We start from the raw sequence: 72,089 nt of genomic DNA, 5'->3' as shown, positions 1-72,089 counted from the left end.
CAGGAGGCAGAGGCAGGCAGATCTCTGTGAGTTCAAGGCCAGTCTGGTCTACATAGTGAGTTCCAGACCAGCCAGAGCTACCTCAAAAAAAAAAAAATCCAAAATGAGGACTCCAATCTGTGCTCAAAGCAGGGGTTGGAAGGTCTGGCAATGCATTTCATGGGTCAAAGGAGGAAGAAGGCAGAGTCACTCACTCTGAGGGTATTAAGACAATGCAGCCAGGCGGTGGTGGTGCATGCCTTTAATCCCAGCACTCGGGAAGCAGAGACAGGCGGATCTCTGTGAGTTCGAGGCCAGCCTAGTCTACAAAGTGAGTTCCAGGACAGGCACCAAAACTACACAGAGAAACCCTGTCTCGAAAAACCAAAAGACAATGCAGAGAAGGCATGAGCCAGGGGAAGACAAGCTTACCTCTGCTGCCTGTCCTCACTACCAATAAGAGCTAACAGAGCCGGATGGGCTAGATCCCACCAGCAAGCTCCAGGTCTGCACTTGATGGACACAGCCTTGGGGAAACTGACTAGTGTAGTAGTCTACCCAGTATCAGAAGTAGGTGTGGTGGTCTCATCATAATCATAGCACTTGGGAAACAGAGGCAAGAGGATCACCACAAGTTCAAGACCAGCCTAGTCTGCATGCCAAGTTAAAATGATGTTAGAAAGAAAGGCATATAGTTCACGGGTTGGGGATTTAGCTCAGTGGTAGAGCGCTTGCCTAACAAGCACAAGGCCCTGGGTTCGGTCCTCAGCTCCAAAAAACAAAAGGCATATAATTCAAATTTGCAGTTGTTTTCATGGATTGTCAAAGACCCTGTTATAGTATCAAGAAAAAGGGAACTGATGATTGCCTGGCCCTGAAGCCACTCACATATTTGGACATGTGATTACCTCTCCAAGTTGGGCATTGCATCCCTCGGGGCTTATGAAACTATATTATCATTTTCATCTACTTGAATTCATTTGCCAAATACTAATGTAAAACAAATTTATGTACTCTTCCCCTCCCCTGACGTTTTACCAAGTAAGCCTTTAAATTCTAAATGAATTGAAGTGCATCCACTTAGGAGTTAGATGTAGGTATAGTGTGATACAAATGTTGTACAAAGTCTGTCTGTCTCAAGCCTTTCTGAAAAGTATGAAGAGTCATCACAAGGCTCAGCAGACAGAGGTGCCTTCCAAGAAAGCCTGAGTTCAATCCCCAAAACTCCCTAAAGATGGAAAGGGAAAACTGACCACAGTTGTCTCTGAACCTCCACGCACATCCTGGCAGCCATGCTAAAGACAGTCACATGAATAATAAACAGTATGAAGAAAAGTGTTCACATTACTTACAAAACTGTCTTGTATAATACATGTATGTAACCAGAAAAAAAACTAAATAACTCACCTATTAATTGCATTAAACGCTGTATTGATACCCTTGCTGGTGTGCTGGTTTATTTGTTTGTTTTGATTTGGTTTCAGTTTTTGAGACAGGGTTTCTCCGTGTACCCCTGGCTGTCCTGGAACTCACTCTGTAGACCAGGCTGGCCTCAAACTCAGAGATCTGCCTGCCTCTACCTCCTAAGCACTAGGATCAAAGATGTATGCCACCATACCAGATGGTGTATTGTATTTTAAAAACTAAACACCTTTAATTTTGAAAAGAGCAATTATAAATAAAGACCTGTATAAGCAAATACCATGCAGGATCCTAACTAATTTTTTAAGATAGTTTTTCACATAGCCAAAGCTGGCCTCGAACTTGCTATGTAGGCTATGGTGACCTTGATTTTATGATTCTCCTGCCTCCACCTTCTTGGTGATGAGATTAGGTCACCACACTGGATTTAGGTAATGTTGAGGATTGAACCCAAGACTTTTTGCATGCTAGGCAAACACTCTACCAACTGAGCTACATGTCTCTCTCCAGACCTCAGTATGTTTTAAATGTGTTCGGGGTTTTTATGAGACAGGGCTTCATATAGCCCCAGGCTGGCCTCAAACTCACTAAGTAGCCTTGTTTGTGGCCACACAGAATACAGTCCTTCCAGTAACAGGGCCTCCACTGGCCTGCAGATTAGGGTACAGTGCAAAGCCCAAAACAGGTCACTCAAATGCCCCCTGGTAACCTTGAGCCAGGTGGGCTGTTCAGAGAGATCAAGAATGCAAGGTGTGGTGATTTGTGCTCTAACAAATAAAGCTTGCCTGAAAATCAGAAGGAGGAGCTAGCCACCAGTTAACCATAGAATTCTGGAGGCCTGTACAGACACACAGGAAGTGATAGAACTGGGTGGAGAGAGGAAGTGATAAGGCAGGGTGGAGAAAGGAGCTCACTCTCTTTCACCAGAGGATTTTCTAGGGGTGAGAGCTAGTGGCTTGATGCTCTGCCTCTGATCTTTCAGCTTTTACCCCAATATCTGACTCTGGGTTTTTTTTTTTTTATATATTAATAAGACCTTTTAAGATTCATATTACAGCAAGGTCATCCTTGGTTACATAATAAGCTCCAGGCCAGCCTGGGCTATGAGAGACCCTGCCTCAAAATAAATAAATAAATAAATAAATAAATAAATAAATAAATAAATAAAAACATTCTAAACTGGGAGAGATGGATCAGTGGGTAAAATGCTTGCTGCTCAGCCATTTACAATCTGAGTGGATCCCTGTTAATTTGAACATGGTTGCATGAGCCTGTAAATAATAATCCAGTGATTTAAGGCAGAAAGAGACAGGTGGTCCCCTGGGGCTCACTGGCCACCTAGTCTAGACAACTGGTGAGCTCCAGAGCCAGTAAGAGACCCTGTCTCAAAAAATAAAGCAGAGGAGGCTGGAGGGAAGCTAAATGGCTGGGGCCCACACCGCACTGGGCCTCCCATGAATTGATTTTGCTATATCATGGTTGTGCTGAGACTTTTCCCCATTTTCCTTCTCTAAAAAAAAGTGCAGGGAGCTGCCAGCTTAAGTCGTGCTGGGATCAAGAATAATGGGCCTTGGCAGTTCGTGTTCCTGGAGCTGTGTCCACGCCAATGGATACCCACACGCTCCAGAAGAGAATTTGACTTCGCTGCTGCTGTTGGTGGTGTTATAGCAGTGGTGGCCACTGCTACCACTGTTTCTGGGATTGCCATTTCATAACTGGTTACTACAGCTAGCACAGTGGAGACCCTGGCAGCAAAAGTAGCTACCACAGTTAACTAATTTTTCATTCTATTGGGCATGATAAATTTAATTCAATAGTTATATACATTTTAATTGGCTTTGAAAGTTATAAATTTACAAACTCAAGTTCCATTTGCTCTCGGGATACCATCTTACAAGGACTCCAATTTGCAGTAAGGGTCGTTAAGGAAGGGAATGGCTCAGCTGCCTTTAGCCTACTGGATATGGGTGGGTTAGGACTTCCCTTGGTCTTTTCTGTGTGGAACACACAGATTGCAAGCCCAGTGCCACTTAGAGATCTTTGGCAGCAGTTAACTCTGCAGCTCCCACACGATTGAGCCTGTATGATAATGAGTATTCAGAGACGGGTAATGCCTGGGAGCACCTGTGTGGCCTGAGCTAGGGTATCCATAACAGGTAAGGTGACCTGCTGACGTCCCACACAACCTAAGTCAGAAGCTCATTTTTTAGTAAAAGGGGGGGGGGGACTGTAGGGCCCTGGCCCCCGTTTTGGGTAACTGTTGCCTTGCCTTGATATCCTCCCTATGCTAATTCCTTGCCGGGTTCCACCCTCCTGAATGCTCAAGGGCAGTTCCTTGTCTGTGTATCCTGCATATTGGGCATTAACAGCTTAGATGCAAGATTGTAAAACATCAGAATCGAACTTCTGCCCTCTGGGTTCTCCCATTGTGCTGTAAGTCTGTATTCAAGAACTCCTCCCTCCTTCAATAAACGGCATTCGTCATTCAAATAAATAAATAAATAAACAAATTTTTGAAAAGTGTAGGGTGGAGAGATGACTCAATGGTTTAAAGCATTTGCTGCTTTTGCGAAGACCCAACTTCAGTTCTCAGCCCGCACATCAGGCAGCTCAGAACTGCATGTTACTCCAGCTCCAGAGGATTCAGTTCCCTCTTCTGACCTCCATAAGCTCTGCACTGACGTGAACATACCCACACACAAACACGTTGTCCTACTTAGGGTTTCTATTGCTATAATAAAACAGCATGACCAAAGCAACATGGGGAGGAAAGGGCTTATTTGGCTTACACTTCCACATCTTGCTCCATCACTAAAGGAAGTCAGGACAGGAATTCAAACAGGGCAGGAACCTGGAGCAGGAACTAATGCAGAGGCCATGGAGGGGTGCTGCTCTCTGGCTTGCTCCACATGGCTTGCTCAGCCTGCTTTTTTATAGAACTCAGGACCACCACCTCAGGGATGGCACCACCCATAATGGGCCAAGCCCTCCCCCACCAATCATTAATTAAGAAATGCTCTATGAGCCTGCCTACAGTCTGACCTTATAGAAGCATTTTCTCAACTGGGGTTCCTTCCACTCCAATGATTCTAGCCTGGGTCAAGTTGACATAAAATTAGCCAGCACACACATATACACACAGTTAAATTAATTAAAAAAAAATTTTAAAGATTTTTATTTATTATGTAGTGTTCTGTCTGCATGTATGCCTGCAGGCCAGAAGAGGGCACCAGATCTCATTACAGATGGTTGGGAGCCACTATGTGGTTGCTGGGAATTGAACTCAGGTCCTCTGGAAGAATAGCTAGTGCTCTTAACCGCTGAGCCATCTCTTCAGCCCCTAAAAATTTTTTATAGCCATATAAAAAGGCATATAGTGGTACATGCCTTTAATCCCAGCAGAGGCAGGCGGAGCTCTGAGTTCTGGGCTAGCCTGGTCTACAGAGTGAGTTCCAGAACAGCCAGGACTACACAAAGAAACACTGTCTCAAAAAATAAACAATGAGTTTTTTAAATTTTTATATGTATGTGTTTGAACTATGTGTATATGTAGCACATATGTGCCAGCAGAGTCCAGACGAAGGTGACAGATCTTTTGGAACTGGAGTAACAGACAACTGTGGGTCCTTTGCAAGAGCACTATGTACCTTTAACTGCTGGATCATATCTCCAGCCACCCTGCCCCTCCACCGTACTTTTTAACTAGAACTTGAATGTTTAGTGAACCAACAAAGGAAGGAGGGATAGGGAGAGGCTCGAACCTGGCCTTCCTTACGTCTGAGCCTGATTTCGTGTTCATGGGCAGCAAGGCATGGACACAGCACTTCCCACTTGAGGACCTCAGTTTCCTCAGCCACACAATGGAGCGCTCCCTCTTAACTTGCAGGGATGTGATAAGGATCCTGAGGGTCACGGAAAATTCAGGTACCTGGCACAGAGCAGACATGGATGAGGTCAGTATCCTTCCCACCAGTCACCCATCATTGTCTCAAAGAACGCCCATCAACATCCTAAAAGAGGCCTCCAGCCTAGGAGGAAACAGTGGGGCTCTCTCCTTGCTGTTGCTCCCTCGACTTTCCCACAATCACACCCTCCTTCATTTCTCTGAACTTCAGCCACTTTGTAGTTGGGGGTGGGAAATGGGAAGACACGAGGTAGAAAGGCTTGTCCCCAGGGACTCAGCTCAGCCCAAAGTGGCCATGCTCAGATACTATTTGGTCATGAGCCAGAGTCGCTATTTAGAAAAACACATCCGTTCTGGGCTACCTCAGGGAAACTCAGCAGAGCTTCAAAAGTGACAGAAAATGATTCATGACTGGACTTCTGAGGAAAATTCCAGGAGCCAGACTAGTTAGGTTACGGAAGAAAAGGCCAGAGGGAACAATGGGGCTTCCAAGAATTCACACCCAGCTCTAGGGCTGGACACATACCTGGGTCCCAGCACTCACAAGGCTGGCGCAGGAGAATCGCTACTAGTTCAAGGCGAGGTTGGCATATATAACAAAACCCTGTTTCAGAAAAAGGAAAAGAAAAACAAAACAAAAAAACTTCTCAGAAAAGAGAGATGGCTCAGCAGTTAAGAGCACTGGCTGCTCTTCCAGAGATCTTGAGTTCAATTCCTAGCAACTACATGGTGGCTCACAACCATCTGTAATGAGATCTGAATGCCCTCTTCTGGCATGCAGGGATACATACAGGCTTAACACTGCATACATAATAAATAAATAAATCCTTAAAAAAAAAAAAAAAAACCCTCATAGAGTTGATGGTATGGCTCAGTGGTAGAGCACCACCTGCCTACTATGCACCAAGCCCCAGTTCTGCCCTCAGCACAGCACGCTTGTACTCATGTATACACACACACACACACACACACACACACACACACACACACACACACACACTGAGGTGCTGTAGAAACCATGCTAGACCTATGCTGCTGCAGATTTGGAGAAATGAATGGCAGGAAATTAAAAAGATCTTGGCACATCCTTGAGGCAGGGGCCTGAAATAGGAGGCCCTTACCTGCATGTGTAGATGAGTACCACCTGCATGCTGTACTCATGGAGGCTAGAAAGGAGTCAATCCCTGGGACTGGAGTTACAGATCAGAGAAGCTAAAAGGAATCTCAACAGCCAAGACAGAGAAAAGGGCAAGATCCAGATAAGAATTTAACTCACAGAAACTTCTCGTTTCCCTGGGACAGTTTTTAGTGTATAAGAGAATCATGTGAGGTATTGTTAAAATAGGCTTCTGGGGCCCAGTCCCATAATTCCCCAGTCAGTACAAAGGGATAGGACCAAGTGTAGCATATTTCTAGCAGGTTCCCAGATGGTGGTGGGGTGGTGTTGCTGGTCTAAGATCTATATTATTAAAAGGTCTGCCCTAGAGGACAACCATCAAACAACTTGGTTCCTCACACCTCTCACCTGCAAGTGTATCCGCTCATCGCTCTAAAGTTCAGAGAAATTCTAGCTGACCCAGGACTGTTTAACTCCTGAGACTGGAGAGATGAAATTCTGTGATTGGCAGCCTTGTGGATATCAAATGGGTTGGGGAAGGGAAGTTCTCCAAAAGAAGGAGTGCTGGGCACACAAAACTAGATGTCTCGAATCAGGAGCTGAACATCTGGAACAAGATCTTCTCCAGCACTTTCTCTCAGGGTCAAAAGTTCTAAAAGAGAGTATGTGTGTGTGTGTGGGGGGAGATATAAACTCTTACAGACCCGTATCACTATTCAAATTGCATTTACTTTCCTGATCAAGAGAGGGAGGGGACTCCACCGTGGCTGCTTTGGTCAATACAGAAGCATAAAGGATGGCAGATTGTGCTGGGTCCCCTTCTGACCAGCGAGGCCCCTAAACAGGACAGTGTGTCCTGAATCTCAACCTAAGATAGGCTGACGGCACAGGGATGCTATTTCCCGTCTGCATCACCCTGACAGTACAGAATTGTTATTACCTTTTGCCTCACTCTGACATCATACCAGACAGGAACCACCTGAAGAAGGAAAGGCCTGCTGTGGCTCATGGTTCAGGAGGGTTAGGTCCATGGTTGCTTGTCTTCCTGTGCTTGGTGGCAGGAGCATATGACATAAGAGGTTCTTCACCTCACAGCAGACAGGAAACAGTAAAAAGCCTGAAGAACCTTCAAAGCCAGGTCCCCTGGGGCCTCCTTCCTCTAGCCAGACATCACCGGCTTCAGTTTCCTCCAAACTCCCCAAATGCCAGCACCATCTGAGGACCAGGCCTGAAGCAGGTGAGACATTTCACATCGATAGCACAGGACTGGTTGTTCCTTAACAGCTCAAGCATCTCATTCTTGCACCAGATTGTGCACGCTCCTGTAGGAGAGGAGAACCTTCCGTCTCCCTTCCTAGATCCTATGGCTAGCCCAAGAATTAAAATATTAAAGGACAGGAATTAAATGAATTTAAATTGAAGAAAGAGGAGAGCTGGGCATGGAGGCACATACCTGTAATTCCAATATTTTGGAGATGGAGACAGAGGATCATGAGTTCAAGGCTAGGCTGAGCTACATGAGACCTTGTCTCAAGCAAAAAGGAAAGAAAAAGCATTCAAATTTATTTACACATACACGGGAGAGTCATAAGGCCCCAAAGCTAATATATTTGATTGATTGATTGATTAAATTCATTGTTGATTAATTGTTTTTAATGAGACAGGATCTCATTTATCCCAGACTAGCCTCAAATTCACTATATGTAGCTAGGAATGACTTTGAACTTCGGATCCATTTCCTGAATGCTAAGATTATAGTGTGCACCATCATACCAACTTCTATTTGGTGCTGGGGATTGAATCCAGGGCTTTCTGTGTGCTAGACAAGCACTCTTTGTTAACTAAGCTACATTTGCAGCTCTCATTCATTCACTCAATTTTTTTTTTTTTTTTTTTTTGAGACAAGGTCTCTCTAAGTAGGCCGTGCTGGCCTCAGAGTCGCAACCTTCCTGCCTCAGGCTCCCAAGTACTGAGATCATAGGTAAGTTCCTCCCAGTCCTGGACATTTTAGTACAACTAATAATAAACTCCAGGACTGTGACAAGACAAAGGAACTGCACTAGGAACATCACATTGTGGGGTAATAATTAGCACACAGTTATCTCTGTGGGCAGAGACTAAAGGAACGCAAGGTAGATCTGCTTAGGTCTCTTGACGACAGCTATCCAGTCTAGACATAAGACTGTCCTCTTCCTGGTACAAGGACCACTCCTCAGAGAGACTTTTGGGCAGAAAGGCGGAACCCGGCTTTTCCTGAGTTTACTGTGTCTCGTGTGTCTTCAGTTTCAAATAATTAATTTGCTAAAATGACATGTTTTGGGGCTTGAGAGACAGCTTAGCAGTTCATCACTTCTGCTGTCCTTGACAAGGACCTGGGTTCCGTTCCCAGCATCCACACCAGGTGGTTCACAACCACCTGTAACTCCAGCTCCAAGGGATCCAATGCCCTCTTCCAGCTTCCAAAGGCATACACACACATGTGGCATACATTCACACAGACACACATATGTACAAATAACTTTAAAAATAAAATAAGTTTTGAAGTAGCCGGGCGGTGGTGGCACATGTCCTTAATCCCAGCACTCAGGAGGCAGAGGCCTCAAACTCACAGAGATCCACCTGTCTCTACCTCTGGAGTGCCAGAATGAAAAGGGTGCACCACCATTGCCTAGTTTTATTCTATTTTATTTTTCTCTGCTCCTCTCTGGCTTTATTTCTTGACTTTGTAACAAATACCATAGTAGGCTTCCCAGTCTCATCCCTAGACCAATCTGTGGGGCCTATGAATGCTGATCTAGGTTGACCTGTCTCAGACCCTCTGTCCACTGATGGAATTTGGGGTCAAAAGCACAGAGATTGAATGTGGTGAAGGCTTTCCCATAAGAACACACACGTAAGAACTGCTGCTGACTGCAGAGCAAGGGTCCGTGGTCCCAGCCTGATGTCATCCTTGGAAAGGACAGGAGGAAAGTGTGAAGGAGGTTTGCATTCCTGGAGAGGCTGCCCTGGGCCTCCCAAAGGTTGCAGAGGGGGAGGGTGGCAGAGCCTAGACAAATCTGTCTATTTTTCTGGTTCCAAAGTCCGTGTGGTCAGCACTGAGAGGGCTGATCTAGGTCAGACCGTGATAGAGCGACTGTGTACAATTCTGACAATGAAAGGTGTCTGGAGAACCATAGAGGGGCACCTAGCTCAGTCTGGGAGGATAAATCAGGAAGGCCTTCTGGAGGAGGAAGTGTTTTGGCTGAGGCCAAAAACCCTGTAGAGACTGTCAAGGCAATGAAGGAGAGACTTGTTACATAAGCAGGGAAAACCAGGGTTTCAGCTTTGATCTGTCATTGTTTCCACGCTGGGGACTTTCTCACCCTCCCCACCTCCTTCCCCTTCCCAGCTCTGCCAGGCCATAGTCATCAGTTTTATTCACAGTGGGAGTTTCCAGAAACATTGTCACACTGGTTGGTACAGTGGGCTACAGCAAAACTCTCTGGAACTTCCCCTCTTGGGAAGAAGAGTTATCTTTTTTTTTCCCCATGTTCTGTACGTGGGTGCAGGTATGTGTTATACATGCAGAGGCCTGGGGCTGATGTCCTGATATCTGCATCCTTCCATCTTATTCACTGAGGCAGGGTCTCTCAATCAATCCCAGAGTTCCCTGATGTGGTTAGTCTTGCTGACTAGCTTGCTCTGAGGAGCCTGTCTCTGCCTTCTGAGGCTGGAAGGACTGCCTCACCTCCTGGCATTTATGCTGGTTTCTGGGGGTCTGGACACCACTCCCAGCGATTACACCACAAACACTTAACAGCGGAGGCATCTCCCAGCCCTGAGTTATTTATAAAAACGAAGTGAGCAAACTGATGACAGTGATGGTTGTGCATCTCTGACTATTCTGGGATACATTGAATTGTATGCTTTAAATGTGTCAATTATGTAGTATGCAAACTATATCAATAAAACTTCCCTTTAAAAAGATAGTGGATGGACTGGGGGTGGAACACTTACTCAACATGTAGGAGGCCTGGACTAGACCCCTAGGATTAGGAAAAAAAAATTATGGTGGGCTAAGTGATAAAAGAAGTGTGGTCTAATGGCCACAGGGCTGTTGCAATCAGGCTTTGCACTTTCGTACCTACAGGACACATTTCTTTATCTTTCTAAATGTAGTTTGCCTCATTGTAAGAGGATAATTCATTTTTTCATTGCATTTATTCCTTTAGTATGGTTCTGTGTGTTCCCACATATGCTAGCATGTGTGAAGTCAGAGAGCAGCTTCCTGGAGTTGTCTCTCTCTCTCCCCTGTGGATCCCAGGGTCGAACACAGTTTGACAGGCTTGGCAGTGACTTTACTGTAGAATCATCTTCCCAGCCTGTAAGAGAGGACTAAAGAAGCAGGCAGCGGTGGCATGCCTTTAACCCCAGCACTTGGGAGGTACAGGCAGGTGGATCTCTGTGAGTTCGAGGACAGCCTGGGCTATAGAGCAAGTTCGAGGAAACCAGGGCTTCACAGAAACACCCTTTCTCAGAAAAAACAAAAACTAAAAGAAAATTTTAAAAGAGAGGACCAATGAACTAGTTTCAGTCCAAGGCCAGAGGCTTTTGTTGTTGTTATTTTTCTGTTATTGTTGTTTTGTATTGCTGAGACAGAGTCTCGTGCAGCCTAGATAAACCTGAACTCCATATGGAGCCTGTGGGGGCCCATCAGGGCTCCCTAGTAAGATCTTACTCAAGGTCAGAGAATCTGAGCTCGATTTACCCAGCAGGGCTGCATAATGAAATAATTTGGCCATGGGATGTGGTTACCAGGTGTTTGGAAGGGTCTACACTTGGCTGTACTTGTGCCTTGATCTTGAAATGGGGAGGTCTTTTGCCTTGCCCTATTGGTGAAATTATTAAGGCCACTCCACATAGTTAAAAGGGAGGTTTGTGGGGTAACTTATAAGTGAAGGGATAGGTAACAGGGTCTGGGAAAGGTGTGGCGCAGTCCGGAGGTGTTCTCTGGAGAACTCTGTTCAGTCTACCTCCAGCGTCCAGGGTCCAGGAACCAAGAGGAGCTGGCGCATCCAGATCTCAGATCTTCAGGGTCCTCTCTCGGCCCCACCTTGAAGGTGTGACAGTTACCGAAGCCTCAATGGGGTTTGGAACTTCCAGATCAAAGCTGGAATGGCTACCCACTACATTGCCCCTTGGCAGTGTATAAAAAGCCCTTTGGAATAAACCTCAGGTGACTGGGTATTGACCCAGGACCCTCCTAAAGCTATCCTGTGTCTGTCTTTCTTGTTGTCTCTGTCTATACTTCTATCTAATACTTCCTCATTCCTCTCTCCTCCCACCAAGATCTCTTCGACAGATTCCCACAGTAGCCACTGATGATGAACTTCAGATTCTCCTGCCTCTGTCTTCTGAGTGCTGGACCCATACATGGTCTATGAGGTTCTAGGGATCAAACCCAGGACTTCATGTGCGCTAGGCAAGCACTCTACCAACTAAGCTCCAATCCCCAGCCTGAGGCTGGAATTCCTGTTAGCATCCTGCCTCTGGCGCTGTCACACCACTTTCTCATCTCATGAGATAGGGCAAAAGAGAAGCACATCATTGGATGGCTGGGACTTTGAGACTGAGTTGAGAGCCGCGTGGTGGTGGCGCATGCCTGTAATCCCAGCACTCGGGCAGCAGAGTCAGGCGGATATCTGTGAGTTCGAGGCCAGCCTGGTCTACAGAGGGAGATCCAGGACAATTCCAAAACTACACGGAGAAGCCCTGTCTCAGAAAACTAAAAAATAATAATAATAAAAAAAACTGAATTGATACTTAGAAATTTTTAAGAAGCTAATTTTTATTTGTTTTATACCCTGGATACTGTTTGAGCTCTCCTGCTCAAGATGTAACTGTCCACTGAAACCTAGTACTGAACCCCACTGCCCAGGACCAAGCCCTGCCCTCAAGGTGGTACTGTCAGTTGAAGGGAGCCTGACAACCCATGCTCTCTTTCCAACAGAGGTACACTCTAGAAGTCTCCATTCATAGCTAAATGTACCAGAGTAGATCCTCAACCAAGTTGGGCCAGTCATTTCTCCTTCCCAGGAACCTAGAATTTGTTTTCTGGGGTTGTCAACAGGTGCAGGGGAGCTGGGAGGTGACACACTTCGGGCTGGAGCAGCCTTTTGTACCACGTGACTCTGAAGTCTCCAGAAGGCAGAGAGAGGCTCGTCAGCCACAGAGAAGGGAGCCCCAGAGGAAGACCGGCAGAGATTTCGTCTCGGATCTTGGTCTTGTCCACCATCTGCTGTTATCACAAAATCTGAGCGCAGGCTGGAGAGACGGCTCAGGGGTTAAGAGCACAGCTGCAGTTGCTGAGGACCTGAGTTCAGTTCCCTGTACCCAAGTGACTAACAACAGCCTGTAACTCCAGATTTACAGGATCCAGTGCGCGCGTGCACACACACACACACACACACACACACACACACACACACACGTGAAAATAAAATCAATCTTTTAGAAGGAATTCCTGAGGATGAGTATTTATAAAGACAGATTATTTCGCTCCCCACCTGGGAAGACCAGCAGTCTAAGATCAGATGTCCCCATCAACCTACAGTGAGGGTCCCCTTGAATGAGTCACAATCACATGAAGAGACTAGGTCGTTTACACAATCCCCTTCCCTCCATACTTTTTCATTGTAGGGACTGCATCATATGTAGCTCAGGCTGGCCTCATTTTATAACTTTGGATTTGGAACCTCCTGTCCTTACCACCATAGTTCTGGGAGGCATTCACCTCTAATCTGGTATATAGGGTACCTGGGATCAAACCCAGGGCTCCATGCATGCTGCCAACTGAGCCACATCCCCAGCCCTGGTTCATAAATATCAAAGATGATCATTATTCAATAATGTACACAACTAACTTTACTAATCCTTTTACTTATTATTATTATTTTGAGACAAGATTTCTCTGTGTAGCCCTGGCTTCCTGGAACTCACTCTGTAGAACAGACTGGCCTTGAACTCACAGAGATCTGCCTACCTCTGCTTCCCAAGTCTGGGCCCAAAGGTATGCATCACCACCGCCCAGCTAGGGACTGGGCTTGCTCTTTGGTAACAATTCATTCTCTTAAGAACCAACAAGAGGGGCTGAAGAGATGCTCAGAGGTTAAGAGCACTTGTTGCTCTTGCAGAGGACCCAGGTCCAATTCCCAGCCCCCACATGGTGGCTCCCAACCGTCTCTAACTCCAGTTCCAGGGAATCCAATGCCCTCTTCTGACCTCCATGGGCACCAAACATTCACATGGTACCCATACATACATGCAGACAAAACATTACACATAAAATGAAATGAATAAATCTAATTTAAAAAATTAATCTTTTAAAAAGAACCAAGACTCCCATAAAAACTACATTAATCCCCTCCCAGGGCCATGTCCCCAGGGAACCGAATAGCTCTCACTAGACCTTGCCTCTTAAATGCTCCCTGGCTCTTATTCTCACCACACTGGAGACCAGGCCTCCAGCCCATAAGCTTTTAGGAGACAAAACACAACAGATCCTGGAGTACTTCCCGTTCATTCAATAAATGTATTGAGTATGCGCTCATGTGCATGATCAAGATACAGCGGTACACAAAAGACGCGACTTCCTGTTCTCTTGAGACCTACAATATAGCGAGGAAAAGGGTACTAAAGAGGAAAATAGAAGTCACAATCGTAGGGCAGGCATGGTGGTGCATGTCTGCAATACCAGGACTTGGGGGGCTAAGGCAGGAGGACTATCATGAGTTAAAGGCCAGTCTGGGCTATGCAGCATGACCCTGTCTTATAAAACTGACACCACTACTGCAACTACAAATTATTATTATTATTATTATTATTGTTATTTCAAGAAATAAGATCTGCACAAATATTTTAAAAACAGAGTGAGGAAACAGAGATGGTTGAAAGAGCAATGCTTTCTTTGTTAGAAGGAGGGAGCTTATTTATCTTATTCACTACACGGTGATGAGGTGAGCTGGCATGGCATTAGGAAGAATGCCCAGTCTGCCTTTTGTTTTCTGGAAGGGGAGGGATTAAGGTGTGGGTTTCCTGAGGAGTTAAGAGCATCCCTGGGGCAAAGATTATGGTCCAGTCCCTGAGGTGGAAGGAGGTTCTATATTCACAAACCAGCAAGAAAGGAGCTTTGGGTGGGAAAGGGAAGGAGAGGAGGGGGTGGGAGAAGGTTAGGTAATAAGCAAGTTTCCATGAGGTTTGGTGAGGAATCTGGAAAGATTTGGGGTCCACTGAGAGGTTTTGTGCAGGAACATAGCACAGTCTTAAAACATTTTTAAATCACTCTGAGCAAGGTGTGCTGGCTCAAACCTGTAATGCTGGAACCCGGGAGGCTGAGTCAGGAAGACAGGTGTGGGTCTGAGGCCAGCCTGGGCTATGTGGTGAGTTCCAGGCCAGACCAGGCAACAAAGATAAAAGACTGCCTCAAACACCAAAAAGTGATCCATTTGAATAAAAGATCAGTCTGACCACTGTGTGATGTGGGTGCTGGGCTGGGTAAGGGGAGAAGCCAGGAGGATGTCACACAGGTCCAGGGCCAGACTGCTGTTAGAAGGAACGGTGAGGAAGAGTGGGAGTTTGGATCTATTTTGGCAGTTTCAGTTCCTGGTTCTGGTTCCTCTTAAAGTCACTCTTCTTTGTCTTGCCCCCAAGTTCATCCAAATTCCTCCATATCTACTTCCTACCCTCACCCCCATCCCATTTCATTTCTGCTTAAGTAAGCTAATGTGTTGTTATTTGTTTTTGTTCTTTTGGGGGACCTGCCATCCAGCTCCCCAATAAATCACACATGGAAGCTTATTCTTATTTATAAATGCTCAGCCTTAGCTTGGCTTGTTTCTTGCCAGCTTTCCTTAACTTATCCAGTCTAACTTTTGCCTCTGGGATTTTCTCATTCTCTTACTTCTGTAAATCTTACACTTATTCCATGGTTTGCTGTGTAGCTGGGTAGCTGGCCCATGGAGTCCTCCTCCTTCTCTGGCTACTTCTTCTCTCCCCAGATTTCTTCTTTTATTTATCCTCTCTGCCTGCCAGCCCTGCCTCACTACTGGCCCTTCAGTTCTTTATTAGACTATCAGGTGTTTTAGAGAGGCAAAGTAACACAGCTTCACAGAGTTAAACAAAAATAACACACTTTAAAATATTATTCTACAACACTAATGTGTAAGAAGGGGTCTGCTATTTGCACCTATACCACCCTGACAATGAGACATGCCGGCTCACTAGGCTGCTCTAATTCACCACTCCCCAGTTTCATCTGCCTGGGAAGTTTTATCTTGTGAGTAATACACACAGAAATGGCAATCTCCTGAGGGAAACCTTCTTCCAGGGAACTCCTGAAGGAAGCAGTCCAAGATGGTTTACTTTATGGTGTGGGAAGAATGTTAATGATGTGCCCAGAGATGTCTACCACACCGGGTGAGACACGCAGGTAACACAGGCATTGACATGTGCCAGGTTTGGTCCTAAAGGGTTTGCATAGATTAGCTCATTTAAGCCTCAGGGAAATCCTAAGATGTAGGCTGTCACTGTTCCTACTTTTACATACAAGAATCACAAGATCAGGGCTGGGGCTTAGCTCTGCAACAGAATGCTCGTCTAGAATGTATGAGGCCCTGGGTTTGACACACACACCCCAACAGCACACATAAGAATAAAACTCACAGAATGAGTGTGAGATGGGCAGGGGAGCCCAGCCATTCTGGCTTCACACTCTCAGCCAGTCTGCTTCCGGAGACCCTCTTGAGAGCAGGCTATGCTGGACTCTGAGTCACTCCATGTTGTTTAAAGTAGTGGTTATGCCTTGCCCCCGGAGTCTCCATTTTACAAGTAGTTTTTGACTCTGCTTCAAGGGAAAAAGATGCTATAGCTGGGTGGACTCGGAACCATCTGTCAGGTACCACCCTCCAGCACAGACTGGTAAGCTGCTTATTCCTAAGAATAGACAGGGTGAACTGGCACCATGGGGACACACGGTTGGATTAAAATCATATTGGGGGAGCTGGAATGATGGCCTGGTGGTTAAGTATTTGCATTTTTCTTGGAATTCAGTTCCCAACACCCACATCAGGAAGCTCACAGTCATCTGTTACCCCAGCTCTAGGGGGACTCAGTGCCTCTGTCCTCTGCAGACACCTGTGCTCATGTGCACACATCCCCATTAGACACACACACACACACACACACACACACACACACACACACACACACAATTAAAAATAAAATAGCATACCTTTAATCCTAGCACTTGGGAGGCAGAGGCAGGCAGATCTCTGTGAGTTCAAGGCCAGCCTGGTCTACAGAGCAAGTTCTAGGACAGCCAGGGCTACACAGAGAAACTCTGCCTTTAAAATAAATAAATAAACAAACAAACAAACAAACAAAAACAAAATGACTCTTAAAACACATAAGGAAACCAAGCCAAGAACTTAATGGATACATCAATCCAAGGAAAGGGTGGACCTCCCTCGCTCGGACTCCTAGTGTGACAGATCTACCACTGGTGTGATCCACCTCACACCGCAATGGCATGGTCCCACACCAGCCCTCCATCTGATACTTGGCATGTGCATCAAGAACCAACAGGCAGCCAGGCAGTGGTGGCAGATCTCTGTGAGTTTGAGGCCAGCCTGGGCTACAGAGTGAGTTCCAGGACAGGCTCCAAAGCTACAGAGAAACCCTGTCTCGAAAAACAACAACAAACAAACAAAGAACCAACAGGCAGAGGACTCCCCAACCGTCTCTGGAGCTTCAGCTCTGCTCTTGACCCACCTCCACTCGTCTGCCTGCCCATCCACCTGTTTCCCTATCTGGACCTGGACCTGGACCCACTCTTCCTGCTCTCAGATCCTAGTTCTGTCTTTCTCCTCCCAACTGAACTCCGCAGCTTAGCTCTCCAATTCCAACTGCAGCAGCTCCAGAAGCAGCATCCTCCAGGCACTGGTCTGCTTGATCTTGTCACTACTGATGCCTCGGTCCACCTTGGAGCCCCTTGTGCTCTGCTGCTTTAACTTGTTTTCATTCTGTGACCCACATGGATGCACACAGGTGTACAGCTGTATGCAATGCATGCTGTGTGATGTGCTCTATGAACATTAATATTGGAAATTAAGATGGGCATAAAAGACCTCGCCACATTCTTCTTGTCCAGATTACCATAATAGGTAGGATAGTAGGACACATTTCTGTCATTGAAACTGCTAAACTTGTCAGGCAGTGGTGACCCATACCTTTAAGCCCAGCACTTGAGAGGTAAAGGCAGACAGGTCTCTTGAGTTTGAGGCCAGCCTGGTCTATAGAGCGAGTTCCAGAACAGCCAGGGTGACACAGAGATACATCAAACAAAATAAATAAAATAAAGTAAATAAGGAAAGAAAGTGATGAGCCTTGTAAACTTGTTATCTAACACTGTGGAAAGACACTGATGTGTTTGTCTGTGTTTCTGGCATAACGCACTCATGACACAGTATCTCATGTGGCCCAGGCTGGCCTTGAACTTGCTAGGTAGCTGAGGATGCTCTTGAACTCCTGATCCTCTTGCCTCTACCTTCCAAGTGTGAGCTTTACAGGCAGCTTGTGCCACCAAGCCCAGGTAACGTGGTGGTAGGGATCAGACCCAGCTCTGTGCATGCTAAACAAGTATTCTACCAACTGGGATACATCCTCAGCCCAGGCCAGTGTTTGTTGGCCGGGTACACTAATAGCACTTTGTTGAACAGAACTTACTCAAAATGTGGCAAGCTCCAGCCTCAAATGTCCCAAAGGGCTCCACAGCCCTGAGGGCGACAGTATCACCTAGTGTTCTGTCCTTTTTACAGAAGAGGAAAGCGGGCACAGGGAGTGGCCCAGCTTGAGCTGGTATGCCAAGCAAGGAGGAGGAGAATCAGCTTTGGAACCCAAAGCTCTGCCCTATGCTGATAACTGTTCTGCAACCCTACCTCACTCAGGGATGAAGAAAACAGATGAATCAGGGGAAATCTCCTGAAGTAGAGTCCAGCAGATGCTCAGGAGTTCCATAGAACCACTCTAGGCTGGAAAGGCAGAGACTGGCAGGAACCAGTAAACCTTCCCTTATAGGACAAGCCTTCCCTTATAGGACAAGGCCTTCCCTTATAGGACAAGCCTTCCCTTATAGGACAAGGCCTTCCCTTGCATAGGGATGGCTAGCAGAAAGAGAAGGGTGTTTCAGTCCATCTTGTGTTGCTATTAAAACCCAGACCCAGAAATGTAGCTTGGGGGTACATGCTTACCTAGCTTGTGTGAGGCCCTACGTGAAATTCCCAACACAGCAAGAATAAGCACATCAGAGATGAGAGCCTGACATGGTGGTATATGTCTGTAAACCCAGTCCTCATGGGGCAGCAGCAGGAGGATTGCCACAAGTTCAAGGCCAGCATGATCTACATAGTGAGTTCTAGGCCAGCCCATGCTGGGAGATCCTGTCTCAAAAATAAAAATCCAAGTATGAAAACTTTCTACAGAGAGGTTTGTTTAGCTCTTGTTTCTAGTGATGGGATGCTCAATTATTATGCTGCTGTCTCTCAAAACCTCTCACTTCCCAGCTACATCATAACAAGGTGGGGGAAGCGAAAAGGAAAATCTGTTACATGGACAAGTGACTGTGTGTGTAGAAGGGACCATTCTCTAGTGGCGACTTCATTTGATGAAAGCCAGGTCTCTCGAGAACTAACCAATTCACCAGGAGAATGGATGGACCCACTCCCATGAGCCAAAAAAAAAATTTTTTTTTTGTTTGTTTGTTTTGTTTTTCGAGACAGGGTTTCTCTGTGTAGCTTTGGAGCCTGTCCTGGAACTCACTCTGTAAACCAGGCTGGCCTCGAACTCACAGAGATCCGCCTGCCTCTGCTTCCCGAGTGCTGGGATTAAAGGTGTGCGCCACCGCCACCCGGCAAGCCAAAATTAATCTGTTGGTGATCATGGAGTCCCCCTGGCTAAGACCGTGCCTTCGGGGTTCTACAGATTCAACACCAACCATCCTGAGGTTGGTTTTGAGCTTTTGGAACATAAATCTTTGAAGAACAAACTCTATCCAAACTTTAGCCAGAAAGCGGAGGCTACAGATAGGATACAGTTAGTTTGGATGGGGGAGCAGTTCTTGAGGCCCACCCCTCATTGAGGAGCTATTGGTAATGGATGGCTTTGGAGGGGAAGCCATTTTTCTTCAAGGGTGTGACCACTGGAAGGTTATCTATTTTCATGCGGGCAGCACTAATTGCCCTCAATGGGTTATAAAAGAAGAGAAGGGAGAGGAGGAGGAGGAGGAAAACAGAGGTGCTTGTATGGAGGAGACTGGGAAGGGGGGGTTGGGTAGATATAATCAAGATACACTGTATGAATATATGAAGTTTCCAATGAATAAATAAGAATATTAATAATAATTTTCATAAAGCCAGAGGTGAACCAAGCCAAAGGAATGTCCAGGCTTGCCTTAACTTCCTTTTTTCCTCCTTAGCCTTTTTTCTGCCCTTCTCCTGCAGCTGTTCCTGCATAAAGACATAAATTTGAAATGTCCTAGAGAGCCCTTTGCCTGTGACTCTGCCGCTGCACTGCCAGCCCTGCTAACATGACTCACGGAACAGAGCTAACTGCCACCATTTGGGGGAGAATCACTGGCGATTAATGCCAAGAGTCAAATCCACAGGACACTGTGGTACGAGTCTGGAATCCTAGCACTCAGGGGGCAGAAGCAGGAAGAACAGGAATACTCATAGCATGTCAGAAGCCAGCCTGGACACATGAAACCTTGTCTCAACTAAAAAAGTATTTAAAAATGTGAAACTTTTAGGGGCTGGAGGGAAAAGCACATACTGCTCTGGAGGATCTGAGTTTAGTTCCCAGCACCCACTTCAGGTAGCTCATCACTACCTGTGACTCTACTCCAGGGGATCTGACATCCTTCACCCATGCACATACCCTTACACATGCACACAATTTAAAAATTAAAATTTAAGCTGGGTAGTGTAGGGATGTCTGTTCTATGACCCTGAAGCATCATCTCTAAAGATGTAGCAGGTAACTGTCCTATCTACCTATGACCTTGAAGTACCTACTCCTGAGGCGTGGCCCTGGGCCTACCCGTTAGACCTGAGATACACATAGCCACTCTCTTTTCTCCTTCGAGGGCTTGGACTGGGATGGACTCAGGTGCAAGAACAGAGTGGGACTGCACCTCAGCCTTCCAGGACCCTACAATAAATCTCCTGTGCTGTAGTGAGTCTTCCTTCCTACTAAAATCCTTTACCCTTTAAGCAGACTGGGGATTTCTCGAATTAGGGTGGTGGTGGCACACGCCTTTAATTCCAGTACTCAGGAGGCAGAGGCAGCAGGATCTCAGTAAGTTCCAGGACAGCCAGGGCTACACAGAGGAAACCCTGTTGTCTTGAAAAAACAACAACAAGAAAAAAAAAAAAACAACCTTTAAAAACAAATAAACAAAAACGTAAAAAGAATCAAGTTGTCCAATGTAACCCATGCTAAAAGTTATTCATTTAAAATCAAATTCCAGGGGCTGGAGAGATGGCTCAGAGGTTAAGAGCACTGACTGCTCTTCCAGAGGTCCTGAGTTCAATTCCCAGCAACTACATGGTGGCTCACAACCATCTGTAATGAGATCTGGTGCCCTCTTCTGGCCTGCAGTCATACATGCTGTATACATAATAAATAAATAAATCTTTAAAAAAATAAATAAAATAAAATAAAATAAAATTCCAGAGGAGTGTAAATATTGATGACTACACTTCCTGACAATGGACCTTTCAGCCACTCATACACCACAGACTACTGAGTCAAAACAAAACAAAAAACAAGAAAAGGAAAAGCAGAAGGACCATGCCTGGAATATCACCTCGCTCAGCTCAATCTCCTCTCTTCCATGACACATCAGCTGTGCGGAGCCCCAGCCCTGACTCCTAACCCTGCTATTTTCTGCCCCATTTGGGGCCTTTGAGCTTGGGGAAGACTTTTGTTGGACTGTCACAGTTCCTCTTTCTCCTGCCCACTTCAGCAGGAACACCCTGTACAAGTTCAGGTCAGTGTATGCCTTGGTCAGCAATCACTTGTTTGTGAGCTAAATTCGTTCAGACTAGCAGAAAGACAGACTCAAAGACCAAGAGTGATTCAGAACTTCAGGTAGTAATCACAGTCACGTGACAGGATGTGGCCAGGAGACCTTTGCCAGCCTCTGTCTCTAGAGAGATACCAACGTGTGCATATTGTTTTCAAAGTGAATGTGACCCCTCCTGGCATGTAGAAGGGACAAAGGGAAATGAACACCCAGTCTTCACTTTGGAACCTCTCACCTGGATCAAGGGTTGTAGTAAAAGGGAGTCTGGATGTGGAAAGAAGAGAGGCTCCTATGAAGAGACAGCTGAGGAGACCAGTTATCTCTTTCCATTTGCTGGACTGGACAGGGTGAGGCCAAGGAGTGTAGTGAATGCATGAGATCGGAGTATGTGGCCCCAAATGTAGCATTTTAACCCACTGATCATTTTGAGAGGAAGGTGACTGAGAAATTCGAGTTGCAGGAGGGATTTCTCCGCCCATATTCCACCCCAAGCCAAGGCCCTGACTTCCCACGTGAAACAGAAGAGGGGAAGAAACACTTACCGTTGGAAATGCGGAGTTGCTGCCAAGATAAATCTGCTCCGACCAACCCTAGGAAAGAAACCGCATCTTCCACTAGTCTTTCCTCTCACTTCCCCACAGCTGACTTCCAGACTCGCTTTTCCCTCAGTCTTTTTTGAATTCACAGCTCATGACTCCTATTACCATGGTTTGACCCCCTCCCCCACTCCCATCATCACCTGAGGCAGGTGGGAGGGCTGGCCCTGAGGTCATAGGAGCTGGAGTGCTGTTCCTGGCCCTCATCAGCTGCAGCACTCGGGTGAGTGGTCCCTATGCCACACCTGGGCTACACATACAGGCCTGAAGGTGTAGGTGTGGGAGATCCGACCCCGAGGATAAAGGCAGGAGAACTGACCCTGGTCCTGACTCATTTCTGCAAGGGGTGAACTAGGCAGGGCAATGGAGGAGAGCTCACTCTGGTAGTGAGGACAAAGGAGAGCCGGCAGGCTGACCAACCCTGCAACCACAGACCCAGAACCAGGGTTATGTGTTGGTCCACCTTGTCTGTGATCTGCTGCAGCATGTGAAGGGACAGGTCTTGCCAACCCAAAGCTGCAGGATTTCCAGGACACAGAGCAACGGCAGGATGATCAAGAGGAGTCCCAGTGAGGGCCCAGCATCAGTAGTGGACCAGAAACCAGCGGCCTGGAACAGACTCTTTGCAATGAACACTTGCAAGTAAAGATAAATGGATAAAAGGATTTACTGCGTGACTCACTGTGTCACACTACAGCTCCCATGACGAGATTAAGGTTTTTTTTCTCTTACATTTTATTTTATTTTATTTTATTTTGGGTGGGGAAGGATGCAAGGACATAGGGTGGATACCAAGGAATGGGGAAATGAATGGGATGGGATGCATGATGTGAAACACACAACAGTAAATAAAGAGAAAGTTAAAAAGTAAAATGGTATAAACCAGACATAATCGCACATTCATCTAATACAGCACTTGGGGGTCTCAGGCAGGAAGACTGCAAGTTCAAGACTAGCCTGGGCTACATAGCATGATTTGACCTCGAGGAAACAAAGTAAGATCCATGGGCTAGAGGTGACAGGTGCTTATCATCCTAGACCGCAGGAGGCAGAGGTGGGAAGATCAGGAGTTCCAGGTCAGCCTTGGTTTTACAGTCAATTAAGACTGGTTTAGAGCTGGGCGGTGGTGGCGCATGACTTTAATCCCAGCACTTGAGAGGCAGAGGCAGGTGGATCTCTGTGAGTTCAAGGCCAGCCTGGGCTACAGAACTAGTCCAGGACAAGCTCCAAAGCTACAGAGAAACCCCGTCTCGAAAAACCAAAAAAAAAAAAAAAAAAAGGCCCAGAGGTTCAGAGCACTGGCTGTTCTTCCAGAGGTCCTGAGTTCAATTCCCAGCAACCACATGGTGGCTCACAACCATCTGTAATGAGATCTGGTGCCCTCTTCTGAATACATAATAAATCTTAAAATAATGATAATAATAATAATAAAATAAAAAGACTGGCTTAGGCTGCAATGAGATCCATTGTTAAAACAAAAATAAAGCCAGTGAGGTGGCTCAGTGGTTAGGAGCACTTATCATAAAGCCTGGTGACCTGCTTTCAATCCCCAGGACCCACATGATCGAAAAAAAGAATTGACTTCCTCAAGTTGCCCTCTGGCTTCCACATGTGTATCACAGCATGTGTACAGTCTCTCCCCCCAAATAAATAAGTTAATATTAAAAAGTGAAAGTAAATAAATAAATAAATACATAAATAAATAAAATGCTAGCCTGTGTGATTCCCTGGCTTCAACCCCAATACTAAAATAAATAAATAAATGAATAAATAATGAGACATAAATATTTAAGTGGGGCCGGAGAGATGGCTGAGCAGTCAAGAGTACTTGTTGCTTTTACAGAAGACCATGGTTTGGTTCCCAGCTCCCACATCAGCTACCTCAGAACCACTTGTAACTCCAGCTCCTGGGGGATCTAATGCCCTCTTCTGGACCTCAAGGGCACCTCCATTCACATGCACACATACTCATACACACACATATACACACATAGTTAAATAAAGTAACTGTTTTTCATTGTACGCAGCCCTGGCTGTCCTGGAATTTACGCTGTAGACCACGCTGGCCTTGAACTCACAGAGAGCCTGACCCTCTGCCACCTGAATGCCGGGATTAAAGGCATACACCACCATGCCTGGCAGAAAAATAAAATAACTCGAAAGAAAGAAAGAAAGAAAGAAAGAAAGAAAGAAAGAAAGAAAGAAAGAAAGAAAGAAAGGAAGGAAGGAAGGAAGGAAGGAAGGAAGGAAGGAAGGTTTTTCTACCCAGGCAAGTGAGATGGCTCGGCAGGTGAAGGTGCCTGCCGCCAAGCCCCATGACCTAGTTCAATCCCTGGAAGCTACAGGACAGAGGAGCAAACCGACTCCTTCAAGTTGTCCTCCAGCCTCCACACTACGGTGCCTGTTTGTCCCTGACACACACTTAAATAAAATTTAAATCACATTTAAATGTAATGAAAAAAATATTCTTCTGTGCATGGGTTTCGTGACTACTCAGTCTTCCTTTGTAGGACCACAAAGTCTCATGTTCACGGGCTCTGGGGTCAGCCAGCCTCGTTGTCAACCTCTCTTCTCCAATATGTGATTAATAATAATAATAATAATAATAATAGCCTGGACTGCATGAGACATTGTCTTTTAGAGTCAATCAATGCCAGTCGAAGGTGGTGCATACCTTTAATCCCAGCACTTGAGAGGCAAAGGCAGGCAGCCAGAGTTCCAGGACAGCCAGGGTTACACAGAGAAACCCTGTTGGTTTTTTTTTTTTTTTGGGGGGGGGGGGGGGGAGTCAACCAAAAGAAAGAAAAGAGTCAGTAATTCTTGGGAAGTTAAAGTTGGCTTGAACTCCGTGTCTTAGAGAGTTCCTCCCAACATCTAAGGACAGGCTGGGGTGGAGGACAGTGACCTCTGACTCCTGTTCTGTTCTAACTTACTTTCCTTCCCTTGAATTCCTGGTCATCCACTAAATCCCACAGAGAAACAAGCAGCTCACTGAGAATCACACACCAAAGCCGCCCACTGACATCAGGCTTTTCTCTTTGGTCCCTTCCCCCATCCTTCCCCTCCATCCCTCCTGGGGTTGATGGCTCTCTGAATGCTCTCTCAGCTGCCCACAACCTCTGTCTGGAGCTGTCAGGAGAGGTTCAGAATCCAGGCTTTTCCACTTACCAGCCAGGTAATCTGGGGCAGACAACTTAACTCTCCATAGGTCCAGTTTGTGTGTCTGTATCTTGGGTTGTTAACTAAATCAGAGGACTCAGAAATTTTGAAGAAATCCTGAGGACAGGGCCCGGCCCATCATTAAATGCCAGCAAACGTTCCTGAGCACCTTTCCATGAAAACCCTGCGGTAGATGCTCTATGACTCTATCCTCAGAAGAGCATTCGAAGTGACAAAAACCCCATTGCAAATGGGACATGGAGGCAGGGAGGTCAAGTGTCCTCTTGCTCACTTTTCCAAGGAAGTCTCAAACTCTGGGACAAATGGCCGAGGTGCCTATTTAACATATCAAATCTAACCTGGCCTCTAGGTTCTCCCAGCATCCTCCAGTCCCTACCTGTGACAGGGTATGGCTGGCATACCCCACCCCCTATCCTGAATTCTCCAGCCCAGGAGCTGGGCTGCCCTTCTCCTAGAGGCTCTTCTCTATGTAATCCCACCATTTTGGCCGCACCTGGTTCTCCTCTCACCCCTCTCCCCTCCCCCTCTTCCCACATGGCCCTGAAAGGACCAGACAGACACCATGACAGGCTGTCAGTCTTCTCTCAGAGATCAGGCCTCAGTTTCAGTTTCCTGAGACTTGAGCAGCAGTTTCTGGGAGGGCCGTGAACAAAAGACACAGTCTTTGCAGTAGCTCCCTTTCTGCACGTACTCTGACCGCTCAAGGTTCAGCCAGTTGTTTACTGCCTGGGACCCCTCACCAACTTAGAGCTACGTGCATGGGTCAATGTGACAGCCTGGGCCACTGAGTCAGCCCCCACAGTCAGTACGTGCTAAGCCAGCCAGCCTCCATGGCAACTCAAGGACAGAGCCTGTAACGGATATCCAAGATATACAAAAATGGATAACTGTAACCCCCACTAACCCTAGTCAATTAAAAGTTACTAACATGGCCAGGCAGTGGTGGTGCACGCCTGTAATCCCAGCACTTGGGAGGCAGAGGCAGGTGGATCTCTGAGTTCGAGGCCAGCCTGGTCTACAGAGCTAGTCCAGGACAGACTCCAAAGCTACAGAGAAACCTTGTCTCAAAAAACCAAAAAAAAAAAAAAAAGTTACTAACATGATTGCCACTGGCATAAACCAATCCTGAGTCTGTTCCTATGTAGTCTGTAGACCCCAAGACCCCCTTGCTTTAAAAATCCTGCCCCACTGCTACTCAGGGTCTCAGCAGCGCAGACGGATGGAGAGGCCCGAGTTAACTCTAACAATACGAAGACTTTGCTTTTGCATCGGACTTGGTCTGTTGGTGGTCTTTGGGGGACTCTGGGTACAACAGCCCAGCTCAGTCTGGTCATGACCACTCTGGACTCTCCCAGATGTCCCTGCCTCTACCTAAGCTCTCCCTTTTATCTACAATAAACGTTCTCCTCCACCATACCCAGGAGCAGTCACGTACCTTCTTTTTATTTCTTTTTTTCATTCAGGAAGCAGCTGAACCGGGGGTTAGACCTAAGAAGACGAAGGTACACACTGTCCTGTCTTACTTCCACGGTCTGCTGCCTCCATCCACAAGAAGTTCTGTGTTTCTTCTCCCACCTCTCCTCAGTCTTGGCTTTTCCCAAGACAAGGAAATTTGACAAGAGAATCCTACCAGGTTTCCACAGGCTCAAATGCAGGGTTTTTAGAAAACTGCCTCATCTGATTGCTCTTCTCCCCATTTTACAGAGAGAGAAACTGAGTCTTACCTTCAATGATCTTCCTCCTTCCTTCACACTCCTTCCTTCCTTCCTTTCCTCCTTGTGATACTGGAAATGGAATCCAGAGTATTTCCACATGCCAGACAGCACTCTACCACCGAGCTATATATCCCCAGCCCCTTGGAAGTTTTGTTTTGAAGATTTATTAATTTGTGAGACAGACAGACAGACAGAGACAGAGAGAGTTTATTTATGTGTGAGTTCATGTGCACCACATTCAAGCAGGAGTCCTTAGAAGTCAGAAGTGGGTGTCAGGTTCCCTGGCATTAGAGCTACGGATGGTTGTGGCCCACAGTGTGGGTGTTGGGAACTGAACCAGGGTCTTCCACAAGAGCAGCAAGTGCTCTTAACTGCTGAGCCATCTCCACAGCCCCTTGTTTTGATTTTTTTTGGGTGTTTTTTTCTTTTTCTTTTTCTTTTTTTTCTGAGACAAGATTTCTCTGTGTAGGGGCTGGAGAGATGGCTCAGCGGTTAAGAATACCAACTGCTCTTCCAGAGGTCCTGAGTTCAATTCCCAGAACCACATGGTGGCTCACAACCATCTGTAATGAGATCTGGTGCCCTCTTCTGTATACATAATAAATAAATAAATCTTAAAAAAAAAAAAAATTTCCCAGTGTAGTTTTGGTGCCTGTCCTGGATCTCGCTCTGTAGACCAGGCTGGCCTCAAACTCACAGAGATCCACCTGGCTCTGCCTCCTGAGTGCTGGGGTTAAAGGCGTCGGCCACCACTGCCCAGCCACCTTGTTTTGATTTTTGAGACAGGGTCTCACATTGTAGCCCAGACTAGTCTAAAACTTTACTACATAGCCCAGACTAATGTTGAACTCACAACAATCCTCCTGCCTCAGACTCCAATTTTCTTGTTTCGCTTTTTTTTCTAAGATCCTCTTGCCTCTGCTCCACAGCACTGGGAGTACTGGCATGTGCCACCACACCTGGCACCAACAAATTCCTGGAATGATGCAATTTTCTCCCCTGACTTATACAGTGATGATATAATTTATGTTCAGAGAGACTTCGAAATTGATCTGAGGTTTCATCTAAGGTGACAAATTTGGGAGCACTTCCACATTCTCCCAGAATGGCGAAGATTGGGGAACTGAGTGAGACATATAGAAGGAAATGTCTCAGAAAGGAGAAGTCCCGGTGTTGGGAGGAAGAGTGACATCCTCAATTCTCAAAGTAGTCACAAAGTGTGAGCATGTTTTTTCTTTCTAAGTTCCCTCTTCAAAGAAATTACCCCTCCCTGGCTTGAACTCGGTACCACACCCTACCCACCTTTGCTGTTAAAGGAACAAAAATTAAGTCACCTAGGAAGCATTTTAAACATTAACCAAAACAAAAAAGATAATTGTGCAGGGTATGGTGTTGCACGCCTGTAATCACAAGTAGAGACAGAAGAGTCAAGACTTCTAGGCCAGTTGCAGGCCAGCCTGGGCTACATAATAAAGCCCTGTTTCAAAACTAATTTAATTTTTTTTTAACATATCTTTTTTTTTTTTTTTTTTTTTTTTGGTTTTTTGAGACAGGGTTTCTCTGTAGCTTTGGAGCCTGTCCTGGACTAGCTCTGTAGACCCGGCTGGCCTCAAACTCACAGAGATCCACCTGCCTCTGCCTCCCAAGTGCTGGGATTACAGACGTGTTGCCACCACCGCCTGGCTTAATTTTTTTAATTATGGAAAAGAAATAAGCCAAGCATGGTGGTGCCTGCCTTTCAGGAGGCAGAGGATAACTGCTAATTTAAGGTCAGTCTCATCCACACACCAAATTTCAGGCCAGCCAGGGCTACATAGATCCTAACAAAAACAAAAGCAAAGAAACCAAATAGTGTAGCTATAAGTACCGACAAATATTAGACATGATCGGTACACACAGTTTGCTGATAACGTGACTGGCTCAGCCCTCCTAATGTAACAGACCCCCAGACCTTAGCATACTGACTCCAGGGTCAAAGTACCATTCAGGCCAGAAAACACAGCATTATATGGCACCACCGCCAAAATGAAAACAAAGACCTGATCCATCAAATCCTTAGTTTTGGGAAAGTCTCCAAATGTACTAACTAACCTTTTAGCTTCTGTAGTTCTGCTTCTGGCTAACTGTCCTTGTTAACTGAAGCACGTCAACCCAGGACACAGTCTTTTTTTTTCCCCCTGTACCTGTGAATTTATTTTTTTAATTTTTTTAGAAGCATAAATATTGATTTGTAACAAAGGAGTTTGTGTACAGTGTTGAAAATCTACAACTTCCTGTTAAATTCACATGTGCACTTCACCTTTTTTTTTTTTTTTTTTTTGGATTTTCGAGACAGGGTCTCTCTGTGTAGCTTTGTGCCTTTCCTGGAACTCGCTTTGTAGATCAGGCTGGCCTCGAACTCACGGAGATCCACCTGGCTCTGCCTCCCGAGTGCTGGGATTAAAGGCATGCGCCGCCACCACCCGGCTGCACTTCACCTTTTTAAACAAACATTTATAATCATTATCTTATACAGATGTAGATATGTAAATACAACATCGAGTTCAGTGGTCCTTCAGCATTTTCCACTGAAATGTTTTCTTTAATTTCTTTCTTTTTTTTTGGAACGTAAAAACAGGTCATAATTCCAAAGTCCAGAGTTATTTGAAACTGGAAAATATTTTCTCTGTAGAAAATAGTAAAAATGATAACATTTCCCAATAAGCCCTTTTAAGCCAAATATTAGCTGAATTATACATATAAATATTGATTAGATTCTGGGATACAGAAGAAGCCTATCTTCAGCTGTTCAGAGAGCTATGTTTTACTTAAGTTGTGTAAGTGATATTCCTATTTATCTTCCCCTTCACTGTTGGATTTACCGCAGACAGATATTTTTCTATAGGCTAATCCATAATCTAAAAGGATGTTAGCCTCCCCTCTTCGAAGTACAGCCAGCATATCTTCTCATCAGCTTGATATGGTACAAATTCTTATCCCAATAGTGAAATGTTTCACTAAAGCTTGCCTGGTGCTTGGGCAAAACCAAAATTATAAGCCACAGTCATCCTAGGCAGGACACAGTCGTTGTGCTTAAAAGTCCACCCTGAGAAAGGCTCGGGCTACGCTGGGTTCCCAAACACTCAGTGTAGTCACTGGCCAGCTAGTAAAGAGTTTCTATTGACTTTACCTGGTGGACACCCCCACAACACTAAAAGCAGTTTGGAGTACAGAGTGGTTGGCCCACATCTGTTATCTCATAATTCAGAAGGCGGAGGCAGGAGGATTTCAGTGCATTTAGGGCCAACTTGAACTACATAATGAGCTCCAAGCTAGCCAGGGATACAGAGTGAGTGAGACTTTGTCTCAAATAAAGGAAAAATAAAAAGTAAAAATTTTAGTTTGTTTGCAGGATGTATAGATAAGAGTGCTTACCTAATATGTGTGGGGCTCTGGGTTCAATTCCCAGCACCACAAAGTTAAATAGTTAGTTAAATTAAAGGAATTAAAGGAAAATTGTTAATGTACTTTAGAAGGCGGTAATTCCTGTTGTGGAGCTTTATCCTAAATCAAAGTTATGAAAAAAGAAACATGGGTAGGGATTTGACTCAGTGTTAGAGTGCTTACATAGTGGATAGAATGCCCTAACTTCAGTTCTTGGCACCATAAAACAGAAAAGAAAAGAAGAAAGTCAGGGCTGAGGCTGTAGCTCAGGGAGTTGAGGGTTTTTTTGGTGGGAGGGTTGGTTGTTTTTGTTTTTTATCTAGCATGTACAAGGCCCTGGATTCGATTCTCCAGCACTATATAAACTGGGATTGGTTGATATGTCTGTAATCGCACCTTTTGGAAAATTCAGAAATTCAAGTTCATCCTCAGCTAAGTAGTGAGTTGAAGGTCAGCCTGGGGTACATGAGACCTTGAGTCAAAAAAAAAAAAAAAAAAAGAGGATATTATCCGTGTAACAGACGTGGGTTTTTTGTTTGTTTGTTTTGTTGGTTTTTTTTTTTTTTTGTCTCTTTTTTTCCTCTCTCTTAAGTGCATAGGTGTGTTGCCTGCAAGTGTGTCTATGCACCACAGCAGACAGTTGTTACTCATGGAGGGGTTCTGGGGACCTTCCTCTGGAAGAGCAGCAAGTGACTTAACCACCAAGACATCTCTCCATCCCTCCAGGGTGTTTTAAGTGCTTCTCTGTCTCAGAACCCTTATCTCAAACTCAGTGCAATCCTCGGCCATGTTCTAGAAGCATACACATAGCTTCCCTCTTCATATACCAAAGTGGGAGACTGACGACCAGACAGTCCAGAGTTACACGCTCCGTGGCTGATGTGCTCCTGATTGACAGCTGACATCACTGACAGTTGCCCCTGGTGGATAACCTGCTCCTTTTCTCTACAGTGGTGTTTGGAGAAGCCATTTCTCTCAGTACCACAGATGGGTCTGTTAAGCCACTCTGAAAAGGGAAGTGGTCAGCGCAAAGTCACATAGGCAATCAGTCTCAGAATCCGAGCCCAGAAGCTCTGGTTCTAGGCCACACTCCCTGACAGAGCACAGTAGCTGAAGTTCACTCAGATGTTGGACTGGTGGAGGCAGGGACCCAGTGATGCTGACCCAGCAGCAGAAGCCCCTCTTGGACAAGATGTCAGTCGGTCCTAGGCTAGGATCCGGGGAGTAGAGAACTTGGTGTGGCTGGGGCAGGTGTTTACTAATGCAGCTTGAAGGCAGGCTTGCAAAGCCCGAGGCTGTGTTTGGATGAAATTGGAGAGCTGAGCAGAGACATGGGCAGAATCCCAGGGGAGCCAGCATGGAGAAAGGAGCAAACTGTAGCACCTTGACTTACGGGACTCCTAGGGTGCCTCTCGACACTACTAGATCTTGTCTCTGTCCACAGTGGCTGTCCCCCACAGGAGAGAATGGGGCTCTCAAGGATAACAACAATGTTGATTTATTTCTGCGGGTCATGCCCTTGATGGCCAGCACAATGGATACAGGAAACAAGATTGGTTCTGGAGGGTTGGGAGTAGAACTCAGAGGTAGAGTGCTGGCTAGCACGTATAAGGCCCTGAGTTTGATCCTGCAAAATAAAACTGTTTCTGATGCCCCTCACCCCACTTAATGTGTCACCTGCCCTCTCTAGGCAAGGTGAGTTTAAACAGTATGTGACAATCTAGCAATGTGACATACACTAGGCTCTCATCAGCCTGCATCTCACTGGCCACGGCTTCATCCCTGGTTAGTTTCCTAAAACAGGAATTCTTGGATCTAGTCAGAGGAGAGAATGGGTGTTAAGCAACTAGCCTTGCTAGAGTTAATCAATTACATTGGATGTTAAGTGAGTGTGATGCTCCTTAGCAGACTGCACAATCATTTCCTCTCCAATACCTCCCTGGAACCTTCTAATCCATCCATCAGTATCCTTGTCTTCATTTTTACAATTGGAGGAACTGAGGGTCAGAGATCCCGACGGGATCTCTAAAGCCAAACAATCATCAATGTCAGGCTTGGGAGGCAGATCCAGAACTAACCCCTTGTCCCACGTCCCTCCCATTTCCCCCTGCCGCCTTCTAAGTTTCGGCTGCTGCTATTAGCTAGAAGTCATTTATTGTAAACAGTCCTCATGTTAGCAGCCATTACCAGGCCAGAGAATCAAGTATAAACCATGGAACCAGGGGCTGTGGGGAGCATCGGTCACATCCTTCCTTGCCCCCTCTTCTGTAAGTGTATGTGAAGTTACTTCTGGGATGATGCCCTCGTGGGTCAACACTCAGCCTGGGGGCAGTATTGGTACCATTGGGGGGTCAGGATGGGGCTATCAACTGTTACCAAAAGAGAGACTCACTTTGAGTCAAGAATGACTAACAAGGGCTGAAACTAGAGAGCATATGCTCGGCCCTAGTTTCAGTCTCCAGCAATACCCGCCCCCACATGCACATACTACACACACCACACCCCCACATACAAAACACACACACACACACACACACACCCTAATAACCAATGAGTCAGGCATGGTGATGCGTGCTTGTAATAACAGCATTTTCAAGGTTGAGGCAGGAGAGCCAGCAGTTCAAGGCCAGCCCAGTCAATTCAGTAAGCTGAAGACCAGTTTGCACTTACATAGGACCCTGTATCAAAGCATAAATAGACAATAATTAATAAAATAACCCACACCCCATCCCAAGTATCAAATTATGCCTCTCCCAGGAGAGGAATGAGAAAGGAATTGACTCTTTACATTTGTTTGTTTTGGTTTTTTGAGATAGGATTTACTCTTTTTTTTTTTTTTGCCAGAGCTGAGGACTGAACCCAGGGCCTTGCGCTTGCTAGGCAAGCACTCTACCACTGAGCTAAATCCCCAACCAGATAGGATTTCTCTGTGTAGCCCTGGCTGTCCTGGATCTCACTCTGTAGACCAGGCTGGCCTTGAATTCACAGAGCTCCGCCTGCCTCTGCCTCCCGAGCCCTGGGATTAAGGGTGTGTGCCACCACTGCCCAGCTAGGGATTGGCTCTTACTGTGCCTATTCTACAAGTCAACCAAAGTTTAGGATGTGGAGTGATTTCCAGGATGACATGGCCAGTCAGTGGCAGGAGAGATTCAGACTCAACGTCCCTCATCTGAAACACCTGCTTGTTCTTCTTGTGGGAATACTTTCAACATGGTAGATTCCAAACTGCTAACATGACCTCCCTGAGCACACAGCTGGGGAGAGAGATGCCCAGCGGACTCCCACAAGCCCCGAGAGCACTGAATACTGAATATAACACTCTGTCGTGTTTGGGTTTTGTTTTGTTTTTAGACAATTCAGCCATTGTCACTTGATGGCAGCGGCGTTCTCTCCTTTTTAACTTGTCCCTACAGGCTGTGGCTCGACCATTGAGCCCTTGTGGAATTAAAAGACAAATCATTTTCCTTTCCCTGCGTCACTGTCCCTCAGACAGCCACATGCCCAACACAGCACATGGCTGGGACTTACTGACCACACTCTTTCACACACAGGGACTCAGACTGTGTGAAAGTGACAGGAAACATCACCTTGAGCATGAGAACCTGCTATGAGGAAGTCTTCCATGGGAGTCTGCATCTGCCTGCTCCTCCCCAGCTCAACCTTCTTTGTCTCTCTTTATAACTGGATCGTCTTTGTTCCTTTTCCTGTGATGAGGTGGCCTGGCAGAAGCGACTTCAGGGAGAAAGGGTTTATCATGGCTCACAGCTCAAGGGTATGCCCATGATGGTGTGGGAGACAGGGCAGCTGGAGCATGAGGCACAGTGAGGAAGAAAATGAATCCGTCTGGAGGTCAAATGACCCTTATGATCAATCCACATGAGTCTATTTAATGGGTAGTAGGGATTTATTAAGGTATAAATTGAGGAAATACTCACGAATACAGAACGGAGTAGACAGCTGAAGTTGCCCTCTGATCTGGCTGGGAGCAAATCCACCTCACAGGCAGCAGAGAGAAAGAGCATGTGATCCTCCTCCCTCTCCTTTTAAGAGGTGCACGCCTTCAATCCCAGCAGTCGGGAGGCAGAGACAGGCAGATCTCTGTGAATTCAAGGCCAGCCTGGGCTAAAGAGTGAGTTCCAGGAAAGGCTCCAAAGTTACACAGAGAAACCCTGTCTCGAAAAACCAAAAAAAAAAAAAAAAAAAAAGAGGTCACCTACAATGGCAAGAAGCACTGCCTCCTTCAGGCTCTATAGCCCAAAGTCATGGGCAGAGCAAATACCACTATGAGAGAGCAAGACAAACTCCATTTTAAAGAAAACTTCACTTCTAGCAATGCTAAGATAAAAGCTGAACCATGTTCCAGAGACATAAACACCCAGCTAAGACTCCAGTCAAGGCAATCTCGCCTCCAGGGTGGGTAGGCTGCTGGCCAAGAAATAGTTCTGAAGCTAAAACAAAGGCTTAATCCATCAAAGTCTCCAATAGCATGGGGAGAGTCTCCAAATGTGTTTTGTTACCTTTGTTCGTTCTTCTCTTGGCCAAATGTTCCTGTTAACTGAAGTAGGACCCTGAAATGCAAAGGCTTGTACCCCTAAGCTTGCAGTTTTTCCTTGAAAAACCCTTCATTCTGAGAGCTCAGGGCCATCCTCCTTCACCTGGCCAGCCAGTGTGTTAGACACGGAACAAGCCTGCTTGCTTTAATAAACCCCTTTGTACTTACATCAGATATTGGTTCTGTGGTGTTCTTGTTTGGGGATCTCGCAATACAGGCACAACTACATTTCCCTTTTTCTGTCTAAATAAGAAGGTTCTAAACTTAAGGCATGCAAACTATATACAATAAGAATGATTATCAGGCCAGGCGGCAGTGGCACATGCCTTCAATCCCAGCACTCGGGAGGCAGAGCCAGGAGGATCTGTGAGTTCGAGACCAGCCTGGCCTATAGAGTGCGATCCAGGGCAGGCACCAAAACTACACAGAGAATCCCTGTTTCTCAGCATCATTGGGGCATCCAATTTGGCTACAGGCCTAGAATCTCTGACAGTCAGAAGCAGGAATTTTGAAAGACAATCTTATCCTGTCTTGACAGAGTTCAGAAGTCACTTTTCCTTGTGTCCTGCTCGTCCAGAAAGGACAGTATTCATATTGTCAGCAGTCGAGGCAAGGCAGTTCTTTGCCCAGCAGGCCATTTTGTACCAAGAAGAAGATAAGCATGCATGCCATGGCCACTAAGAAAATCATTAAAGCTGATGTGGGTTATAAAGGGACACAGCTAAAAGCTTCACTGATCCTTGAAGGAGGACAGAAAGTAGTTCAAACCTAAGTGATAGAAGGGGAGCCATACGCTGGTTATGACAGACACAATGCAGAGGTGGCAGCCTTTCATCTGGCCAGGGTGCTGGGCTCCCACCAAGCTCCCTTGGTGGTTGGCAGATGTGTTAGTCTGAGGACAGAGGTCAAGCCTGTGGCCTCAGAGCAGCAGCTGAGCACCTTCCTAACTGTAGAGAACAGTATGTGTTTCTATGGGAAGTGCTATTACTGCCAAGAAACAGCCAGCATGGGCTGATGGAGACATGATGGAAGGATCCATCACACTTCGGCTTCCAGATGTGTGGCCTCTGCAGAAACGTTGACACCCCTGGAGCAGGACTTACCGAGAAGGCAAATTGGCCAGGTGGGAATATGATGAGAGCTACTGCGATGCTGTGAAGAAAACGTCCCCCTGTGACTCAGACCCTCGCCTCTTGAACTTTATTGACGCTGCTTTACTGACGCTTTGATTACTTGATTGGCAATGCCGACTGCCACCACTATGAAAGCTTTCAAGGTGATGAAGGCGCTAGCATGCTTGTCCTTCTTGATAATGCCAAAAGCTTTGGGAACCCCTCGCTGGATGAGAGAGGCATTCTTGCCCATCTCTATCAGTGTTGCATCATTCCGGTTTGAACCTGGAACAGACTGAACTATCTAAAGAATGGAGTGCTAAAGTCTGCCTTAAAATCTGCCATGGCCCACGCCCCCATCTCCCCTGTGCTCTCTGATCCACACTTGGACACTGTGGATCCAGCGGCTTCTGAATGTCCTTGCCACTGCAAGCAGTGTACTGACCAGTTTGGGATGGATACTGTGCTGGTGGAAGACAGGATGCCGCTCTCCCGCTTATAACTCTGAACAGGAAACAAGTGGGACTGACTTTTACAAAGAAAAACAGCACAATCAATTCCGAATGGCATGTGATGGCCTGGAAGTGGCCAGCAGCAGGCTCTGGTGGTAGAAGACAGGGTGGCCCTGTGGAATCACCCGGCATCCTCCACAGTTGCCCATTCAAGAGGCAGGAACCAGCTCTGCTCAGTCTTGCCAGGCAGGAACCAGCTCTGCTCAGTCTTGTCCCCACATCAAGGGACAAAGAGGTGCGGCGCTGGCTAAGGAGTTGGTTTGAGAGTGCGGGTCTGCGGTGAACCTTGCCATCCTTTCTCCACACCCACAGATTCTGCAGATTCACTCTGCGGTCCTTGTGTCTTTAAAAACAAAAGAGACAGAAGTAGTCAGATTGAAAATGTCCTGCTCCTCGAGAGTGGCTTCAGATATAAGAGCACAGCCCGGAGGAGACCCATGTCTAAGATGGAGGAAGGGAAGGGAGGAGGGAGCTGGGCTCTTAGCTATTGAGTGCGGAGGATTTGACATCTCGGGGGGGGGGGGGGGGGGGGGGGGAAGAGAAGAGGGAGGGGCTCACACTGTAGAACCAGGAAGATGACTGCCTTCATGGAAAAGAGCTTCCCCTCTATTTAGGTTCTTGATGTGTCCAAAGCAAACACTCATCCTCAGTTCTGTTCAAAAACCAAAATGGTCTCTAGAGGAAATAGGATTACAACCCAAGCATGATCCCCTATGGACACTAATTTATTCCTGTGGTGATATATTGTGTACCCCAATAAAGATTGCCTGGGGATCAGAGGACAAAGCCAGCCACTATATTAAACAGAGGTCAGGCAGTGGTAGCTCACGCCTTTAATCCTAGCATTCAGGAGGTAGAGATTCATCCAGATCTCTGTGAGTTCAAGGCCACACTGGGAACAGAGCCAGATGTGGTGGCACATGCCTTTAAGCCTAGCGCTAAGATGGGAGGAAAATGGCAGGGCACAGAAAGGTAAATAAGGCGTGAGTAAACAGGAAGTCTCTCCCTTGTTGAGGATTTGGAGAGGTAAGCTAGTGGCTGTGGTTTGCTCTGCTTCTCTGATCTTTCAGCTTTCACCCCAATATCTGGCTTTGGGTTTTTTATTAATAAGACTGTTTTGCAATTCATATTACATACCCCCTCACCTACCTTTTGCCCAAAGTAGCAAAACAGGCATTGTTTATTTTGAGGTAAACTATCGACTCTTACTCTAGCACATGCTGGTCTGGAATTTAGTATGTAACCCACATGCGTCTATTTAATGGGTAATAGGCCTTATTAAGATATAAATTGAGGAAATACACTCACGAATACAGAACGGAGTAGACAGCTAAAGTCATCCTCTGATCTGATTGTGAACAATACACCTTGAAGGCAGCAGGGAGAAAGGGCGTGTGATCCTTCTCCATTTCCTTTTAAGAGGTCACTTCTAATGACAGGAAGCACCGCCTCCTTCGGGGCCCTATAGCCCAAGGTCATGGGCAGAGCAAATACCACTACAGACCCATTCACAGGGTTGCCTAAGACCATCAGAAAACACAGATATTTACATTATGATTCATAACAGTAGCAAAATTACAGTTATGAAGTAGCAACAAAAATAATTTTTTTAACATTTTTTATTGATTCTTTGGGAATTTCACATCATGTACCCCAATCCTGCTCATTCCCCAGTCCCTCCATATCTGCCCCCCACCCTGGTTTCATCCCCTTCAAAAGAAAATTTAAAAACTATTAATTAATCCCAGCACTTGGGAGGTAGAGCCAGGTGGATCTCTGTGAGTTCAAGGCCAACCTGGCTACAGAGTGAGTTCCAGAAAAGGTGCAAAGCTACACAGAGAAACCCTGTCTCGAAAAACCAAAACCAAAAAAACAAAACACAGCAAACAAACAAAAATCACTACACTCCTGTACCTTTCCTGCCTCCCCAATACCTCTTCATTCATCTTAGTGGACTGGGAGCCGGTGTGTCATGCAGTATACCCATTTTTTCAAACAGCATTACTTGTAAATGTTCATTGTAATATTGTAATGAGTTGTTGGTCAGGTTCAAGGCCTCTGGCTTCTGGTACACCATCAACGCTGGACCCTCACCAAAACTCCTCCTGGATATCCCTCAGTTGCCCCAGTCACGGAGATCTCAAGGCCATGATTTTAAAGGACCTGTCCCTTCATGCACTCCAGCAGGTCATGGATGATGTAATGGTTTGAAAGAAAATGGCACCCAAAGGGACCGGAAGTGTGAAATATTACATTAACTAGGCAAAGATGTGTTACATTTGTTTATGCTGCAGATATTATTTTAACTGTGTAAAGGTGTGTTACATTTATCTCTGCTGCATTTGTTTACTTATTTAAAGATGTGTTACATTTGTTTTACCTTGCCTGCCTAAAGCCCCTGGTTGGTCTAATAAAGAGTTGTGAAATGCCCCCCCCCCCTGTCTCAGTAACTTAGCCTAAGAAACGGCCTTGAGAGAGATAATTGGGAAAGTAACGTAACCTTGAGTCAAAGCAGGAGATATCAAACACCCGGTCTTGGGAGGAAAAAACCTTGAGTCAGGACAAGATATCTATAATTGGCCACCTGGCCTTGGAGAACAAACAGCTGCACATTTCTGAACATTAAAGATAGTCCCCAAGTTCACCCTGGCCTTATTTGAATTAACCAATGGGGACCCTGTAACTATGCTTCTCGCTTCTGTAACCGTGCTTCTGCCCCTAGGATTCTATAAGAAGTTCCCCTTCCCCTAGGAAGGCCCGCAAGTCTTCCCGGAGACTTTGTCGCCCCAGGTACCTGCGCATTTGAATAAACCCTCTTGCTGTTTTCATCTGATCCGTGGTCTCGGCGTGTTCCTTGGGTTTGGGGTCTCTCTTGAGGAAAGATCTCCTGTGGGGGTCTTTCAGTTGAACAGCCAATAGGCAGGAGAGGGATAGGTGGTATTGGCAGGCAGAGAGAATAGGAGAAATCTAGGCAAAAAGAACAAGAAAGGGCCAGGCGGTGGTGGTGGTGCACGCCTTTAATCCCAGCACTCTAATCCACACTTTAATCCCAAGCAGAGCCAGGTGGATCTTTGTGAGTTCGAGGCCAGCCTGGTCTACAGAGCAAGATCCAGGAAAGGTGCAAAGCTCCACAGAGAAACCCTGTCTTGAAAAACAAAACAAGGGGGTGGGAATTTAGCTCAGTGGTAGAGCGCTTGCCTAGCAAGCACAAGGCCCTGGGTTCTATCCTCAGCTGCACAAAAAAGAAAAAGAAACAGAAAACAAACAAACAAAAAGAACAAGAAAGAAAAGAATGAGGGAGAAAAAGAGGGATACACGCCTTAAACCAGGCAGCCGCCAGCCAGCCAGAAACAAGAAACAGTGAAGTATGACACACAGAAGGAAGAAAGGTAAACAAAGCCCAAGGCAAAAGGTAGATAAAGAGAAACAAGTTAATTTAAGTAAAACGAGCTAGTCAGAAAGAAGCCTTAGCTAGGCTGAGCATTCACAACTAATGTAACTTCTCAGTGTCATGATTTGGGAACTGGTTGGTGATCTAAAAGAAAGCCTGGTACACTCATCCATGATTTTACCGTATGTCAAATGCCCTTCGTTTTTAAGATATATCTATACCACATTTTATCACCTATCCCTCAGTGGAGGTTGTGAATAATGTTGCTCTGAATGTTTGTGTACAAACACCTGCTTGGTTCCTTGGTCACAGTTATTTTAGGTATACATCTAGGAGTAGAACTACTAAATAATGTGATGGTTTCTCTCTGGTACCCCACAGTACTAAGAATTGAGCTTAAGGCCTCACAGACACACCAAGCAAGTGCTCAACTACTGAGCTATATCCCAGGCCTGTTTGTAGTTTGTTTGTTTGAGACAAGGTCTCACTCTATGGTCCAAGCTGGCCTTGAATTCCTCCTGCTTCAGTCTCCCAATCTTGGGACTATAGTCTGAGGTCACCAGCCCCCGAAGCCATGTTCAATTGTTTGAGACACAATCATGACAATTTCTACAGCATCTGCATCATTTTATGTCCCCGTGAGTAAGACACAAGAATTCCAATTTATGGGACTAAGAACGTGGTTCAGTCGGTAGAGTGCTTACCTAGCATGCTGAAGTCAAGGGTTAGGTCTCTGGCACTGCATAAATCAGACCTGTTGGTGCCCACCTATAATCAAGGCCAGAGGAGCAAGAGTTCAAATTCATCCTCACCTACATAGTGAATTCAAGGTCAGTCTCGGCTTCATGAGATCCAGACTTAAAAAAAAAAAGTCCAGTTCCTCCACATCCTCACCACTGCTTAATATTTTTTTAGTTTTCTCATTGTAGTTTGGTTTCCCTTAATGATCAGAGATACGGAGCATGTTTTCAAGTCCTTATTGGACAGTTCGCTTCAGAAAAGTGTGTATTCAAGTCATTTGTCTAGTTTTTCAGTCGTTTCGTCTCCTGTTACTGAGTTTTAGAGTATTTTTGCATATTTCAACCCTTTACGACACACAGTTTGCAGGTATTTCAAGCACAGCCTTTTCACGCTGTTGAGGGTGTTCTCTGATGTTCTATCTCCATTTAAAGGAACTAACTCACTTGGACAGTGGTGGTGCATGCCTTTAATCCCAGCACTCAGGAGGCAGAGGCAAACTCTGTGAGTTTGAGGTCAGCCTGGTCTACAAAATTAATTCCAAGAAAGCCAAGGCTACACAGAGAAACCCCATCAAAAGAAAAAAAAAAAGGGAACTAACTCCTCATGACCATCCAAAGACTGAAATCCCCTGACTCATGCATGTGATAGCTTTGATGAACTGTAGAAACCCTAGAAGTAAAAGCAAAGGAAAACCTGGCTGGTCACACCCAGTTCCTCTCTGCACTTTCCCATTTGTAAGGAAAATACCAGGTTACACAACAAGAACCTGGTCATAAGGGGAAGACGGCTGGTGTCATGCAATCTTGTGAACAGGGGCTCCATAGAGTAGAGACGATCTGTTAAGACAGGGGCAACATTTGTGACATTTATTCTGCACCAGGGACTTCCTAAGCAACTCTAAACCACAAAATGGTCTATTACATTGGCAATAGATGTATTGGGGTTTTGTTGTTGTTGTTGTTTGTTTGTTTTGTTTTGTTTGAGATAGGATTTCTCTGTGTAACAGCCCTGGCTGTCCTGGAACTCACTCTGTAGACCAGGCTGGCCCCAAACTCACAGAGATCAGCCTGCCTCTGCCTCCTAAGTGCTGAGATTAAAGGATTGCGCCACCACTGCCCGGCTATATGTATTCTTTAAAAGAAATATTTTTTAGAAGTGGGTGGTGGTGGTGGTGGTGGTTCGTGCCCTTAATTTCAAGACCCTGTCTCGAAATATCAAAATAAATTTTTCAGAAAATTAGACAAAATTTTACTATGCAACCTTAGTTGGCCTGATACTTACCAATATATCCCAGAGTGGTCTTGAAGTTGTAGCAGTTCTCCTGCCTCAGCCTCTGAAGTGCTAGAGTTACAAGTGTGAGCCACCACACCTGGCCAGTATTCCCACTGAATGGAAATAGGCCCAGAGAGGTTCCATAGTGTGTCTGAAATCACAGACTAGAATGTACAGAAAGGAGACCTGGCCACAGGTCCCAGTGGCTTCTTTATTGACCACTCTGTGACATGGTCCAAGCTTTGGAGTCTAGATGATTTGAACCTAAACACAAATGTCTAATAAGTACCTGAAAACAGTCCCTTAGGAATCTCAAACTAAAAACAAGATTTAACTGCACCTTCTGTGGCATCAGAGCTGGACAATACTGGTACAGGATGGCTTCAGGAAAACAGAACCCAATGTGGGGTGGCCTCCTGGGACCCCAATCCTCCATGAGGATTTGCATGCAGTTGACTGTCTATGGAAGAGGAACAGACATCTTCAAAGGTGAAGGACAGGTAAGGCGTCTATGCTCCAGTAAACAACGCTAATGAAACTCTGGGTCCCACAGCAGAAAGAGACTTGAAAGTGGAAGTAGAGCCAGTTAAGAAGAGGAAGGAGGCTAGAGAGGGGTCAGCAGGAGCTGGAGGAGGGCAAGAGGGATTAAAGGGGGAGGGGGGAACGTGGGAGCCCACAACTGACTCAGTTTTCCAGTTTGAATCACAAATCTATTCTGAGTCAATAGAGTTCAAGATTGTCACAGCTCCAGGGCTATGAGAAAGTCCTGATTAGCCCACAGGAAGAAACACACTCTCTAGCTAGATGCAGGCTGCTGAGGTCAGCCGGAGGTACATCAAGATAGAAAATGGAACTGCCTGCTCCTTGATGAAAGGCAGGATAGACAGTAGTTGAATGCCTGTGCTGTGCATTGTTCTACCTCTGTCCTTCAAGACTGTATAAGGTCACTGTGAAATAAACTCAGGGCTGTCCGGCATTGACTGGCAGACCTCTCGACTCTGTTCTGTTTTCTTCATTGTCTCTACAATCCACATGCCTCCACCCAGATAGATACCCAGTCAACTGGTCAGCTCGACAGGGGAATATGTTCCAAGTGTATGTGTATGTGTATGAAAATGTCAGTAGTGAAAAACAGTTTTTGTTTTTGTTTTGTTTTGTTTTTGTTGGAGCTGAGGACCGAACCCAGGGCCTTGTGCTTGCTAGCTCAAGCGCCAAGGCAAGCGCTCTACCACTGAGCTAAATCCCCAACCCTGAAACACGTTATTAATATAGGCTAATTAGAAACTACTAGGCAGGTGTGTGGTGGTACATACACACCTTAAATCAAAGCACCTGCACTCCAGGACAGCCAAGGCTACATGGTGAGGCCCTGCATCCAAACAAAACAAGCAACGAAATCCTTCATAAAGCTATGGGTGAGTGTGCAGACCGTTGCAGCCACTTCAGAAGCAAACTGGCAACTCCTCATCAAACTAGATATAAATGTGGCTCGGGATGACCCGGTAATGCTACTTCTGAGTATACAGCCCAGAGAGATTCTCATGGTGTTTCCAGGTGGTTCCAAAGCTCTTCAAGCTGACAAGTGAATTCTCTCTCTCTCTCTCTCTCTCTCTCTCTCTCTCTCTCTCTCTCTTTTTTCTTTTTGAGACAGGGTTTCTCTGGGTAGCTTTGGAGCCTACCCCGGAACTCTCTCGAGATCAGGCTGGTTGGAACTCATAGAGACCCACCTGCCTCTGCCTCCCGAGTGTAGGATTAAAGGCATGGGATTAAATGTTGCTCTGGATCCTAGGCTTCCTAGAAGCATATGCCTGTGTCTATCATCCAATATCCAAAGTGCCTGATTACAGGTGCCTAAGTCTGGGAAGAGTTCCCATGGGGTTTCAGGCTGCATAAACTGCACAAAACACCTCCAACATCAGGGTGGAGGCCTGTCCCAGCACTCACAAGATGCCTAGAAGAGGTAGTTTGGGGTACAGTGACATGGCGGAGGAGGGGTGAGAGGAAGCCTGTGCTTACTGAGAGTTCTAGCTTTGGATACTAATGACTCCACCACTTACTTGCTCTTATACCTTGACTGAACTCCTCTGAGCCTCCCTTTTCCTGCGGTGGTGGCACACGCCTTTGATCCCAGCACTCCGGAGGCAGAGGCAGCCAGGGCCAGGCTCCAAAGCTACACAGAGAAACTCTGTCTTAAAAAAAAAAAAAAAACAAAGACCCAATTTAAAAACAAAAATATTTATTCAGTAAACATGGATACATGGTACATGGGATATTGAAAAACAATGACGAGGAGGATATGCAAATGAATGGAATTCAGAATATACTGTATTGGCACAGAAACATAGAGAAGGTTGCGTGACTGAAGATACCAGACACCCATCTGAATGAGCTTAAGGAAGAAAAGAAAGAATCCTGCCCAAAATCCTCCCAGGACGCAAGGGCGAGCATGCAGGAATGCCCTCTGGCCCTGGAGGCTTTGTATTCTTTCTCTCCAGGCTCTAGTGCTGTGCTTCTCAACCTGTAGGTCCAGAGCAAACTTCTAGCTCCAAAAATATTTACATTACATCATGATGCATAACAGTGGCAAAATTACGGTTACAAAGTAGCAACGAAAATAATTTTATGGTTGGGGGTCACCACAGCATGAGGTTCGAACTCAAGGGAAGGTTGAGAGCCAGTGTTAGTGGTTTCTCTCTGGCCTCCGCTTGGCCCAACACATCTGCTTTCTTGGAAAAGCCATTGGTCCACCCAGGTGGCTGCCCAATCCCCTCACTGTACAGGGACACGGTCACAGCTCCCGAGTTTCAACAACTTCAGTAATAGGCTTGCAAAGCCCCAAACAGCATCCGGAATCCAGATGTCCAGCTCCACCCCTGCTTTTCCCAGCATAGGGTTGTGGGGAGGACCAAGGATAAGTAAACAAGAGTCAGCTGAGCATGCACTGCTCCTAACAGCCCCGTGAGGTAGGTTGTACCTCCCAGCTAATAACCCTAAGAGGTAGAAAGCTGAATTCCACTTCTTAGACAGTACCTAGCACAGGTGAGACTTGAACCTGAGTGTGTAAGATTCCAAAGTCCAAGTGTGCTACTTTAGCGACCTAGTTACCTGTCAGCTAGGAACAGCCCATAGCCATCATCCCAAACCTAGCCAGGTTACTGGCCGATGCTTGGCTGGCAGACAGGAATCAACTGGCCCAACATCAAGGGGACATTTTCTAGAAGAAAGAACATTTTCTTTCTTTCTTTTTTTTTAGGGTGCACAAGGCTCAGGAAACCAGGGAAAGCTCCCCAGAGTTCTGAGTCTGAGGTCTCTAGCCATTGTTCAGAGGGGAGGATTGGACCTCGATTGAATGTAATAGCTTGTGTATCTTGAATATAAAATACCCTGCATCTCCATGGGGTCATGTTTGTTTTGCTTTGTTGTATTGATTTTGTACATTTAGTTAGGGGGGGGCAGGGCATGTGTGTGCCACAGCATTTGTGAAGAGGTCAAAGGACAACTTGCAGAGGTCTGTTCTCTTTCCACCACGTGGGTTCTGGGATTGAACTCTGATCATCCGTGTTAGCAGCAAGTGCCGTTACAGTGCCTAACAGTGTTGCTTTGGGAGACTGTGGAACCTTTAGGAGGTAGGACCTGGCTATAGAAGTAGGTGGCTGGGGGCTAGCTTCTGAAGGTTGTAGTCCATCCCCAGTTTAAAGTGCAGTCTTGTTTCTGGGCTCACTGCCCCAGGAACAACCTATGCCTCCTCCTGTTCCTGCCACCATAGTCTGAGCTGACCCACCATACCTTCATTACCGAGATGGACAGAAGTCTTTGGAAACTGAGAGCCAAATAAATCTCTCCTTCTTTGAATTGTTTCTGACTGGGAGGCTGGGCACAGTGAGTGAAATGTGACTAACACACTGGTCAAAAAATCACCAGCAGGTGTCCAGAGGTCACCAAAAGAAGTTGCTGCCTACAGGAGGGTGAAACTTTGGTGTCCTGAGAGAACCATCTCTTCCAGTCTCTCAGGTCTGGGCAGAATCTTAGCTGCCTCAGGAAATAACGCTCCCATCCTAGCTTCCAGTCAGCTTTTGTATTATCTCCTCTGGTTACATTTAAGACAAGTTAATGGGTCAGTCAGAGGCTTCCACCAAACCACTTCCTCTAAGAACTGTCACAAATACCTTGTATCTGTGGGTGGAGAAGGGAGGGTACCATCCCAAACCCAACGGTTCCCCGCAAAGACCTCCCATAGGACTGGTAAAGCCCCCAGGAGTCACAACCCAAATCTTAAGGCATGGCCCCAGTTGGATGAACTAGGTGGCTCAGAGTCTACCCTCAAGGTTTGGCCCTAGCTGGGGTGTGGCCATCAGCCACAGTTGGTAGTATTAACCCAGAGAAGGGTGAAAAGAAACATTCAAGGTCGGTGTTTTCCAACAAGCTGCCAGTGCCGCCACCCCTGTCTCAGTGAGAGAGTAACTCCTACACTTTACAGTCCACCAGCGTCCCAGGAAGGGTTGGCCACAAACACAAATCTCTCCCAGCTCAGTCTGCGAGGTCCACAGAAGAGGAGACTCTGGGTCTGACTTTAACAAGACAGAGATTACTTTTTCAGTAACGTGATAGGAGTCTGATTGGCTGGCACCATCACCTCAGTGCCGGTGTCAGTAGTGGCCCTGGAGCACTTCCGGCTACTGCGCATGCTGTAAAACTTTTCGCTGAGGTGCTTCCGGAACTTCTTGGTAAGAAAGCAATAGATGACAGGGTCTAAGACACAGTTGGTGCTGAGGAGGCAGAGGGTGATCTGATGGGCATCATTAATAGCCTGGTGGAAGTTGGTCTGATAGCCCAATTCTGCTAGGGTCCAGGGCAGTTGGACCATGTGATGGGGCACAAAGCAGATGATAAATACCGCCAAGACCGTGCAGACCATCCACAGCGCCCGGCGCTTCACTTCGGCTTTACGCTGTTGCCGCACTGGCTGCGTGAGCAGCGTGTGGATAATGACCAGATTGCAGTACAAGATAAGAAGGAAGACGAGAAAGAAACAGAACGCGATGAAGACGTGAACAACAAGGATCGGCACACTGTGTGGCTCATAATGCTCAAAGCAGCGAGTGACATTGCCTGAGCCATCCTTTTTGCGTACTATGTTGGTGGAGTCTGAGGCCAGGAAGTAGGACGCGGTAGCCACGATGGATATCCAGATGACCAGGGACAAAGAGATGCCACGCTTGCGGGTGGTGGCCTGAGCAGTCTTGATGGGATAGGCCACTGCCTGGTAGCGGTTATAAGTGATGACACCCAGGAAGGCCACACTACAATAGGTATTGATGAAGAAGAGGCAGCCAGCCAGGTTGCACAGGAATTTGGGTAGAATCCAGTTGCCCTCATTGTAATAGTAGACAATCCACAGTGGGAGGGTGATCAAAAAGAGCAGGTCCGCGATGGTGAGGTTCACCATGAAGATCTTTATCTCATTCAGTTTCTTGGAAGGGTACAGGCGGGCAAAGACCCATAGCACATAGCTGTTGGCAACCACCCCCAGTATAAAGATGATACTGTAAACAGTTGGAAAGAGGGTGTATCGAAACTCAGAATCTACCCGAGAGGATTCATTTTGCTCCATTGCTCTGGGCTGGAAGGGTCACCTGATCCTAGGGTGCTGTATGTGCCTGGAAGAACATGCAAAGATTCTGGTTAATAAAGAGCCAGTGAGGGACTGACTCCCTTACCTTGTCGATTCCAAGGCAGTTTGAATGTTGGAGTCCTCTCTAGAATTCACGTAGAAATTTAATCCCAGGGATTAAGAGAGAGGCAATAAAGGCAGAGCCTGCATAGATAAGGTTAGCAGCCTGTGAGATGATTCAGTGCATACAGGCACCTGACACCAAATCTGGTGGCCTGGTTGGATCCCAAGACCTACGTGGAAGAAGCAGAGAACTGAGTGGTACTAGTCACCTGACGTGTGTGTGTGTGTGTGTGTGTGTGTGTGCCTCTGTGTGGGTGGTGTGCATATGCGCTGTAACTCGAGTTCCAGGGGATCTGATGCCCTCTTTGGACCTGTGCCAGGCACACACATGGTGCACAGTCGTACAGACAAGCACTCATATGCATAAAATAAATGAAATAAAAAAGATTTTAAAAAAATTCATATTGCAAAAACTTTTAGGACTGGCATTGTGGTACACACCTGTAATGGAATTCACTTGACAGGCAGAGGCAGGGGATTGCTGTGGTTGTAAGTCATTCTGGTCTATGAAAGGAGTTTTAAGACAACTTAAGCTATACAATGAGAATCTGTCTCAAAATTTTTTAGCCATTCAACAAATGCAGGGCTATAGCACAGTGGTCCCTTGCTTGGCCTGCATGTGACCAAGAGTTGGACCTTCAGCCTACCCTCCTGTTCCATTCAAAACCCAACAAACCAAAACTATAAACATCCTTCAAAATGACTGGCCAGTGCCTATTCAAAGTGTCAATGTCACAAAAGACAAGACTGAAGAACTGTCAGAGATTAAACATCCATATAGCCAGGCATGGTGACTCACATACATAATCCCAGCACTTGGGAGGCTGAGGCAAGAGGATTAAGTGAATATCAGGCCAGCCTGGGCTATATAGTGAGTTGAAAAGACTAGCCTGGGCTACAGCATGAAACTCTGTTTCAAAACATAAATCGATCTCTCTCTCTCTCTCTCTCTCTCTCTCTCTCTCTCTCTCTCTCTCTCACACACACACACACACACACACACACACACACACACACACACACACACAGACTAAATGCAATGTAGAATCCTGGATTGTATCTTGGAACAGAGTAAATGTTTACTAGAGGAAACAAATCTGATGAATTTCAAATAACACCCATAATTTAGTTACTAATGTTGCCTCAACGTGAACTTCCGGGGCTGGGAGTGAGGCTCTGAGAGGGAACACTTGCTCTGATATGTTAGAACTCGGTTCCACCTCCAGAACTGGAAAAAAACAATCGGTTCTCTGTTTTGACAACTGTAATCGAGGTCTGTTATATTAGGGAAGGCTTGGGGAAAGCATGGACTCTGTTAATACTATTTTACAACTTCACTAAAGAAAAGTCCTGAAGCTAGCTAGGTGGCTGTATGTAGCACAGTATGTAATTCTAGCAATTGGGAGGCCGAGCCAGGGGATCAGGAGTTCAAGGTCATCCTCGGCTACACAGTATATTTGAGATCAGCCTGGGCTGCATTAGATCCTGTCTCAAACACTGCTCCCTCCATAAAGTATCCTGAAGTTATTTCAAAACAAAAATCTGAGTGCCTTAAAGATTAAAGCTAAAGCCAAGCATAGTGGCCCATCCTTCACTCTTAGCACGGGGGAGGCAGACCTCTGAATCGAAGGCCAGCCGGGGCTACACAGTGAGATTCTGCCTCCAAAAAGAAAAAAAGTAAAACCATTCATCATCCCACTCCTCAAATTGCACTCAGTAGTTTCCCCACTCTCCACTCTCCTTCAAGACCTTGTCTTTCCCTTTATCTAATAAAACAGGAGTACAGAGTGGATATGACTTAGCCAAGGTCACACCTCTATTACAAGGTGGAGTCAGGGGGTACTTTTGCAGATGACTTGAATTTGGTTCCCAACAACCATGTTGGGTGACCCACAAGTGCCTGTAACTCAGTCCAAGAGTAATGCACTCATGCAGATAAACATATACACATACACTAAGTATTTATAGAAAAAAATGTGTGGTCAGGATCTCAAATTTATTTGTTTTCCCATCTGTAGTAGGAATCTTAAAAGTACTTGTTAATGAAACCAAACCCGAGGCCAGTTATTGGGGTGGATGCTGGAAGATCAGAGAAGCAGAACAAGCCACAGCTATCTCACCTTGCTAGTTCCTCAGGTGATCCTGTTTCCTCAGGCTGGAGGCTTCTGAGTCCTCCTCTACATGAATCTCAGCTGAACTGTGTTGCTCCAAAGCTTAACTAACTACATGCTTTTTCCTCTCTAGTTCCTGGTCCTCACACCTTATATACCTTTCTCTTTCTGCCCCCACTCCCTGGGATTAAAGGCGTGGGTCACCATGCTTAGCTGTTTCTAAAGTGGCCTTGAACTCAGAGATCTGGCTAGCTCTGCCTCCCAAATGCTGGGATTAAAGGTGTGTACCACCACCACCCAACTTCTGTTATGGCTTACTCTTCCCATTTTCTAGCCACCATTTCTGGCTCTGTTCTAGTGGCTGTCTGTTCTCTGACCCCAGATATGTTTATTTCGGGGTACACACAATATTTCAGGGAACACAATACCCACCACACCCATCCATCCTTCCATCCACCCATCCACCCATCCATCCATCCATCAACAAATATCTCTGAGCACCGACTCACATCAGGCATACTGAAGAGCACAGCAAAGCAGCCTTGCCTTCAAGGAGCTTATGGTCTCCTGAGGGAGAACAGCTAAAGGAATTAGACAGACGGCTGCCTGCCACACAAAGAACAAATGGAGTGCTTATAGGAAGAACCAAAGGGGATCTGGGGAAACAGGGGGCACTTCGTGGGAGCCTAGAGGACGAAGGAGGGTGGTACAAACATTCCAAGCAGAGGACGTGCATGGTGACAGGACTGAAGGAAGCCACCACATGTCCTTGCCCCGACCTCCAGCTCTCCAGCGGCCACACTGCTTGCACCCTGGGCCACCTCCCTGCCAGTCTCCAGCTAGAGTGACTTCCCTGGAAGGACTTCAAACCTATCCAGACGTCACAGTTCCAAAATACTCAACCACTCAATCTGCTGCCTTGAAGGCTCTCTCTCTCTCTCTCTCCTTTTCTCTCCACCCTCCTTCTGAATGCTGGGCAAGGGTTCTACCATGAAGCTACATAATCTGGAGTCATCTGAGAGGACATCTTCTATTGAGAAATTACCTAAATCAGATTGGCCTGTGGAGTATGTCCATGGAAGATTGTCCCAATTGTTAATTGATGTAAAAAGGCCCAGCCCACTGTGAGCAATACCATCCCCTAGGCAGATGACCCTGAACCCTGTAAAAAGCCAGCAAGCAGCATCCTCTGTGGTTCCTGCTATCCTTCTTTGGCTATGAAGTGAGTTCCTTGGTTGGAGGTAACACTGTGTGGAATAACAAACCGCTCTCTGCCTTCAGTTCCCTGCCTTGACTTTCTCCAATGACAGACTGAAGTAGGCAAAGGAAATCCACTCTTCTTCTACATTGTTTTTGGTCAGATTTTTTTTTTTTTTTTTTTTTTTTTTTTTTGGTTTTGTTTTTTCCAGACAGGGTTTCTCTGTGTAGTCCTGACTGTCCTGGAACTCACTCTGTAGACCAGGCTGATCTTGAACTCAGAGACCCTCCCGCCTCCTACCTTCCCAGTACTGGGATAAAAGGCATGCACCACCACAGCTTGGCTGTTGGGAATGTTTACCAAAGCATCAGAAAGGAAACAAAAACAACTCCCATCCCCTATTCCTTTCACATGGCCAGTTTCAACTCAGGATTCAGACCTCATGTGAATTTCAGTTCTTCATGGAGGCTGAGCCACCTGTGAGAATGAAAAACTGTCTCTTCAACACTTATTCCCAGGAACAAAAACTACTGCATAGGAATGGGTGAGAAACCTTGCTAATGACATCATCCCTTCAGGGGCCTTCCAAAGGGAAAACACTTGAAAGAGACTAAATACAAGTACATTTAAAGAAACTGCCTGGCGGTGGTGGCTCACGCCTATAATCCCAGCACTTGGGAGGCAGAGGCAGGTGGACCTCTGTGAGTTCAAGACCAGCCAGGTCTACAAATCAAGTTTCAGGAAAGGTGCAAAGCTACACAGAGAAACCCTGTCTCAAAACAAAACAACAACAACAACAAAAAACAAAACACAAAAAAACAAACAAACAAAGAAACTATAGGGTGTCATTGAAATTTTGTTGAGAACATTTTTTGTCCTTGCTCCATTTAGCATGATAGTAATTTATATGTCAAATCTGTGGGTCTCAGAATTCCTGATAAATCACAGTAATTTCTCTAACATTTAAAAAAATTTTCATCCAGGGTCACACTATAAATTATTCTGCTAATGTGAGAATATTTTTGAACAGGCTGGCCTTGAACTCATAGAGATCCACCTGCGTCTGACACCTGGGATTGAAGTCATGTGCCACCATGCCTAGCTTCTAATTTTTTTTAAGGTGTCCTCACTATATTGTCCAGGCTGGCCTTGAACAGGGTCAAGTGAGCCTCTTGCCTCAGTTTCCAGAACAGATGGGACTGTAGACACAAGCCATCCTACCTGGCAGAGGACATATTTTATGCTGCTTCCTCAGAAACAAAATTGCCAGCTTCTGCTCTCCAGGAGTGTTTTCCATTCCTAAAAGGAGTCACACTGTAGCAGTTCACTAAGGGTGGATTGTGGGAACTAGAAGTCAAGGATGGGCACGTGTAGACAGGATTTTTATAGTAATACTAAAGCATTGCTTTTCTTTTTGCTGTTCTTGTTGCTATTGTTTTGAGAGATGTCTCACATCATAACTCTTGCTAGGCTTAATAGCCCAGGCTGGCTGGGTGATGGTGGCACATGCCTTTAATTCCAGCACTCAGGAGGCAAAGGCAGGTGGATCTCTGTGAGTTTGAGGCCAGCCTGGTCTATATAGAGAGTTTCAGGACAACTAAAGCTACACTGAAAAGCCCTGTCTTGAAAAAAAAAATAGACTGGCCTTGAACTCATGACACTCTGTGGAATATTCCTTTATACTGTGTGAATATATGTCACTGTGTTTGGTTTAATAAAGAAGCTGACTGGCCAGTAGCTGGACAGGTAGAGGTTAAGCTGGATTTGCAGACAAAAAGAGATCTTGAAGAAGAGGAGAAGGAGTCTCGGGAGTCTCGAGGAGATGCAGAGGAAGCAGGAGATGAATTTGCCATACTGAAAAAAGGTACCGGGTTGGGGATTTAGCTCAGTGGTAGAGTACTTGCCTAGCAAGTGCAAGGCCCTAGGTTCGATCCTCAGCTCAAAAAAGAGAAAAAGAAAAAAATAAAAAAGGTACCAAGCCACTTGGCAGAGAAAATATAAAAAATATGGGTTAATTTAAAATGTAAGAATTAGTTAGTAACAAGCCTGAGCTATTGGCCAAGATTTATAATTAAGAGTAAGTCTCTGTGTGGTTATTTGGAATTGGCTGGTGGGACAGATAAGTCTGCCTCCAACACTCTTCATGCCTCAGCCTCTCAGGTGATGAGACTACATGTGTGAGTCATTACACCCAGCTACCATGTTCCTTTTTCACTGTACACCATCTGCACTGACAGAGCAAAAGCAACAGTGAGCAGCTGTCAGTCTCCTAAGATTCAGTGACATTAAATTAAACAGGGAAACATTTGCTTCTTCACAATCAAGGACTTGAGGAGTAAAATCAGATAAACAAATATTCAGCTGGTTTTGGTAGCATATACCTTTAACCCCAGCATTCAAGAGGCAGAGGCAAGAGGATCTCCGTGAGTTCAAGGTCAGCCTGGTCTACAGAGCCAACTCTAGGACAGCCAGGGCTACACAGAGAAACCCTGTTTCAGAAAAAGTAAGGGTGAGGCAAGAAGATCACATTTTAAGGCCAGTTTCAGTTACATACGGAGTTTGAAACCAATCTAGGTTATGTGGGCTCTGCTTCAAGCAAACATGCATACAAAAACCACAATACTAAAAAAATTTCATGCAAATATAAATTCTTAGTAGAATTCTTTTTTTTTTTTTTTTTTCAGAGCTGAGGACCGAACCCAGGGCCTTGTGCTTCCTAGGCATGTGCTCTATCACTGAGCTAAATCGCCAACCCCTAGAATTCTTAAATGTCTTTGATAAATGAAGAAAGTTACCTTTTTAAATGTTTTTACATTTATTTATTAAGAGTATGTGTGCCTGGAGGAGGTCAGAAAACAAGTTTTGTAAGTTGGTTCTTTCCTTCTATCACATAGGACCCAAGAATCATACTCAGGTCATCTGGCTTGCCAGCAGGCACTCTTACACCTACTGAGCCAACCTGGAAGTTACCATTTTTACTAAATCTTATGCATTAAGCATTCATCTTGTTAATATTCTTTATGTGAAATGGATAACATCTACAAAAGGCTTCTGCAGCAAACAGAACTATAATATGGACTTCCAGAGAAAAACATTTATGCAATAATTTTTTTTAATGCCGAATGCCATTTATTGAAGGAGGGAAGAGGTCTTAAATACAGGCTTACAGCACAATGGGAGAACCCTGAAGGGCAGAAGTTTGCTTCTGATGTTTTACAGTCTTGCATCTAAGCTGTTAACACCCAATATGCTGGATATACAGACAAGGAGCTTCCCTTAAGCATTCAGGAGGGTGGAATCTCGAAGGGAATTAGCATAGGGAGGATATCAAGGTCAAGGTCAGCAAGCAAGGCAACAGTTATCCAGAATGGGGCCCAGGGACCTACAGGTCCCCCCTTTAACTAAAAAATTAGCTTCTGACTTAGGTTGAGTGGGACATCAGCAGGTTACCTTACCCTCATGGAGACACCTGTCCAGGCCACACAAGCATTCTGTCTTAGGTTGGTGAGCACCCCCCAGGCATTACCCGTCTCTGAATACTCACTATAATACAGGCTCAATCGTGTGGGAGCTGCAGAGTTAACTGTTGCCAAAGATCTCTAAGTGGCACTGGGCTTGCAATCTGTGTGTTCGACACAGAAAAGACCAACAGAAGTCTTAACCCACCCATAGCCGGTAGGCTAAAGGCAACTGAGTCGTTCCCTTCCTTAACAAGCCTTACTGCAAACTGGAGTCCTTGTAAGATGGTATCCTGAGAGCAAATGGAACTTGAGTTTGTAAATTTATAACTGTCAAAGCCAATTGAGATGTACATAACTATTGATTTAAATTTGTCATGCCCAATAGAATGAAAGATTAATTAACTGTGGTAGCTACTTTTGCTGCTAGGGTCTCCACCGTGCTAGCTGTAGTAACCAGTTATGAAATGGCAATTCCAGAAACAGTAGTAGCGGTGGTCATCACTGTTATAACAGCATCAATGCTATGCAATAATTTGATCTGTGAACTTGCCTCTGAATTGCCCAGGAAGAGAAAAATATATATAACTATATAACTGACAATCCATGCATGATGGTTCATGCCTTTAATACAAGCACTTGGCAGATAAAGGTACCACAAAGCAAGTTCAAGGCCAGACTAGGCTACATGTGAACCTTTATCAAAGAGAAAAATTAAGAAACTACTATTTATGATTTTTTGATACATTGTTGAAGAGTTAGTTGTAGTAGTAGCACATGCCTAGAACAGCTCCAAGTTCAAGGCCAGCCAGAACTACACAGTGGGAGCCTGACCCAAAACAAAACAAAAGAGCTGTTAAGAGTAGCTAAGCATGCTTGCTGCTCAAGCATCAGAATGTAAGTTTGGATTCTAGCACCCAAAGGCTTGATATGATCCTTCTGTACAAGTCTGTAATACCAACAGTGAGGGTTGGAGACAGGGAGATTGCTGGGCTTGCTGGTTGCCATAAGAGCTAAAAAAAAAAAAAAAAAACAGAAAAAAAAATGTCTCCAGGTTTTGCAAGAAATAACAGAAGACCCCAACATTCTGCTCTGAATACACACACACACACACACACACACACACACACACACACACACAGGAGCATGCTTGAAATATAAAAAACAAGCTAAGATCACCCACGCTCCTATAAATAAATCCTCACCCTTTCATGTTCCTGTGAGTAACCCTAATGAAAGTCACTGGCTTATCAAAGAAACACAACAAACAGAAAACAGATGCATATTTCAGGGAGACTAATTGGGATGGAGAGTAGATTAATGGGAGGAAGATGGTAATGGGGTGAATATGGTCAAAATGCATTATAAACATGCAGGAAATGCTGTAACAAAGCCCATTATTCAGTATAACTAATGCATACTAATATTTTTTCTTTCTGAGACAAAGTTTCTCTGTGTAGCCCTGGCTGTCCTAGAACTTGCTCTGTAGACCAGGCTGGCCTCAAATTCATAGAGACCTGCCTGCCTCTGCCTCCAGAGTGCTGGGATTAAAGGTGTGCACCGCCACATACATGACTTAATAAAAAATATTTTTAAAGTCAAAGAAAAAAATCTCCAATTATCTGAAAGAGCCCTGTGAGCTCAGGGTAGAGCAGTTACCCTGTGTGTGCAAGGCCCTGAGTTCCACGGCCAGCACAAGAAAGGGAAAACCTCCTTCACCAGCATCCATCTGTGCACCAGCTGTTTCCTTCTAGCCAAGCCGCTTGTCACCACACAGCGAATGTGGAAGCGGTTATGAAACCCCAGCCGTCTCTTATTTACTCCAACACTAAAGAGCTTGGTAAACAACGCCCCTCTTCCCCCTAAACTGTCTGTTTCAGGAAATCCAGTTTTCTGTAAAAATGCACTATTTATGTTAAGATAGAATAGTTTGGGTTTGGTTTGGTTTTCTGAGTTGTTTTAGAAAGTCTTAGCTGTAATTTTCCCTCAGTACTGGAGCTCAAACCCAGTATACACGCTAGGCGAGATCTCTAATGATAAGCAGTGTCCCAGCCCATGTAGTAAACAGTGGTAGGTATAACCTATTGCTCTCCAATCAATAAAGATATGCCAGAGCCGGGTGGTGGTGGCGCACGCCTGTAATCCCAGCACTCGGGAAGCAGAGGCAGGTGGGTCTCTTTATGTTTGAGGCCAGCCTGGTCTACAAAGCAAGTTCCAGGACAGCCTCTAGAGAAACCCTGTCTCGAAAAAACCACACACACACACACACTCACACACACACACACACACACACACACACACACACACACACACACACACAAAAGAGATACCAGAGACCAGAAAATGTGCATAGCCCTGGTTCATAGTCTCAGCCCCTCTCCTTTGGGGTCAAGATGGCCCCTTGTCTGAGCCTTTCCTCTGTCCTACTGGACCCCCAACTGTGTGGCTCCTGAGGTGGGAAGCACTTCTGATCTAGCTCTATCCGGGAAGGGCAGGGAACAGGGAGACGCCACAGCTGGGCAGCTCTTGGCATTTTGCATCTGTGGGGAAGTCCTGTCCCTGCCCACCACCCACACAGGAAGTACCATCCTTTCTTGGGGTCTGGGCTCCAGTTCGTGGAACAATGGTGACTGTCTCCAGAAAAGTCTCCAGTCAGAGGGCTAGCTCAAGACCTTGGGAGCCCTGCCCTGTCACATGCTCGCCCAGGTCTATTGAGAAAGCCTTGGGCTAAGTGACTGAGGCACACACTGGATGTGCCAGAGAAAGCACCCAGACTTTATGTACAGACCTAAATAATACTCCAGTGCAATAGTTTTTCAGTATTGGGGTGAAATCCAGGACCTTTCAAGTGCTAACCAAGCGCTCTACCTCCGAGCTGTACCCCAAGTTCTCTTTAGCTCTTTTGGTCCCACTAAGTTGTCCAGGCAGGCATTGAACTTGGGATTCTGACTTGCTGGGACCACAGGCCTGCAATACCATCCTCCACTCACCCTAGGCTTCAGACATTGATTTCGTGTTTTGTTTTGTTTTGAGACAGGCTTTCTCTACGTAGCTCTGGCTGTCCTAGAACTCGCTCTGTAGCCCAGGCTGGCCTACAGAGATCCTCCTGCGTCTGCCTCCTGAGACTGGGATTAAAGATGTACGCCACTGTGTCTACTTTAGATATTGATTTCTATGGTGTTTCCTCACTGGGAAGGAAGCGTTCTGAGAGCAGAGGGGAATCATTTTCATTTCTTCACTCAAACTGTCTGCGGCCAGGAAATGAATAAAGAACCACGAAGCCACTGACAACAATCTCAAGGTAAATGTCAAAGAAAAAAGTGTCTGGTTTTTCTGGGGAGGCAACTGGGGTAAAATGAGGTGGGAAGAAGGGGGTTCCTCCGGCCACAAAGACACCAGTTTGCATCTGGTTCATCGTTTCTTTTTTCTTTCTTTCTTTCTTTCTTTCTTTCTTTCTTTCTTTCTTTCTTTCTTCCTTCCTTCCTTCCTTCCTTCCTTCCTTCCTTCCTTCCTTCCTTTCTTTCTTTCTTTCTTTTTTCTTCTTCTGTTTTGGTTTTTCAAGACAGGGTTTCTCTGTGTAGTTTTGGTGCCTTTCCTGGAACTCACTCTTTAGCCCAGGCTGGCCTTGAACTCACAGGGATCCGCCTGGCTCTGCCTCCCGTGTGCTGAGATTAAAGGCATGCGCCACCACTGCCAGGCAGTTCATCATTTCTTTACTTGCTAAATGGCTTTAGACAAGTGATGTGATTCTCAGAGCCTCAGTCCCTTCATGTGACAAAATCTCACAGTGGGAACTGGGGCTATAGCTCAATCGGTGGAGTGCTGCAGATTTGATATGGGAAACCCTAGATTTGATCTCCAGCACCATATCAACATAGGCATGGTGATAGATACACACCTGTAATCCCCACACTTGGGAAGTAGAGGCAGGAGAATCAGAGAAGCTCAGGGTCATCTTTAGCTACATAGCAAGTTAGAGGCCATCCTGGGCTAGGAAGCCTGTCTTTAAAAAAAAAAAAAAAAACCTCACTGGGGAATGGTGCCACACGCCTTTAATCCCAGCATTAGAGAGGCAGAGGCAGGTAGTTCTCTGTGAGTTTGAGGCTAGCCTATTCTACATAGTGAGTTCTAGGACAGCCAGAGGTATTTAGAGAAAGACCCTGCTTCAAAACAACAAAAAATAAATAAATCTCATGTTTCTAACAAGTCCCACTGATAATAATATAAACTGACTAAAACCAGGCCTGAACCCAGTTGGTCAGGCCGTCCTTCCTCCCCCAGATGCCTCATCTGTTTGGAGCCAAAGGAACAAACTCTGGGTATCCACAGACCCAGGGACTCTGGTCCACATACCAGCTCTTCCCAACTCCAAACAGTCTCTAGTTCATGCCAGCACAGCTTTCAACAGTTCAGGAAGACACCTCAGTCCTTAGTCTGTGGACAGGGCTTCTGGCACTGCCCAGTCCTCTTGCAGTGTGGTAAATAAACCTTTCAGTTGAATTTTTTTTTTTAAATTTGATTTGAAAATGCAAGCTGAGAGAGAGCACAGATACTTAGAAGGAGAAGGAGACTTGAACCACTCAGTTTAACCTTGACACAGTTCCCTGAAGGGTCAAAACTGAGCAACTACCCAGGCCCAGTGCTCAGATGGGGGTGGGATAAGTCATAAATGTTCTCGAAAACAGAAGAATCCTGTCATTTGTATCTTTACCCCGTCCCCACTGGAAACACTGGCAGCTCCCAGGGAACCTGAGAGAAGGGTTCCCTACCAGGACAGTGAGAGGGGAGGCACCACACCGTCAGGAACTGGGCAGAAGAAAGAATGTGCCAGTTACTGCCCCAGCATAGACCCTGGGCTGTAAAACTGAGTTCACTGTCAGGCCAGCTCAGTGTTGGGTGAAGTCAGTTGAGGGCAAGAGTAGAAATGTCTAAATATTTATAACTGTAAATCAGACCTGCGCAACTTCGCTCAAAAATCTTGCAGCTCTTTGCAAACCCTCAGTCATGAAGGTGCATTCACCAACAGGGCGTGAACTAGACATTGCATAGAGAAGAAAAGCACAGACCTTCCATACAGGCACCACCACTTGGAATCAATTATCCCTTGCTTGGTTAAAAGTGTTGGAGCAGACCCTGAGCCTGCCCACCTCAACCCAGAACACCAAATGCCCTTCACTAATGAAATCTGAGGAATTAGTTTTTAGTTGGGAACATATATCTTATGCAAATTAGCTTTGTAAAATAGGTTTATACTCATTATACTAATTTTTTTTCTAGATGAGATGCTTATTATTCCAGGAGAGAATATGGGATTAGGAAAGAAAAACAGATGAGTCTCTTTTCACAAAGCTGGGAAATGACAGGCTGAGACTCTCCTAAGCCATGCTGTGGCCCCTGCTGGGAGCCAATTGCTCCTTGACTAACCCCTCACACACTCACAGATCTACCCTAAGGCCTGGGAAGTGTTCAAATACCCATTAAGAATCAGGCGGGACAGAGAAAAGCCTCTGTTTACAAATGGTGCCCAACATGGGCCACAAACCCATGACCCTGAGATTAAGAGTCTCTTGCTCTACTGACTAAGCTAGCCGAGGCTTTTCTGTCCTGTCCTGTCCCGCAGCCACTTGTAAATAATCATTCAGAGGCTAAATATTACTTATAAATGCTTGGCCTATCGCTCAGGCATATTACTAACTAGCTCTTACAACTATTTCTATTAATCTATATTTTGCCAAGTGGCTGTGGCATTACCAGTCTGTTGGCATCTTGCTCCCTGGGTGGCTAGATGACAACCTGACTCCACCCTTCTTCTCTCTGTATTTCTGCTTGGATTTGCCACCTGGCTCTTATCCTGCCTTGCCATAAACCAAAGCAGCTTTATTTATTAACGAATGGAAACAATACAAATTCACAGTGTACAGAAAGACATTACACAGCATTTCCCCTTTTCCGTCTAATCAAAAAGGAAGGTTTTAATTTTAACATAGTAAAATTACATATAAGGAAACAGTTATCAAGTAAGAATTACAGTTACAATATTTAGTCTATTTGTATTTGGCAAAATTTTAAAAAGTACATCTATCTATATCATCTATCATACATTAAATATCATCTATCCTATCTTTATGAGTCTAAAGTTTCATATATAATTTATCTTTTATCATAACTAAGGAAAACTATAATTATAACTAACTAGTCTTCAACTCCATCAAAGACCTCAGAAGGATATAATATTATCTGAGTAAACAGGAAGTGCATTGTAAGCAACTTCCAAAATTCTAGAAATGATAGCTACATCTGGCTGCCTGAACAGTCACCCAAAGTTCCTCTGCAACACTGGGGCATCCATCTTCAGCCTATAGGCCTAGAGTATCTGGCAGAGTTTTCTGTGAAGCAGGAACCCTGAAGGACCTTGTTTTGGCAAAGCTCAGCTGTCACTTTCCTGTTGGTCCTGCATAGCCAGATTATACAACATACAGTCAGGCAGTCGAGGCAAAAGCAGTTTCTTGCCCTCACGGCTAATCCTGCCACAATGAAAGCAAACTCCTATGGAGTTGCTTCAATGCCCATCATCCTTTTATGAAGTAAATTGGTGCTGCCAGGGGCAGATGTGTCTCATTGTCATGAACAGTCCAAATTATTAAGACATTTTAAATGCCATATTCTGTAGATCTTTGAAGTGTTTGAAGATCACCTATCTATCTGAATTATATCTATGTATACCTAGAAAACCTAACTAACATGACTATAAATTTAACTATTATAGATGACTATTAATCTGTATTTCTTAACTATACATTACATTTTTAAATGAGTTACATAAACAATATCTTAAACACGAGTAGAAATATACATACAATATAACAAAATTGACTTGAAATTTATATCAATAGACCAAAATGTATACTAATGTTAAAAAAAATGTAAAATTAATAGTTGTTTTTTGGATTAAAGTAGATTCAATAATCTACCCTTTTAACCTATCATTTCTATATCATACCCCCCTTTCTTCTTTTAGGAAGAGATTGACTATGACCAATAACAATTTGTAACCAACCCCCTGAACAAAGACAAACATCCATAATCTATTTTGAGGAATGTGGGATTAGTTTTCTAGGCTACTTCCTGTTAATTGGAGGTGCTGGTAATCTTTGGGGACCCTGAGAAATTTTAGGATTATGGTCAAGTCCTGAATGGAGTAGTTTGTGAGGTTGGATCATCTCAGCCAGCAGCCTTGAAGCTGTTTTTATTTATTTATTTTTTTTGAGCTGAGGATTGAACCCAGGGCCTTGTGCTTGCTAGGCAAGCGCTCTACCACTGAGCTAAATCCCCATCCCTGACCAAGGATCTTAAGGACAGAGTCCCAGGACTAGGGCCAGAATTAGCCAATTCTCCTGTTTGCTAGGGACCGTACCTTGTTTCAGGTATGACTGTGCATGTATATATGAAAGTGTGGGGACTGGCGGGCTGGAGAGATAGTTCAGAGGTTAAGAGCACTGGCTGCTTTTCCAGAGGTCCTGAGTTCAATTCCCAGCACCCACATGATGATTCACAACCCTCTATAATAAGATCTGGTACCCTCTTCTGGCGTGCAGGCATACATGCAAGCAGAACACTGTATACAAAATAAATAAATTTTTTAAGTGTGTGTGTGTGTGTGTGTGTGTGTGTGTGTGTGTGTGTGTGTCAGAGGTCAGCTGCTCTGGGTGTTATTCCTCAGGTTCAGTCTGCCTCATCTTTTGAGACAGGGTCTCTCACTGACTAGGCTAGGCCAACTTGCTAGCAAGCCCCAAAAGACAGTTGTGACTCTCTCCAGAACTGGGATTGTAAGCATGGGCCCCGTGACTAGCTTTTCTACATGAAGACCTAATTCAGGTTCTCATGCATGCAAGATGACATGGCTGAGCCGTCACCCCCAGCTTCCCTTTCGATTTTCTTTCCTCTTCCCCCCCACCCTGTTTGTTTGTTTATGTATTCACTGTGACAGGGTCTCCCTCTATATCTCAGGATGGTCTCAAACTCGTGGCAATCCTCCTGGCTCAGCCTCCAAAGTGGTGGTATTTCAGATGTGGCCTACCATGCCTAGCTAAATTTCTTTTCTTCATATGCCACATGATGTGAATTAAAACATGTCTATGAGCCAGGCAGTGGTGGCGCACACCTATAACCCCAGTACTTGGGGGATGGAGGCAGGGGGATCAGGAATTCAAGTCCCAGCCTGATCTACATAGCAAGTTGGAGGCCAGCCTAGATTGCACAAGACCTTGTCTCAATAAATAAATAAATAAATAAAAGTATAAATATAAATAAACTAAATCAAAATCTTCCTACAGGGTGATGTTGTGTTCCCCAAAATATTGTGTACCCTAATAAACTTATCTGGGGTCAGGGAACAGAACAGCCACTAGATACAGAGGTCAGAAATTGGTGGCACTCACACCTTTAATCCTAGCATTCCGAAGGCAGAGATCCATCTGGATCTCTGTGAGTTCAAAGCCACACTGGAAATAGCCAAGCATGGTAACTCATGCCTTTAATCAAAGGAAGCGAAGGCAGAAAGCAGAAAGGTATATAAGGCGTGAAAACCAGAAACTAGAGCTGGTTAAGCTTTTAGGCTTTTAGCAGCAGTTCAGCTGAGATCCATTTGGAAAAGGACTCAGAGGCTTCCAGTCTGAGGAAACAGGATTAGCTAAGGAACTGGCAAGGTGAGATAGCTGTGGCTTGTTCTGCTTCTCTGATCTTTCAGCTTTAACCCAATACCTGGCTCCAGGTTTGATTTTATTAATAAGACCTTTTAAGATGCATGCTACAGCGTTGGGGATTTAGCTTAGTGGTAGAGTACTTGCCTAGCAAGCACAAGGCCCTGGGTTCAATCCTCAGCTCAAAAAAAAAAAAAAAAAGATTTGTGCTACATCCCTATAGGGTGTTGTTACCAAACTGACACTCTGACACTCTTTCCCTCCACACAATACCATTCACACATTACTAGATTGTTCTAGGAGCAGAAAGGAATGTGTATGCAATGGTCAGTGGAGAAGGGGCGTTCACACTGTAACCAGCTGAGCTAGCCTGCCATGTTGCATTCATACTCTAAAGGGACTGTCTCTCCCAGCAGACTTGGAGCCCGAGTGTTTACTGGGTGGGTGGGCATCTGCAGCCATCAAAACCTTCCAGGAAGGAGATTTCCAGGAACCTTGGAATCCCTTCTTCTCTGTTTTGGACATGGCCTTGCTCTGTCATGGCAACTGGGATTTATTTATCATCACAAAGATCCCAAGGTTGTCTGGAGTGCCAACATGGCACCCAGACTAGCTGTCTGGAGCCCCCTGCCCCCCTGCTTCAGTGTTTGAGGGCCTGTGGTAATCTAATGGTCAACAGCTGGGAGCATGTGGTCATTAGGCTTTGGCCTTTTTGCAAGCAAGCCGTGTCAGATAGGCAGGGTAAGACGCTGTCAAGGTTCAGACTGGGAATGGTAGTTTTAATGGCCAAGGTGCTGCTCCCCTCTCACTGTCCTCACGGGGCTCTCCCTAGTAACGAGCAGCAAATCCACAGGGCACCCCACCAGCCAAGAAGCCTCCAGGGTGGCCAGAGGGAGAGTCGATGCAGTCAAGGAAGCAGGACTCTGGGCTCAGCGGTGCTACCCACTACCACCCTGAGAGAATCTCTCACCATTCAGAGCCTTGGGATTTTTTTTTTCCTTTTTTTGTTTTTTTTCAAGACAGGGTTTCTCTGGAGGCTGTCCTGGAACTCGCTCTGTAACCCAGGTTGGCCTCAAACTCACAGAGATCCACCTGCCTCTGCCTCCCGAGTGCTGGGATTACAGGCGTGCACCACCACTGCCCGGTGGGATTTTTTATCTGTAAACTGGGGTGTCCTGCCAGCCTCAAAGCAGGATTGTAAAGGGGGAGTGAGGTCACAGGAAGGCGAAATGTTTGGAAGACAGTTAACACACTTGGTAAATGGAAATGGGCTTTATGAGCTGGAAAGGGCTTTGCACAAATTACTGACATATTTCCTAGATCAGCCAGCTGAAGTCTTCTCTAAGCTGATGGAAGATCCCACTATAGAGCTGAACACCCACCCACAAATACACACACTAGCTCAGTGGTCTCAGCCTTCCTGATGCTGTGACCCTGTAACACAGTTCCTCCTGTTGTGGTGACCCCCAACCATAAAATTATTTTCACTGCTACTTCATAACTGCAATTTTTCTACTGTTATGAATTGAAATGTAAATACCTGTGTGTTTCGATGGTCTTAGGTGACCCCTGTGAAAGGGTCATTCAAACCCCCAAAGGGGGTCATTAGAGGCTTCTCCCACCCTCGTCATTCAAAAGAGTGGTTGCTCAGAGCAGCTGTGCTGAGAACCTGACACCTGCTCTGGGGACCTGGTTCAACTCCTTTCTGCAGAGCCCACCCAGCAGGGCTCCCAGACTCTAGCATAGCTATGGTCCCATCCTGGGCCCGAGCTCCATTCCCTGAGGGGCTGTATGGAAAAGGATGGGGTTAATGGCCTTCAACAAGACCTTGTCTGCAGCCAGGAGAGGGGAGGTCTCTAATGCCCATAAAAAGATGATAAAAAGATGGGGAGGGGTAGAGAGAGGGGAAACTGTCAAAGATAAATAAAAATTAATTAAAAAGTAAAATAAAACAGGTGCCATGCCAGGGGCTCGTCACATCTCAACGATCAGGAGGGGAAATTCATCCATGAGCCACATTTGGTCATCACTGCCGGGGATTGTGAATCCTTTGCCCAAGCCATCCCAGATCCCATGGAGTGACCCAAGGTGACGGGTGTGAGGGCACAGCTGGCCTGTGCCTCACTGTCCATCCCAAACAGGCATAGTTTTGATAGTACTTTTTTTTTTTGAGCTGAGGACTGAACCCAGGGCCTTGCGCTTGCTAGGCAAGTGCTCTACCACTGAGCTAAATCCCCAATCCCTGATGGTACTATTTTTTCATCTACTTAGCACATATGATTTGGGGAGGGGAGGTGTTGGGAGTCTCTTGTAGCCCAGGCTGGCCTTCAACTTGCTATGTAGCTAAGGCTAGCCTCGAACTCCTGATCCTACTGCGTCTGCCTCTGGAGTGCTGGTATCAGAGATGTGCTCACGACACCCAGCTCAGTGTTCTCCCAGGTTTATACCAAGCCCTGTTAAGGGTAAGAAGACACATGAACAAACACATGGCTCCTCTTAAGGCATTCACGGTAATATCTATGGTCTCAGCACTGGTGGTGACACCATGTTCGTCTGCCCTATGGTCGGCAAAGCACATCCACCCACCTTCTTTGTCCACCTCTTCACAAACCTCCAAGGTCCGAATTTCAAAGCACAAAGGAAAAAAGCAAAGCCACTCCATTGCCCAAGGCCCCAGTGTATAAGCAAAACTTGAGCCACAGAAGGCCCAGGCCAGTCACCTCCTTTCTCTGTCTGGGTACCCAAAGGAAGGGGTTCCCCCTTCTCTGACACACATTCCCCAACACCCCAGCATACTCTCTGGGCCTTGACCATCTGGAGCACAACTCCGGGTCCTTCTCCCTCATTAGTGAACAAGACCCACCCAGCAGCTCTGGTTTGTCAACCTCAGCCCGACACTTCCTGCCGGTGAGGGATGGCCAGTACCACCCTGGGCTCTGTCCCCGACACCTGAGACTTTTGTGGGCCTAGCCCTTTGTGCCAGTGACCCAGTTCTCTTCCTCATCCTTTGGAGAAATGCAGCAGTGAGTGAGACCTCAAGTACTCAACCTTGTCCCAGACCCTTCTGCTCACCCTCCCCTGGAAAGCCTGCTGGGGAGATGGCACAGAGAGGGTGAACAACTTCGCCCAGGTCACACAGGGAGTGAAACAAATGGCATTCTGCTCAGGGAGCTCTAAGCAGCTGCCTCTCCTCCTGGCCATTGCCTCCCGGCCAATGAGGACACACTGGCTCCAGCTTAGTCTCAGAAAAGGCAAGGTCCCTGGAATGTTCCACCCCAAGAAATTCTTCCTACGTCAGACCTGATGACAGGCCAGACATGCCAACAGCTCAGAAGGCTGCAAGAGGGTTGAGAACCAAAGCTTGGGACTGGAGAGATGGCTCAGGGGTTAGAGCACTGACTGCCCTTGCAGAAGACCCAGGTTCTGTTCCCAGCACCTGCAGGGTGGCACACAACCAACTCTACCTCCAGTTCTAGGGATCTGACCCCCTTCTTCTGAACTCCAAGGCACCAGGCATGCACATGGTGAGCATACACACGTGCAGGCTAAACCCTCATACACATAAAATAAATCTTTAAAAAGGGAAAAGAAAATCCAAGACTTGCCTGCCTGTGCTACACAGTGATTTCAAAGCTAGCCTCAGTTTGCAAGACTGTGATGTAAAAAGTAAAGGTTGATGAGATAACTCCGGATAAAGGCACCTGCTGCTGAGCCTGAAAACTAAAGTCAATCTCCAGGACATAGATGGGGGAAGAAGAGAACTGACCGACACACGTGCACTGTGACACACGCACAGACACAATAAGCAAATACACAGTAAAAGAAGTACAAGAGAGCTAACAGCAGAGCTCAGCACTGTGCAAGCATGTTAAGGTCCTGGGTCTGGCCTGTGGCACAGCAGAAAAGCTCTTTTGAAACACGAAGCTTGGTCTGAGAAAGATGCCAGAACGGGTCTTTAAAAACCCAGCCACCCGCCCACTTTAGTATGGCCTGTGACTTTGGCCTCCTGAGGACATCGTAGGGTTCTCCCTTGCCCAGCCAGGACTGGGACCTTCCTTACCTGTAATGTGTCCCTCCGGGTCTGAGCCCCAGCGCTAGCCTCTATGTTGTAGCCTGGCAATTGCAGAAGTGAGGAAACAGAGACCTTATCGCTGCCAAGTCACCCCTGGGAGGAAACAGAGTGACCCAGGGCCCCTCCGACGGATGCCACAGGAACCTCCAAGCTGAGCCAGCCAGACCCGAGTACTGCAGAGACTTCCTGCAGAGCAAGCAAGGGGGCAGAGTGGGTGTAAGCAGTAGCCACTGGGCCAGGGTGTGTGGGGAGGGGAGGGGAGGAGGAAAGGAGTCGGGGAGAGAGAGGGGGGGGGAGAGAGAGAGAGAGACGTGACAAAAATAACCAGTTAGCACAAGGAGGAGAGTGACAGTAAGTCAGGAGGGAACGGAGAGGGCAGGGGGGAGAGGGAAGAAGAGTAACTGATGTAAACAGAAATGCACAAGAGGAATGAGATGAGACAGCGACGAGGCCAAGGATGGCAAGAAAAAAGGATGAGCTATAGACGGAGAGTGTGTACCGAGTGTGCGTGGATGAACGTGTGAGTGTGTGTACCTCTGCAGAGAAGAGAGAAAGGGAGAGGCCGCTAATGAGGAAAAGGATGAGGAGAGAGCTGGAAATACAGCCGTGCTCATTAAGACTGGGCAGGGCATCCCGGTGACCAAGAAGCATTGGGCCCAAGAAGCCCGTGGGAACACGGACAGAGCCACAGGCTGGAGGAAGGGGGAAACTTCTCAAGTCCCTGAGCCAGAGGTTAGCTGCAAGGGAGTTCATGGGAGTGAGGGTGAAGAGGTGTGGGCAGCTGGGGTCGAACACCAGTGAGTCTGTGTGAGATCGTGGGTTGGGTGAGGACTTCCAAGTACACAAACGAGCTAGAAGCTGGAGCCCCTCACTTTGGTTTCCTCCTGCTTAGCACTCATTAATTCAGCCAGCTAACCCGCATACACTGAGCAGCTGGCACCAGGTCCTGTGACTGGCACTGAGGACACAAGCCCCTCAGGTACCAGCCGACCCAACACCTTCCTGTACACTTCGAGAAACTGAATCCCAGAAAGGACTAGGGTCAGTCTTACAATGACACATGGCAAAACAGAGCCAAGACGGCAGGGCTTCTCCACACACTTTCCAACCTCAGTTCCAGAGTAGCTGGGCTAGCCCCCTGGCTGCTGTTCAGATCTCAGGGATATTCCTCATCAATGCTAAAATGGCTCCTTACAGGCCAAGGCATCATTAATGTGCTTCAGCCCCAAAGCACTAACACAATTGGGTATGTGGTTCACATGTATAATCCCAGCACTTGAAAGGTGGAGACAGGACGATCAGGGGTTTAAAGTCTTTCTTGGCTACATACTGAGCTCAAAACTATTTACCCGGCTGTATGACTTTAATCCCAGCACTCGGGAGGCAGAGCCAGGCGGATCTCTGTGAGTTCGAGGCCAGCCTGGTCTACAGAGTGAGTTCAGGACAGCCAGGACTACACAGAAAAAAACTGTCTTGAAATAAAATAAAGTAAGTTGGAGAGTGATAGAGGAAGACACTTAGCATCCTTCTTTGGCTTCTGCATGTATGTGCATGGGTTTGCACACAAGCACACACATGTACATGAGTGGTGTGTCTATGTGTGCGTGCATGCACATTCATATCCCAAGAGAATTTTCCAAGGAACTTCACAAGCTGACTGTTTAAATCCCAAATGAAAAAGCAAAGATCCAAGAATAGCCAACGACTTCCTGAAGAATGAACATACACAAGCCAGGAGGTATGATAAGTTTCTCCCTAAGGTATCAAATCTTAATACAAAGTTACAGCATTCAGATGTGTGTTTCATCCGGCAAATGATCAACAGAGATATTGTGCCAGTTGATGACAATTTGTGTGTTGTATCTAGTGAGTGGTTATGAGATCTATCTGTACATGACGAGGGTGTGTTGTGTGTATGTGGGGATGTAGGGGGATGTTATGTTTTTTTTAAGTTTTTGTTTTTGTGTGTGTGTGGGGGGGTGTATTGTTGTTGTTGTTTCGAGACAGGGTTTCTATGTGTAGCCCTGGCTGTCCTGGAATTAGTTCTCTAGACCAAGCTAGCCTCAAACTCACAGAGATCAGCCCACCTCTGCCTCCTGAGTGCTGATATTAAAAGCATGCATTATCACTACCTGGCAATTTAAAAATTCTATTTATTTTAAATCATATGTTTTTTGTGTGTATACTGTGTGTGTGTGTGTGTGTGTGTGTGTGTAGGATCCCCTGCAGTTAGAAGTGTTTGTGAGTCACCTGACATGGGTGCTGGAAATTGAACTCAGGTTCTCTGCAGGAACAGCACATGCTCGTAAGGCTGAGCCATATCTCCAGCCCAGGGTTTTATTTTACTTTTTGTTTATTTATTCTTGGTTTTTCAATACAGAGATTCTCTGTGTAGCCCTGGCTGTTCTGAACTCTCTTTGTAGAACAGGCTGGGCTTGAACTCAGAGAGATCCACCTGCCTCTGCCTCTGAGTGCTGAGATTAAAGGTGTGCACCACCACCACCTGACTAAGATTTTATTTTTTAATTGTGTATATACATGTGTCTGTGTGTATGTGCACAGGTGCCTTCAGAGGCTAGAAGAGAGCATCAGATTCCCTTGGAGCTGGAGCTGCAAGCCATCTGACATGGGTGCTGGGAACTGAACTCAGGTCCTCTTCAAGAGCAGTATTTGCTCCTAATCACTGAACCACCCATCTCTCCAACCCTGATTTTTTTTTAAATAGGGTCTCATGTAGCTCAGTGACCTCATAATTGCTACAGAGCTGGGGATGACCTTGAGCAGGCTCCTCCTGCCTCTATCAACTACAGACTTGGGCCCACACACAGCTGAGGCTGCATTTTGTATGATGTGTACAAGAGAAAGTTGTCTGTTCATTGCTAAAGATCTGAGGACTGAGAGGATGTGTGTGTGTGTGTGTGTGTGTGTGTGTGTGTGTGTGTGTGTGTGTGTGAGTGTGTGTGTCCATCAGGGGGACTAGGGAGGGTAAATTAGACATAACCTAGCTCTGAAGACCCATCTAAAGCCCAAGTGGTTCTGTGGGTCAGACACACAGACACACGGACACCTCTGAATCTCATTCAGAACATGTGCTTCTTACCTGAGTCGTGGTGAGGATGCTGGCCCAAGAGGTGACCAAGCTGAGGCTGGGGAGGCCGCTGAGAGCCCGTTTCCTTGAGAGCATGTTTCCTTGAGGATTCCTCGGAGCTCAGGAAGCAGGATAGAGAATAGGGAGGAGTAAGCTGAAGTCAGGCCCAGACCCAAGTGTGTGACTCACTTTGTTCTGCCCTCCAATCCCCGTTGTTCAGGGATGTCAGTAGGATTAAGAATTCGGGGAAGCTTGCCTGCTGGCTCTGTTGAACAGGCAGGGCACCTGAGGCCAGGCAGCTACCTCCTTGGGTGGAGCCCAACCCCAAGGTCACCAGAAATACTCACACCCAAGCAGACTCAACTCAGCCAACACTAGGCCTTCCTGAAACTGAGCCCCTCAGGAAGAGCCAGGCCTGTGAAAGCAGAAAATGAAAGAATCCTACTCCTTGTCTGAGGATAAGTGCCCAACCTATGGAAGATTCCAGTGTTGTCCTCAGCAGCCCAAACTTCAACAAGATGACTCAAATCCAGAGAGCCCCATGATAGAAAAGCCCCAAAACTGATTATCGAAGACACTTGTCTGAGCGGACACACCAAGGATCACAGATACCATAGGCACTCTTAGCAAGGAAGATTGATAACCTTACCTTTGGGGATGCCTAGGAGACATGCCTGCAGTTTTTTGTTTTGTTTAGTTTTACTCTTACTCCTGGGAGACCCACCACCCGGCTCCCAAATAAATACACAGAGGTTTATTCTTACTTATGGATGCCTGGCCTTAGCTTGGATTGTTTCTGGCCAGCTTTTCTAACTTAAATTATCTACCTTATGCCTCTGAGCTTTTACCTTTCTTTATTCTAGATCTCTTTCTTTCCTTCTTACTCCATGACTGGCTGTGAGGTTGGCCCCTGGTGTCCTCCTCTCCTTCTCCTTTTCTCCTGTCCTCTCCTGCATAGCTATTGGCTGTTTGGCTCTTTATTAGACCAATCACATGTTTTAGGCAGGCAAAGTAGCACAGCTTCACAGAGTTAAACAAATGCAACATAAAAGAATGCACCACAGCCCAGCAGTGGTGGCACATGCCTTTAATCCCAGCACTCGGGAGGCAGAGCTAGGCAGATCTCTGTGAGTTCGAGGCCAGCCTGGGCTACAGAGTGAGACCCAGGAAAGGCACAAAGCTACAACAGAGAAACCCTGTCTAGGGTGGGGGGAGCAACGCATCTCTGCATCATTAAACAACTATTCCACAGCATAAACAAATGTAACACATTTAAAATGATATTCCGCAACACATGCTTGCCTTCTGAAGAGCCCGTAGTCTAATGGAAGCAACAGACCACAGCTCCCACAAGAGCCAAGGACTTGTCTGGAGTTCCAACTTCTGCACTGAAATTTACCCCCTCTCTCCTCCTACCTCTTCACCAAATAGCTGACTAGACTGCCAAAGGCATGACTAGTTGCCTGCATGTTGTCTTTCAAGGGGCAATCTCTACTTCACAGGAGGAAGCTGGAGCATTACTGACTCAAATGCCAAGATCCTCACGCTAGCTCACTGGCTGTTCACTTTACCTGTGCCCAGGGAGGCCTTGGCAGCAGTTGGCTATGTCATGGAGGGTGTGGGTAGCTTTGTGACTCACAGCAAGCCACACAAGTGGAACAGCTCTTTCAGCCAACCTCCAGGGAGTGTTGATGC

At 46.0% G+C, this 72,089-nt stretch overlaps 1 protein-coding gene and 1 pseudogene across 1 annotated transcript; one reads left to right on the top strand and one right to left on the bottom strand.

Annotated features, from left to right (window-relative positions):
• Window positions 1-35,667: 35,667 nt before the first annotated feature.
• Window positions 35,668-36,620, top strand: LOC118577130 (annotated as a pseudogene).
• An 8,917-nt stretch (window positions 36,621-45,537) lies between these two features.
• On the bottom strand, window positions 45,538-67,487 carry Ptafr (platelet activating factor receptor). The gene is made up of 2 exons (XM_036178878.1): window positions 67,295-67,487; window positions 45,538-47,691 (listed from the first exon to the last, which is right to left on the bottom strand). The coding sequence occupies exon 2, from the start codon at window positions 47,643-47,645 to the stop codon at window positions 46,620-46,622; it is 1,026 nt and encodes a 341-aa protein (XP_036034771.1). The 5' UTR covers window positions 47,646-47,691; window positions 67,295-67,487; the 3' UTR covers window positions 45,538-46,619.
• Between the last annotated feature and the right edge of the window lie 4,602 nt (window positions 67,488-72,089).

This window comes from Onychomys torridus, chromosome 2, assembly GCF_903995425.1.
Source record: "Onychomys torridus chromosome 2, mOncTor1.1, whole genome shotgun sequence".
Classification (NCBI taxonomy): Eukaryota; Metazoa; Chordata; class Mammalia; order Rodentia; family Cricetidae; genus Onychomys; species Onychomys torridus.
This window is presented reverse-complemented; position numbering and strand designations above follow the sequence as displayed.

Bases quoted from the DNA above. Each gene is read 5' to 3' on its own strand.
- Ptafr (XM_036178878.1), bottom strand. From the start codon at position 47,645: ATGGAGCAAAATGAATCCTCTCGGGTAGATTCTGAGTTTCGATACACC.